The 72,089-nt window shown below is 46.8% G+C and overlaps 2 protein-coding genes across 2 annotated transcripts; one reads left to right on the top strand and one right to left on the bottom strand.

The window, feature by feature from the left end:
• The first annotated feature begins 51,869 nt into the window (after positions 1–51,869).
• Positions 51,870–59,282, top strand: LOC136516844 (uncharacterized). Its single transcript, XM_066510338.1, has 14 exons — positions 51,870–52,224; positions 53,594–53,755; positions 54,028–54,093; positions 54,221–54,364; positions 54,537–54,650; positions 54,748–54,849; positions 55,400–55,585; positions 55,702–55,791; positions 55,872–56,006; positions 56,169–56,291; positions 56,392–56,477; positions 56,578–57,190; positions 57,360–57,437; positions 57,965–59,282. The coding sequence occupies exons 1-14, from the start codon at positions 51,973–51,975 to the stop codon at positions 58,967–58,969; spliced, it is 3,156 nt and encodes a 1,051-aa protein (XP_066366435.1). The 5' UTR covers positions 51,870–51,972; the 3' UTR covers positions 58,970–59,282.
• Positions 59,283–59,784: 502 nt separating this feature from the next.
• Positions 59,785–61,662, bottom strand: LOC136517177 (NAC domain-containing protein 73-like). Its single transcript, XM_066510701.1, has 3 exons — positions 61,199–61,662; positions 60,902–61,097; positions 59,785–60,768 (listed from the first exon to the last, which is right to left on the bottom strand). Exons 1-3 carry the CDS (start codon positions 61,349–61,351, stop codon positions 60,128–60,130), a joined length of 990 nt encoding a protein of 329 aa, XP_066366798.1. The 5' UTR covers positions 61,352–61,662; the 3' UTR covers positions 59,785–60,127.
• Between the last annotated feature and the right edge of the window lie 10,427 nt (positions 61,663–72,089).

The raw sequence follows: 72,089 nt of genomic DNA, 5'->3' as shown, positions 1-72,089 counted from the left end.
TTACCACTACAGTAGATTTCATGTGGGTCTCATACCCATCTCTCTCGATGCATTTTCTATCACATTTCGTGACAGTCCCTTAGTGAATTGATCTGCCAGATTATTCGACGTGTGGACATAGTCCAACGTTATAACTTCGGAGGTTTTCAACTTTCTGACAGTCTTTAATCTTCTTTTAACATGCCTTGTGGACTTCATGTTATTCCTGGAGCTGTTGACCTTTGTAATCACAGTCTGGTTGTCACAGTTCATTGAGATAGCCGGTATCGGTTTTTCAACTACCGATAAATCCAATAGGAAATCACGAAGCCACTCGGCTTCAGCTCCAGCAGTGTCCAATGCAGCAAGTTCTGCTTCCATTGTAGACTTCGTTAAGATAGTCTGCTTGCAAGACTTCTAGGAAACAGCGCCACCTCCAAGCAGAAACACATATCCGCTCGTGGCATGAAGCTCATCAGCATCAGAAATCCAGTTGGCATCACAATAGCCTTCCAGTACTTTTGGATATCTAGTATACTGAATACCATAAGTCATAGTACCTTTCAGATAACGCAACACTCTCTCAAGAGCACGCCAGTGATCATCTCCTGGGTTTGACACAAACCGGCTCAGCTTACTCACAGCATATGAGATGTCAGGCCTTGTTGCACTCGCCAGGTACATGAGTGAGCCAATGATCTGGGAATATGTTAGTTGATCCCTTGCTATTCTTTGATTTTTCCTCAATAGCACGCTAGGATCATAAGGCGTAGGAGCAGGATCACAGTCACTAAAACCAAAGCGACTTAGTACCTTTTCCACATAGTGGGATTGTAACAAAGTTACCCCACCATCACCTTCTCTAATAAGCTTGATGTTTAAAATAACATTAGCTTCTCCCAAATCTTTCATTTCAAAATTGCTCGACAGAAGTTTCTTTACTTCCTCAATCACATTGAGATTTGATCCAAAGATCAGGATGTCATCAACATATAGGCACAGCATAACAGCTTTACCCCCACCATATCGATAATACACACATGTGTCAGCTTCATTCACAGAGAAACTGGAAGATGTGAGAGTATTATCAAACCTTTCATGCCATTGCTTAGGTGCTTGTTTTAGCCCATATAATGATTTTAACAACCTACACACCTTGTTCTCTTGACCATCCGCAATGAACCCTTCTGGCTGATCCATATAGATCTCCTCTTCTAACTCTCCATTCAGGAAAGCTGTCTTGACATCCATCTGATGAATGATAAGACCATAAGAGGCAGCCACGGCAATTAAGGTGCGAATTGTAGTCAATCGAGCAACTGGTGAATAAGTGTCAAAGAAATCTTCACCCTCTTTTTGGGTATATCCTTTGGCCACAAGCCTTGCCTTGTACCTCTCAATTGTACCATCAGGCCTAAGCTTTTTCTTGAAAATCCATTTGCAACCTATAGGTTGACAACCATAAGGACGGTCAACGACCTCCCAAGTTCCATTAGACATAATAGAATCCATCTCACTCCTTACTGCTTCCTTCCACAAGTCAGCATCAGGAGAAGAATATGCCTCTCTAATGGTGGTTGGTATGTCTTCCACAAGGTACACTAAATAGTCATCACCAAAGGATTTTGCAACCCTCTGTCTCTTGCTCTTTCGAGTGACTATAGTGTCATCCTCCTCAGAGATGTGCACATGAAAATCTTCAGCATGATCTGTTGGAATAGACAGTTCGTGTTCATGGGGAATTATAGTCTCATGACTTGTTTCACTAGGTGTATTTTTCATTGGAAATTCATTCTCAAAGAAAGTAGCATCTCTTGATTCCATAATTGTATCAACATACATATCAGGAACTTCAGATTTTATAATTAAGAACCTATAACCAATGCTGTGAAAGGCATAGCCAAGGAAAATACAATCAACTGTTTTATGCCCAAGTTTACGCTTTTTGTTGATTGGCACATTTACTTTAGCCAAGCAACCCCAAGTGCGCAAATATGAGAGATTTAATCTTCTCTTTTCCCATTCCTCAAATGGTGTGATTTCTTTATTCTTTGTTGGGACTCTGTTCAGGACATGACATGCTGTCAAAATTGCCTCACCCCACCATTCCTTGGATAATCCCGCTGTACTCAACATGGAATTCACTAACTCTGTTAGAGTGCGGTTTTTCCTTTCAGCAATCCCATTGGATTGTGGTGAGAATGGCGGTGTCCTCTCATGAACAATACCATGTTCCACACAGAACTCATCGAAAACATTAGAGAAATATTCTCCACCTCGATCGGACCTTAACCGCTTTATTTTTCTCTCAAGTTGATTCTCAACTTCAGCTTTATAGGTCTTAAAATAATTAAACGCTTCATCTTTTGTTTTTAAGAGATACACATAGCAAAACCTGGTGGAGTCATCTATAAAAGTGATGAAGTATCTTTTACCGCCTTTAGTCAAAATTCTATTCATTTCGCACAAATCAGAATGGACAAGTTCTAGAGGTGCTAAATTCCTCGCCTCAGCAGCCTTGTGAGGCTTGCGGGGTTGTTTTGATTCAACACATACATGGCACTTAGACTTTTTGACCAAATTGAATTTAGGAATTAAATTTAGATTTGCTAACCGCATAAGACAGCCAAAACTTGCATGACAGAAACGTGAATGCCATAAATCCGACTCATCAGAAATATTAACATAATTCACCATTTTATTACACACATCATGCAGTGATAAGCGGAACAAGCCTCCGCAATCATATCCTTTACCAACAAAGGAACCATGTTTCGACACAACACATTTATTCGACTCTAGAACAATTTTGTAGCCATCTCGACATAGCATAGATGCACTAACAAGATTCTTCTTGATGGAGGGCACATGCTGCACGCTCTTCAATGGCACCGTCTTTCCCGAAGTAAACTTCAGAATGACCGTACCAACACCAAGAACATGAGCACGCGACCCATTTCCCATCAACAAGGCGCCAGACCTCTCGACCTGGTAGGAAGAAAACAGAGAAACATCAGCACACACATGTATATTTGCACCACTATCCATCCACCACTCATGTGAATTACATACTGAAAGAACAAATGGTAAAGAATTACCATACCCAGATGCTCCTTCTCCAGTATCAGTAGTGACAACATTTGCTGATTTCTTTTCCTGCTTGAACTTGCGCTCAGGGCACTCACTTGCCCAGTGCTGTTCACTACCACAAACAAAGCAGCCTCCATCTCTCTTGTTGTTCTTCTTCTTTTTAAACTGTGCTGTTTGAACAGGCTTAGTTGTGTTCTCTTGCTTATTCTGGTTTTTCTTCTTCTTGTTAAACTTGCGGAATCCAGAGTTTCTCTTCTGCACCACATTACCAGTAGAGGTCTCAACGCTCTTTCCATTGTCTTTTGCTCTCGCTCTCTCCTCAACATCAAGAGTACCAATGAGCTCTTCCACATTGAACTCATGTCTCTTATGTTTGAGTGAGGTAGCAAAGTCCTTCCAAGAAGGTGGTAACTTGGCGATTATACCGCCAGCCACAAACTTGTCAGGTAAGACACATGGAAAGAGCTCAAGTTCCTTAGCTAGTGCCTGAATCTCGTGAGCCTGTTCCACTACAGATCGGTTCTCAACCATCTTATAGTCATACAGCTGCTCCATGAGATACAGCTCGCTAACAGCATCGGTAACTCCAAACTTTCCAACAAGTGCATCCCACAGCTCTTTCCCTGTAGGAAGGATGATATAGCTTTTCTGGAATTTTGGATCAAGTGCGCTAATCACTGCACCTCGAAAGAGGTTGTCATCAGCCTTAAACTTAGCCTCATCCTCAGGAGACAAGTTAGCAGGTTTGCCCTCAAAGACATGATAACATGACATTGCAGTGAGCCACAATTCCATCTTAGCTTTCCAAACCAAGAAGTTTTTACCATCAAAAGGATCAGGCTTTAACACGGCAGCAAAACCTCTGACAGAAAATGCCTAAAATTAGGTTTTTGGATTGTTAGGATAATAGGCAATTTCCATGTCATTTTAATTCCATAAATCAACAGCATGATGATGACATATAAACAATTATTAATCATTGTAATCATGATATCGATTATATCCATGGTGAAAATACATGCTAGATCATATATCATGTGAAACTTATAAAGATCAAAAGCATGTGAACTTGATTCATGAATAACAGAGAGAAACAGATGGCATGATATACATCTCATATCTGCAACAAGCATAAAGCTATATACGGAACAACAAAACTGTAAGAAGGAAACACATATGCAGAGCATATTTCTTGCATGAACAGACATAAGCATATTTCTAACATGAACAGATATAAGATATGAAGCAAACTGATGAACTGATGAAACATGTAGAACATAAAACAGAAAGATGATGAAACAATCATACCCTCCCATCCGCGATTCTGAAGTTCCAGCAACGTCCCTTGACATGCCGTAGAAGAAGAAGGTGTTTCGTACTCCAGGAAGAAGATGGTGACGTCGGCGATCGGGAAGAAGACGATGTAGGTGTACGGAGACGGAGACTCGATGTAGGCGTACGAAGACGGAGACTCTTCGGGCAGTCGCGTAGACACTCCCAAAAAAACCTAATTGCCGATCCCCCGAGCAAGGTCTCGAACGACAAGGGCTTCGGAGGCACCTGCCCTCTCGCTTCTTCGTGCGCGCAGAGTTACGAGATGAGGAAGGCCATCGAGCAACTGAATCGTATCTCTGGATGAGTACTCTCTCTTTAACTGGAGTTGGAAGATTAACAGGAAAAGCCGAGAGGTCCCGGAGGAATGTGCCGGGAAGGGAAGATGGAGAGACTCCGGGAGATCGGGAGTCAGACCTCCCATCCAGTTGAAACTCCCGTGGTTAGTGGGTATTAAAAAGATAACACGCCACGCCTGCCTGCCTGCCTGCCTTCCAATCCGGTACAAATAGTAATACCCACAATTATAAGCCATAGAGTTATTGATTTATTAAATTTATAAATAGGCCTAGCCCATAATAAATCCAACATACTCCGTACTCAAAAGTGTCGCCTTCCTCTGCGTTCAAGACGAAAGGCCCGAGCTTTTATTTTTTTCAAGTCACAACTCACTAGAGCCGAGCGCACACTGACCCTGCCCTGCTGGTGGCTGTTGCTGGCTTGCTGCCCGTGAGATGGTTTACTTGCAAGAAAAGACAGAGGTTCTTTATGTCGCAGGCATCCACGCCCAACGCTGCCTTTTCTTGCTCGGCACTTGTCACCGGCCTGTGAGGGCTGAGTCAAAAGCAATGGGGGGGGGGGGGGGGGGGGGGGGGGGGGGGGCGGGGTTCGGGGCGGCAGAATCTTGGCCCTTGTTTAGTTCGCCCAGATTTCTGAATTTGGCACTATGCAAAAAGAAGATTCCCCGTCACATCAAACTTACGGTACATGCATGGAGTACTAAATGTTGACGAAATCAAAAACTAATTGTACAGTTTGGTTGTACTTTGCGAGACGAACGTTTTGAGCCTAATTAGTCAACGATTGGACAACTATTACCAAATACAAACGAAACGCTACAGTACCTGATTTTTTTGGCGGCGCCAACTTCGTGGGCAAACTAAACGCGCCCTTGGCCAGAAACGTGAAAACAGTCAGACGGACGCGGACGACGACACGCACAGCGACGGCCACCCACCAACCAGGGTGAAAAATCCTCGCCCGCGGGCGCTGCGGCGTGCGAATTCTTGTGGTCCCAGAACCCAACTTCGCCAGACGGATCCCGTGATCCGACATGGACCCGGCATTGTAAATGATCATTGTTAGAAGTAGGGACAAGAGCGGGAAAACTTTCAGGTAACGTGTGCACACGATCGACACGCCGTTCTGGTTTTATTTACAGATCCCATGTCCCCGGCCCGGGCAAACAACGGAGGGAGCACACGCAAACCACCCCACTAGGCAGGGGGCAGACCGCGATCAGACCGACGCGTACGTCCACCGCCCGCCGGTTCCGTGCGATCCGCTGGCGGGCGCGCGGCCGGGCGGATCAGCAGTACGCGTCTACCGTCGTGGGGTCACCATGAATACGTCGCCATAAATCAGACTGCGGACTGCCGGGAGAGTCGTCGGCGAAAGATCTCGCTCGCTATCAGTCGGCTGGCTCAGACGACAGACCTGGCTGCGGCTGCGGGCGTCATTAAGGCGGTTAATGGCACATCAGAGGCTTTTGATGCCGTTGCAAGGAGGCGAAGTATATCTGGAGAGTAGTATGAAGATGCATGCATGGTACCACTGGCTGCTAGCTGTAGTACAGAAAAAGATACGAGCTGCTACTGATGCACTGCACATGTGAGAGCTTTTAGGGCGTCCCCAGCGGTACCAGCGAAGTCGCTGGCTGACGTGGCTTAGACAAAAAAAAAAACTGCTAACAGCCATGTATATACGCGAAAGATCAGGAGAGAGCAGAGACTAAGTGGGTGTATGATCCAGCGACTAAAGTTTAGTCCGTGTCACATCGGATGTTCGGATACTAATTAGAAGAATTAAACATGAGTTAATTAAAAAACTAATTACACAGATGGAGACTAATTTACGAGACGAATCTATTAAGCCTAATTAACCGTCATTAGCACATATTACTGTAGCACCACATTGTCAAATCATGGACTAGTTAAGCTTAAAAAATTCGTCTCGCAAATTAGTCGCAATCTGTATAATTAGTTTTTTTTTCTATATTTAATACTCCATGCATATGTCCAAACATTTTATGGGACAGAGACTAAAATTCAGTCCAATGAACCATACACCCCCTAAGCGGTTCCTGGAAGAGTGCGAGCCTAGCGACTGTTGGCTCGCTAGCGAGATACGAGTACTTTTTGGAACTCTCTTACTTCCACGTAGGCCGAAAACTGGGCTGAGCCGGCGACGTCGTCGACCCGTTGGGGACGCCTTAGGCCCGGCATGTCTCGCTTCTTCGGAGAGTGGATGCCCGAAGCACACGGCAACCTAGGACAATGAATAGACGAGGATAGAACAGGGAGGCCGTCATTGGTGCTGCATGCACGCTGCGCCATCAGTAGTGCTCGATCTCTTTTGGGCAGTGATTTGTGACGGGTAAAAGGATCCTCCTCTCTAGCGTTAGCGTAGCTTCTACTCCTACACTGGTGGTATGTGTGGACTCTGCTGGCACCAAGGGGACTTGGGTCGTCGTGTCGAAGCCGTCACCGTTCGAGTTCTCCTAGCTAGGCCGCGTTTAGCCCTTGAGTAGTCGGAGAAATTTAGCTTTTGGGCTACTATAGCACGTTCGTTTTTATTTGGTAAATAGTATTCAAACATGGACTAATTAAGCTCAAAACGTTCGTCTCGCAATTTCCCACCAAACTGTGAAATTAGTTTTTCTTTTCGTCTACATTTAATGCTCCATGCACGGGCCGCAAACATTCGATGTGATAGGTACTGTAGCAACTTTTTGGAAGTTGGGGTGAAACTAAGGCCCCGTTTAGTTCCACCCAAAAGCCAAAAATTTTTGCATAGTAACCGTCACATCGAATCTTGCGGCACATGCATGGAGTATTAAATGTAGACGAAAAAAAAACTAATTACACAGTTAGTCGAGAAATCGTGAGACGAATCTTTTAAGCCTAAATAGTCCATAATTGGACAATTTTTGCCAAATACAAACGAAAGTGCTACAGTAGCCAAAAGCCAAAAATTTTCGGAACTAAACACGCCCTAAACAAAGGCTTAGTTGTCTGGAGAGTCGGCGCCGCGGGAATCTTGTAATACTGTAGCATACTGCAGCATGTCGTTTGTATTTGATAATAATTGTCCAATCATTGACTAATTAGGCTCAAAACATTCGTCTCGCAAAGTACAACCAAACTGTGCAATTAGTTTTCAATTTCATCGATATTTAGTACTCCATGTACCACAAATTTAATTTGACGAGAATCTTCTTTTGAATAGTGTTAAAATTTGATTTTGGTGGAATTAAATATGACCTCAGTAGAAAAGAAGTACGATTGGATCATCACGTAGTAGTAGTACTCTACTGCGCAATTTAGGGCTATAGCATTGTTAGCCTGGAGGGCTATGCGCGTAGCTATGTGCATGCCTACATGGAGAAAGAGGCTGCGGCAGTTCTAAGGCTATGTTTAGTTCCGAAATGTCAAATTTTTCAAGATTTTGCGTCAGGGCGTGTTTAGTTCCGAAATTTTTTGGCTTTTGGCTACTGTAGCACTTTCGTTTGTATTTGGCAAAAATTGTCCAATTATGGACTATTTAGGCTTAAAAGATTCGTCTCACGATTTCTCGACTAACTGTGTAATTAGTTTTTTTTCGTCTACATTTAATACTCCATGCATGTGCCGCAAGATTCAATATGACGGTTACTATGCAAAAATTTTTGGCTTTTGGGTGGAACTAAACGGAGCAGCACATCAAATCTTTGAACGCATGCATAAAGCATTAAATATAAATAAAAAATAAAACTAATTACACAGTTTAGATGAAATCCACGAGACGAATTTTTTAAGCCTAATTAGACCATAATTGTACACTAATTACTAAATAACAACGAAAACGCTACAGTAAGATTTTGTAAAAAAAATTGACATCCAAACTGGTCCTAAGGACCGGCCGCAAAAGCGAAAAAAGATGTGAGCTGATCGATGGATGCATAAACTAGTTTACGCAAAAGGAGCATCTTTCTAGTACCTGTCAAAGTCACCAAAGTGGCAAAGTTGCTTCACGGAAACAATTTATGCACTCGGTTTAAATCCAGGGATAAAGTGTTGCATATGGGTGTTTGGATATTAATAAAAAATAAATTATAGAATCCATCAGTAAACCACGAGATAAATTTATTAAGCATAATTAATCTGTCATTAGCACATGTGTTAGTGTAGCACCATATTGTCAAATCATAGACTAATTAGATTTAAAAGATTCGTCTCGCAGAGTAGTCACAATCTGTACAATTATTATTTTTTAGTCTATATTTAATACTCTATACATGTGTCTAAATATTCAATAGAATAGTGTATAAACTTTTAAGGAGGCACCAGAGAAGGCCATATATACTACCAACAGCTCGATCTTGTAGTTGCCCGCAGGAGATCCACGAGACCACGAAATGCAACGCCTCTCTATTTTGTTGCCGCTAACTAAGTCTGTCTATCACAATCACGTATTTTATGCAGTTTTAATATATGAATTTTTTAGCACCAAAGGATTAAGATCCAATAGCCTCCGTCTTTCTTCTACCTCCAGCCTTCAGTCTTCTTCTACATCCAGACAATCGCAAATCACAAGAAATATTTTTTTTGTATTGAAGAACAAATCACAGATCGCAGAGGTATTTATGTGTTTGTTATGACACGAGGGCCCAGACGTCATAGATATAAAAAAATCCATATGTTTTTTTTTTTGCTAAAACATATGTATGGTGTATAGCATTTCTGAACTATTATAGAGTAAAAGTTTTGCCGATCCGCTTATTCAGTTTGAGCGTACGTGCTTATGAACGCTTGGCGATTAAGCTCGCCATTGTGTTCTGACCCCACCCAAAGAGTTAGGCACGCAGGTATGTTATGGCCCTTCGGCTTACTCAGAAACCAGCTTGTTCGGCTTGTTTTCAGTAGGAAATATTTTTCTTTCACAATAATTTAGTTAGAACAGTATTTTTCAGCCAATTTCAAGTTTCAACAAGCCGAACGGAGCAATAAGAAAAGGCTCCTTGGCTAATGCAAGCTTTGGTAACCACGCCAGCTGCAGCCGGCTTCATGATTCCGGACCGATACCCGGCTTAGGAAAAGGCTCCTTGGCTAATGCACGCACTTTTAGCTTTATCAGATGCTGGACCCGGGATAAAAAGACGTTCACAGTTCACTCATTGTTTCATTTGTATCCCCACTCTGGCTCCGCTCTGCCCAGCTTATAATGAAAGCCAAAAGGAACCTGGGACGCAGCATCAAACACAGGCCGGTGAGGCGGTGACCACCGTAGTGATGGCAGTGATGACGAAGCATTATACATTGATCTGCTTCTCTAATCTGTCTACCTACTCGGTGCAAGGACTGGGACACGCATATCCTGTGCTATGCTTATGCCTAGACCAGACAGGCCCTAACTAATCCAGATTACTGGCAACGTTCTCATGAGGCCCAAAACCCAGAGCACGGATTTCCTGGGACATGCATGGAAGAAACACGCAACCATTTCACTGACCAAACTGTACCGCTACGGGTCTTATCTACCTGTTTGTTTGATTGTATTTGGTTTATAAACAATGACTTATTAGTTAATAGATAGTATTTTTCTCTCACACCAAACTAGTATTTTCAGCCATGTCTTATAAATCACGGCTTATCAGTCAACAAACAGTATTTTTCTCTGGCACCAAACCAATATTTTCAGTCATAATTTATAAGCCAAACAAACTCATACGAATGAGGCGTATACTTCTACTACACCCATTCACCAATGTCGTAGGAGTACTACTAGTACTCTACTGCCTCTATCACAGGTACAGCAGCAGAGTTGGTTCGTTCTGGGAGTCTGGCATGCACGAGCACGATGCATCTCTGATCGAGAAGACCCAAACGCACTTGCTCTCCCGATCTTCGCCATTTAAGACGCGTCGATCGGGTGCCGACGGTGGGGGAAAATAATGGTTGCAGCGTGGGTCGTCTTCTCCTCGACGGCTTGATGATCGGCCAATTGGCCAGTGAATTTGTGTCCATCCAGAGCAGTAGTCTTCTTGCTCGGCATAATTATTTGTAGCGCACTACAGAAATGAACTTGCGCAGCGTTGCATAATTGGCCTCCTTGGCGGGCACTGTTTTTTCCCGCCACAGTAATTCGGTGGCCGGCCGGCCACTGAGACGCCCGCTGCGGTAAATGATTTACTGCAGCGGGCACCCTTATTTGCCCGCTGCGGTAAATCCCCATTTACCGCAGCGGACATCTTAACGCGTTCGCCACGGTAAATCGATTTACCGTGGCGGGCACACTGAAAGGCCCGCCACGGAAAAAGGCAAGGCCCAAATGGTCCAGCGCCGGCCCGATAGTTGTCTTCATATATAAGCCAGCACTTAGGGTTCCCTTTCACTCCTCTCACCCCCTCGCCCTCCCTCTCACTCTTCTCAGACGCGGCCGCACTCCCTTCCCACGCGCTGCATCCTGAGAGACGAGCCCCTCTCCCTCGACCCCCACCCCTACACTCCCCATCCTCTATCTCTCCCGGCGGCGGCGGCGCTCTTCTCGGCCGTGGTGGCGCGGCTCGCGCGGGCGGAGGGCGGCGCAGTGGCGTGGCTCGCGCGGAGGGAGGACGGCGCGTTGAGGCGGCTCGCACGGGCGGAGGCTGTCGCGGCGGCCCGTCCTCCACCAGGCTACAGCGCGCGCGGCGTTGTCTCGATCCGCCTCCAGCGACGGCCACGGCGGCGGATCTGCCCCGGCGAGGGCGTATCCGGCCCCAGTGAGGGTGGATCCGGACCCGGCGGCTCCACGGCGTCGATCCGGCCACCGGTGGCTCCACAGCGTGAATCCACATCTGGCGCCCCTCTCCCGGCGGCTGGTGGGCCTGTCGACGGCGGATCCGGCGAGGTGGAGCTCAAGGCGAGCTCGCATCGGATCCCGGCAGCGCTAGGGTTTCGGTAGGGTTTCGGACTATTGGGTTGGAAACGGGCTCGCCGGTGGGCTGAGAATGGGCTCGCTGGCGGGCTCCTGGCTTTTTTTTTGTTTTTTAAAAACATTAACCGCGGCGGGCAAAGCCGCCCGCCGCGGTTAAGCCACGATTTACCGTGGCCTCTAGGCCGCGGCGGACGGCTTTGCCCGCCGTGGGAAACCGAAAATGCCTGTCCGCCGTGGGAAACCGAAAACGTCCGCCTCCAGTAAAGTTTGTGTAGTAGTGGCGGTCCATGTGTCCCCTATGTGTTTCTCTCAGTCCTTGTGTTGCTTCGCTTGGTTCCATCTGCTATGGGATATTCTTAATAAGTGTTTTGAGTGGGCCTTTTTTTCGGATGGAGTGTTTTGATGACAGACGGTCAATGCAAGGCAGCAGCATGCTTGTATGGAACACCTTATAGGTGTCCTGTACTGGTAGTATTTCACTGTTAAAGAAACAGTTTTGCTGTTGGAAATCTTCTCTCCAACGTTTGATTTCTTTTAGTTTCTTCTTCCTAGATACTAGTATATATGGAAGTGAATAAAACTAAGCGGCCTGTTCGGTTGACTGGTTCGTGAAGAAGTACTGCTGGCTGGTTTATGTGAGAGAAAAATACTGTTCCGGCTAAAAATTTACGATCGTTTACGACAAGCCACAACCAAACTAACAGGCTGAAGATTCATGTGAAAATCTGCTTTCCCATGCCTCAATTTTATTTACTGTCAACTTATATTGGGTTTGTACTCAGACTTTTACTAGAGTTACGGTAATTGTTTTAGTATAATTTTTAGATAAAATCGATGTAACTGAACATCAATCGTGGGAAATAACATTTCATTCATATTCTTACAACATCTTTAATTTGCCTGTGGAATTTCTCTAAAACACCCGAATTTTCGAGGTGACAGATAGAGTTTTTCACCGGGACAATCCCTAAAGAAATGTTCGTTAAAAAAAATTGTTGAATAACCAAAGGTCAACTGAAAAAGAGAATCGAATTCAGGAACAGTTCTCCTTTTATCGGAATGAATTCAGGAACAGCTGAATGCAAGTACTATAATCATGAATCAATAAAGCATAACATGCAAATGCATAGCACCAGGGTTCAGGGGTCTACAGAACCAGCACAGATATCTCCCACGAACGAACCGATTTTTTATTTTTTTAAAAGTTTTTCACAAATACGATCCTAGAGAAAAGATTTTAGAATCTGAACCTTTAGTTCGACGCCATCGATGCTGGTGCCGAGCTAACACGTCTCGGCGCCAGGACGTCAGGGTGAATGGCGCCGAGCCTTAATTACGTATGTGCTCCAATCCTTTATCTCTTCCTCTCCCCCCCTCTCTCTCCCTCTCGCATCTCCATCGCCCGAGGTGAGCAGAGCACCGCCGCCGTCGCGCCCGGAGCCCGCCACTGTCCGCCTGAGCCCACGCGGCCTCGCCCTCACCCTCGCCGGAGCCCGCCACCGGCCGCCCGCGCCGCGTCGCCACCGAGCCCGCCCCGCGGCCACGCCGGACCCGCGCCCTCCCTGAGCCCGCAGCGCGGCCCACGCCGGCTACCCTTCCCCGTTTCCTCGGCCGCGGCCGCGCCGGACCACGCGCCCGCGCCTCGCCCGTGTCGCGCTGCGCCGGCCCCGTGCCACCGCCGGCCGTGCCCGCCTTGCGCGCGCCGCGCCGTGCCCGCCGTGCAGCGACCGTGCCGTGGCCATGTCGCGCCCGCGCCGTGCCGTGCCACCCACGCCCGGCCTCGCCTAGTTGGCTGCCCGTGCCGACGTCCGCGGATTAGTCGTTGCAAATGTAAAAATTGTGAATATGCAATGTACCTACTTAATTGGTATTTGTTATTTACTAGTTAATGTGATGACTTAGGTAGTTGATTTAGTTAGTGATCTAGTGAGATATGTATGTAGATAGATAGAAACATATATACATAGGTACATAGATATAGTTAGATAGCTACTTATATGGGTAGTTACATATTTAGTTAACTAAATAAGACCTAGCTATTTAGTTAGTACACTGTATCTTTGTATGTAGTTGTTATCTTATTTACTTAGTTCGTAGTTAGAAAGTACTTGTTAGGTACTATCTATCGTCTAATTTGGACTAAAGGACATGTGTTTCGTTATGTGTTTGAACTAGATGGACAACCTAGTTACCATATATCATGGAGGCACCGTTGAATATGATCGCTATGGATATGTTGAGTTTGTAGCGTGCATGTGCTATTCAATGATAGGCCTTTATTTAGTGAGATGGTTGCAAGAGCTCGGGAAGAGCTGCATTGCCTTAGAGATGATGGCATTGTAGTTGAGGGTGTACTGCACCTAGGTTCTCCTCCCAACATCCTCAGGCGAATGATCCTAATTGGTTGTGCGGATCAGTGGGAGAACTCTGTGAGATCGGCTATAAAGAGCCAGCTACAATGTTTGGACGTGGTTACAAGGACGACAACAACAACAGTGCCGATTTATAGGAGGCACTCTGCAATGATCCATATTGCACCTGCCCTAATCACATGAACAAGGGTGCTACGCCGCCACCCCCGCCGCCACTACCACCAAGAATGGGAGGCTACTTTGGAGAAGGTGCAACACAATTTGCTATGTGGCCACACTACTAGTATCACTTTATCTTATTCATATGGCATATCTATGTGTTTGTTGTTTGATTTAATTACCTAAGGTATGTAAGGGTTTAGTCGAAGAAATTTTGTACCCTAGTTCGGTACACGATCTCACATGCCATTTTATGTGTTTTGTGTGTTGAAAAGGCTCAAATCTAGTACACAGATTAAATGTAAATTTATTAGAACATGTATAGTCCAATCGTATCGTACAGACTTGGATCGGGGCTTCCGACTGTCGAAATTTCTGACTCACATCGAGACTTTCGACTCACGTCGGGACTTCCAACGGCCACAATCACTACGTAAGCTAAGTGACTTGTAACAGAACCGACCAATTATACGAAATTAAGTAAAAAAATCATCCACCAGAGCAGACGATTTAACAAACTTAAGCCCGTATAACCCGGTAGTCCGTGAAATCACGAAGGATTTCAAACCAACTCGTGTCCCAGCCATGATCGTAATAAGTTTAGCGGTCACCATCACATATTACATAAAAGTTTGCATCACGGATACATCAGAGTTTCAACATAGTTATTACAAAACCAGTTCGAATAAAAGTAGCGTAAGTCATTTGTTCAAACCACACACACACTCACGCGGAGTTTAAATATAGTGCCAGCGAATGATCATTTCCAACAAAAGCATCAGATGAGACGTAAGGAATGACCATGCCCATGGTCCTAAGCATCACCCATCGCAGGATACAGGCAGTTGATACAGTAGCCGTAGTACATCAGCCCATCTGCAACAAGTGGGAATAAAACCCTGAGTACGAGAAGGTACTCAGCCAGACTTACCCGACATAACCGAAAATAAATGACACCAAGGATTATGAAGGGCTTTATAGTAGGGTAGCTGACTCATTTGCAAAAAGAAGCATTTTTAGCCTTTCAAGAACTTTTCGAGAAGCATTATTGCCAAGTTAATTATTATTAACCTGCCGTCTAGATTTGCACCTATACTAGAGTAAACATGTGATTAAGCAGATAATGATAACCAATGATCATTAAACAACTTCCATACTGTCATATTTGTTATAACTGTCCAAGTGTTCCATAACATTTACTACGATGAAGTAACTCAAGTCAAGTGCTCACTATCCAGGAGCGATGGCGATTCGAATCGATTACTAACCAGCTGGTGATTTATTCCTTACAAAAACCTCACTCACCCGCTAAAGTGAGATATTGATCACCGAGTCAACTTTACAGGAATCTCAAGTTTGCCAGGAACCACATGTACCCGGGGGCCGACCGACTGCACTTTGGCCTTATCATCCCGCCCCCGTGTCCTACCACACCTGCTCTGGCACAGTGCGTTGCGGGCAATCTGCTCGGCCCGAAAAATCTCCCAGCTTCGCGGTCGGAAGGTACTTTATCCGGCCAGCTAAATGTAAGGCATGCGTTCAACATGACTCAAGGCCCAACAACGGTCGGTCCTTAATCGACACAGACGGAAACACTACAGTCCAAAACTCTGCAAGTCTCCGTCCAGTCTCAACTTCATTTAACACTTAGTTATACCATGACTTCATAGTCATCCAAGCAGATCCAGGTAACCACCTATAGCTCGCAGGTGACAGGAAATCACCCGACTTCTACCGGTCTAAGCCAGCTAAGCATTGACTCGACTGCGGATACCAGGGTAACAAGGATGTAGTATAACAAAGGTAAGCAAGGTATAATGCAGCAACGGTTGCAAACAACTCCTAAACGTAATGCATCAATTAAAGTAAAGCATTTAATTAAATCATTGCAAACCGGGAGAAAAATGCTCTGGGGCTTGCCTCTCTCGAAGGAGCTCGGACGGTGATCGGGGCACTCCGGAAGTTTCTCAACGTCCTCCTCGTCGGCTTCTGGCACTTCCTGCTGCTGCACCTCGAGCTGCTCCTCGGGCGCCTCGGGTATGACGACTGGGTTCTCGGTTTGCGATCCTGTATTATGCAATGCGCGTAAGTGATTATGCAAAACGGTGCATCGAAGGAGATGGATGCAATGGATATGTTTAAATGCAAGGTAGTCAACATCATCCAAGAAACTATACTACAAGCACATGTCATCTACTGCATTCTCTTCTACTACTAATATGTTAAGTTAACCTATCTTATGAAATGCTTCAAAGATACACCAAAGCTTTACTAATTTCTTAATCACACTTAAAGCAACACTTGCTTAAACCCTAATTAATAATAGGTTTGAATAGCAACCTATATTTCTGATGCTCCTAAAATCTGAGAAAATTACAGTAGCATAATACTACCCTAAACAGACTACCATAAAAATTTCATGGCATTTGGATAAGTAAACTATCCTACACAAAATTGACAAGCTATAGCATGAAATTACTTTGTACTATGAAAAGTGTCAAACAACAGAATTAATATTTTTACTAGGTTCTTCATAGCCTATAATGACTGTCCAAAAATTATCACATGCATGTTTTATACAAAGTTTGCTCTCTAGCAAAAATAACAAAAATCAGCCATTAAAGGCACTTGAACTACACCTCAAAATTTTCCCACAGCACATGCATGAAACATATTTTTCCTAGGAAGTACATGACCTAAGAAGATTAACAAACTTGAAATCATATTTTTCTGCAGACTATAGATTTTTCTACATATTTTTCAAGTTATCAGCAATATCCATGATTAAATAAAATCCTACAGAAAAGTATCCCAAACATGACATGCAATAATTTTTCCAAGTAGATCTGATGATAAGGAACCTAGCAAAATTTGTTTCAACAAATTTGGAGCAAATTTGATCATCCAAACATTTTTCAAACCATTTTTGATTTCAAATAACAAATAATAAATGGAAATCAATTCATTTAAGAACTACTGGGCCGGCCCGTGGGGAACAGCTGGCCCACGGCCGTTTTCGGCCTGCGCGGCCCGAGCGAAAGGAGGAGCGCGGCGGCCTGGCAGGGCTTCGGCCCACGGCTGCTTTGCCTGGCAGGCCTGGCTGGCTGGCGAAGGCAGAGGCCTCGCCGGTGCGCGCGCGGGCGCGACGCCGCGGCTCGGCCAGCGGCCGACGGCCATCTCCGGCCACGGCAGCGCAAGCAAGCGAGCGCAGGAGGTGTGCGAGGCAATGGCGAAAGCGAGCAGGCAGCTAAGCACGGCTGAGAAGGGGAGGAAGAGGACGCTCCACGGCGGCCGAGCACGGCGGCGCCATGGACGTCGGTGGCGAGGCGCGGGGAAGCTCACCCAGGGCTCGGAAAGCGGCGCAAGCGCGAGCGCTGCTTGAAGGAGGGCGAGGCGGAGCTGTGGGCGCGAGCAATCGGGAAATGGCGCGGCGGTGCGGGAGCTCGACGCCGACGGAGCTGCGGGCGCAGTGAGGGCGGAGCTCGGGCGCTCGGCTCTGGAGGGGGAGAAGAGGGAGCGCGGGTGCGAGTGAACGAGTGCACGGGCACCAGCAGGTGAAGGCGGGCGCGTGGGCGCGGTGTCAGGCCGCGGCTGCTGTGCGGCGGGCGACGCCGGCGCGGGGTCGCCACGCGGCGGGATTTCTCTGCCGCGGTCGCGGCGTGGCGCAGCGACGGGCGCGCGAGTGCGGGCGAGCGGGAGAAAGAGCCGGCGCGCTGGGCTGGGCCAAGCGAGGCGAGGCGCGCGGGTGGGAGGCTGGCTGGGCCGGCTTCGGCTGATGGGCCAGAAGCGAGGCGGCGGCCCGTTAAGGAAAAATGAAGATTTTCAATTTATATTTTCAAGAGATTTTCAATACCAGTTTTTCAAATATCATTTTGAGCAAGAAAATGACATCTTTTGAAAATGGACCAAAAATGAAAGTTGATTAGAATTTAATTCCTTACAACTTTGCTTTTATGACCAAGGCCAAATTCTTTCTAGATTTTGAATTATAAAATCAAAGTCCACGTTTCGCTCAAAACCCTAATTTTTGGGATTTATTTTTGAAGCAAATTTTGAATTAATTTGAATACAAACATTGCTCCAAAATTTGAACTAAACATTTCCAGATGATTTACAATAGTAGCCAAACATGTTTTACGAACCTAGCAAGACAAATTCAGGGCAAAACAATTCTTATAAGTGTATGCATCATTTACTTTTCACAAACATGTTTCGTATGTTTTGAAGTAATGTTTCAGTTGTTATATGCCAGATTTCGCGTGTATGATTAGGATGCTTGATGATGCACGATATGTATGATTAGCAGTGCCTAAATACAGATATAACACCGGGGTGTTACAGCCCTCCCCCTTATAAAAATCTCGTCCCGAGATTTGGGTTACGAACCATTTGTTATAAAATTTTTCATAAGCTTTTTGTAGATACTCTCCTGTTTCCCAAGTTGCATCTCCCTCATCATGATGATCCCACTGTATCTTGTATGTTTTCACCACACTATTCCGAGTAGCACGTTCCTTAGTGTCTAACACCCGGACTGGTTGTTCACGATACAACAAATCTGATTTGAGTTGAATACCTCGAGGTTCTATTCTTTCCTCTGAAACACGCAAACATTTCTTGAGATGTGATACATGGAAAACTGGGAAAACAGTACTCATTATCTCAGGTAACTCTAACTTGTAGGCTACCGGACCTCTTTGTTCCAAGATCTTGTATGGTCCTACAAATCTCGCGACAAGCTTTCTTCGGATTCCAAACCTTTTCTTCTTCATTGGCGTGACTTTCAGATAAACATAGTCACCAACTTTAAATACAAGGGGTCTCCTTCTTTTGTCTGTATAGCTTTTCTGACGTGATTGGACAGCTTTCATATTCTGCTGAATAATATGAACTTTCTTCTCGGCTTCTTCTACAAAGTCAATGCCATAATACCTTCTATCTCCAGGTTCGACCCAATTCAATGGTGTTCTACATTTTCTGCCATATAAAGCTTCGAATGGGGCCATCTTGATGCTTTCTTGATAACTATTATTATAAGAAAACTCAGCTAACGGTAACCATGACTCCCATGATCCCTTAGAAGACAATACACAGGCTCTTAACATATCTTCCAAAACAGCATTCACTCGTTCAGTCTGACCATCTGTCTGAGGATGATAAGCGGTACTGCGAATCAAACTAGTTCCTAAGCCTTTGTGTAAATGTTCCCAAAAGTGGGCCGTGAACTGTGAGCCTCTATCAGATACTATGGTCTTTGGTATACCATGCAACCTCACAATTTCTGCGATATATCTCTCGGTATATTGAGGTGGTCGATAATCTGTTTTGACAGGCAAGAAATGAGCGGTCTTGGTAAGATGATCCACAATTATCCAAATTGAATCATGTCCTTTTTGAGTAGTGGGCAAACCCGTGATAAAATCCATGCTGATATCGTCACACTCCTCTGTCCACACAAACTTATGATCCTTCTGTAGGAGACTCGTCATCGGTTTGACGATCTTTGAGAAATCTGGTATAAAGCGACGGTAATAACCCGCTAGTCCTAAGAAACTTCTAATCTCAGGAACTATGGTCGGTGTTTTCCAATTCATAACTTCTTGCACCTTACTTGGATCGACTGAAACTCCATTCTCTGACAGAATGTGACCAAGGAAAGGAACTTCCTTCAACCAGAATTCGCATTTGCTAAACTTAGCATACAATTGATGGTCTCTAAGTCTGGTCAAGACAGTTCTCAGATGCTCTTCGTGATCTTTCTCATTCTCGGAGTACACCAGAATGTCATCGATGAATACTACCACAAACTTATCCAATTCTGGCATGAAAACTATATTCATCAAGAACATAAAATATGCAGGAGCATTTGTCAAGGCAAAAGACATGACAAGATACTCATACAACCCGTATCTGGTGAAAAATGCAGTTTTTGGTATATCCTGTGGCCTAATCTTGATCTGATGATAACCGGATCTCAAATCTATTTTTGAGAACACCTTGGCCTTGGATAATTGGTCAAATAGAACATCAATATGTGGCAAAGGATATTTATTCTTGATGGTCACAGCATTGAGTGGCCTATAATCTACGCACATTCTCAACGTGCCCTCTTTCTTCTTCTTCACAAACAAAGCTGGACATCCCCATTCAGACTTGCTTGGCCGAATAAACCCTTTTTTCGACAAATCTTCTAATTGCTTCTTTAGCTCAGCTAACTCATCTAGAGGCATCCGATAGGGTCTCCTTAAAATCGGAGCTGTTCCGGGGACTAACTCAATTCCAAACTCAATCTCCCTATCTGGCGGAAGACCAGGTAGCTCATCCGGGAATACATCTGGGAATTCACACACTACCGGAATCTATTGAATAGGAATGACTGCCGTAGCACATGTAACACTTATCAGGTCTGTTCTCCGAGGCAATGGTACTTGGAAAGTACCCTCACCCAAGGGATCCTTAAGGGTAAGTACTCGACTTCCCGTATCTATGACTGCTCCCCAATCCTTCATCCAATTCATCCCTATAATGACATCCAAGACTAATCTAGGCATAACTATTAAGTTCACTCAGAACTTCCTGCTACCTAATTTAAGGGTTGCCCCTCGAATCATCCGGTTGGTCAAAACATCAGCCCCTGCTGAACTTATACGGTAACCATAACCCAATTCTGTGCATAGTTGTTCATGTTTCTGTGCAAATGCTTGACTCATAAAAGAATGCGATGATCCAGAATTAAATAGAACAACTGCAGGGTTTTCATTGACAGGAAACTTACCAGCAGTGACGGGCTCTCCCTCTGGGATTTCATCTACTATTGTACTGTGCACTCTAGCATTATAAGTCTGCTGCTTCTTCTTAGGCGGGTACAGACAAAACTTCGAGAAATGACCGGGTTGATCACAGTTATAGCAGGGTCCTCTCACTGTCCCGGTAGATCCCACAGCTCCCTTGGAACTGCCTTGCACCACAGTTGCGGCTGCTCTGTTGGGCTGTACTGCCATCTTGTACGGTTTTTGAGGTCCACGGAAATTTTGATTTCTTGGCTGAGGTGGCCTGAACCTAGCGCCAGGTGCCGATGGGCGATAAGGAGAACGACCTCCCATAGGTGCTCTAGCTTGAGACGGCCCACCTTCAAAGGCTCTCTTGCGTGTCTTGGCTGCGGTGCTGGCGTTGTTATTCTTCTCCTGCTTCAGACAGTCGCTGATGAAGTCAATGAATCTGACGCGGTTGTTGGTACCAACATGCTTCATCATTTTTGGATTGAGACCCCTCTTAAAGCTGGCTATTCTCTTAGCATCTGTGTCAACCATGTCGGGAGCATAGCGACATAAGTTGTTGAAAGCATGCAGGTATTGTGTCACGGTCTTGGTGCCCTGGTTCAATGCCAGAAACTCTCCCAACTTCATCTCGGTCAGCCCTGGTGGAATATAGACTCCACGGAAGGCCTCAGCAAACTCTCTCCAAGAAATTTGAGCATTTGGAGGAAAGGTGGTGCGATGGTGCTTCCACCACATTCCCGCCGGTCCCTGCAATTGAAGTGCAGCATACTCCGTTTTCAGAACCTCAGTCATCCTCAACACACGGAATTTATCTTCCATCGTATTGATCCATTCCTCAGCATCGAGTGGCTCTGTGGCTTCCTTGAATACGGGTGGCCTGGTGTCCATGAAATCTTTGAAGCTGCTATATTGGTTTACTCCCATGCCACCGCCTTGATTGTTACCACGTTGAACGTTGTTGGCGATGGTACGCAGAAAATCCTCCATGTTCTTCTGGGATTGTTCCGTGTTGCGCTGACTCCCGAGTAGCTGTGCGAGAAACATCTCGGGGGTAAACGGGGGAGGAGGTGGCAAACGCGGTTCATGGGGAGGTTCATTGTTGTTGCCGTGGTTTCCACCACCACCACCAGTCCCCGTACCGTTAGCACCGGGCTCAGCGGCCTCATACGTGGTTCAGCGAGTGTTTGTCATCTGCATATTTCAGCAACAAGTAATGATTGAGTGAAGCTGTAATAATTGCGAGTGAAGGAAAAATTATGCCGTACTGAATTTACTGGAGAGAATAAATTCATACAATAAAACAGAGGCACAACAATCGCATTCCAATTAAAACAACAGCACTCAATCGAATTACTTAAACGGCAAACATCGCGTCCATACAATCACATTGCCAGCATACATACACTGGACTTTTTATGCGTTCAGATATCGCATTCGAAACATGCCAACTCTCATACGTTCGAAGTAACATACGATAGATTACATGCCAACAAAAGAAAGGTCATCGCGACAAGACCTAGATACTAGCGTAAAGCCACTAGCCTACTCCTCGGGGCCATCGTCGGGATCGGAGACGTCACCATCGCCTCTCGGTGAAACTACAGGCTCGTTCTGGTTGTCGTCGTCGATGTCCATGCCAGCGGCGTTCGGTGGAGCATATGGGCCAACCCCATTGTAGAGCGCGTGAAACTCCTCGTGTAGGTTGCCGTTGTATTCCTCTAGCTCATCGACTCTCTGCAACAGAAGGTTTCTTGCGTTCCAGGCTTCATTCCTTTCCTGAACCAACTGTCCAATCATGCGGTCTGCATTGTTGTTGGCTTGAGTCAACGTATGCACTTGCTGCATAGCTCTATCACCTCTCTCGACCGCCTGATCTCGCTGTAAGTTCATATCAGCCAACTGCTCCTGCAAGCTAGCTATAGCTCGTGCCTGTCTCTTCTTCTGCTTCTTCCCTTTGAGCTTATCCTCACTACGCAAGCCAGTCAAAGTCCAGTAAGTACTCTCGAGACCTTCATACGCTCTGATGGCGGCGAACATAGCACTCATTGCCTGGTTGTCGCTAGCCTGTCCTTCAGCTGGACCTCTGACCAATGCACTTCCTTGAGGCTGAACCCAAATGGCGTCGCGAGGATCATCCCTAGGAAAAGTACCAGCTAGAGCTGCTGCAAGCTCACTGGGAAATCTGCTCATAATGTCCCTAATGACACGGAAGGCTGCTCCCTCTGCACCCTCAGCTGGAGTACGACCCTCAAACTCCAAATGCCAACCATCCCAATCTGGAGCATCACCGAGAGCAGAAACCGTGATCTCCACCACTGCAAGTCCATCATCTGCTAACTGGTTCTCATTCCAAGAGTACACCGGCTCTTGACCCTCTGGGTACCCCACATCATGGAGCACTCTCCAAAGCAAAGTTGGCATGCCAAACTCGCTCAAGAAGGTGTCCGTGGTGCGGTGCTCTTCCTCCGGTGGACTTACGGGCGGTCTGCTTCGTGCGGGCCATCTGTAGCAAAAGTTCTCTTATTACTTCGGGGAAACATATTTTAGGTGATACACTTTTATCAAAATGAGATAATCAATTTATAAGGGGAGGTATGCATGAGATGAATGAGATGCACAAGTAACATGATGTATGTACGTGTCGTACGTTCTCACAAACTTAGGAATAATAACTTCTAACGACTAATTCGGTGGCATACAACGATCTCTCAATACGTAGCTAATACGTTCTACACGATAGCGTTGTTATGTACCTACAGAAGATTCATTTCAGCCCAATTCCCAATGAATGCATAAAAGCAGTAAAGTTTTATCTACACGCTCTACACGAATCCCCAGATACGTGTACAACGATAGTAACTACCCGAACCATCGTCCTATTGACGGCATCGCCTCCACAGACGGAAGACCCATACATGAGATACCTTTGTAAAACATGCGTAGAACTTGTAATTACTCCAGCATCATATAAGCATTTACCCTAGATCAGCGGTGTATCCGATCATGCTCTCACAACTCACACTTACCGAGGCGTAGAGGCAAATGATCCATTCATTACCACTCAAACAAGTGGCACTCATACAATAGCACGCCGTATGAGCGACGAAAGAGAAATATGATGCAAGAACCCCAGTCAGTACTTAATTAAGCCACCTAAAGTCCTTAACTGGGCATAAAGGATATGATCACTGGCACACTTTATAGTTTTAAAATCACGTTTTCCAAATGCCTTTTGTTTTAAATACACTTGTGAATAGTAACACGCTAAACCATGCTCTGATACCAGCTGTAACAGAACCGACCAATTATACGAAATTAAGTAAGAAAATCATCCACCAGAGCAGACGATTTAACAAATTTAAGCCCGTATAACCCGGTAGTCCGTGAAATCACAAAGGATTTCAAACCAACTCGTGTCCCAGCCATGATCGTAATAAGTTTAGCGGTCACCATCACATATTACATAAAAGTTTGCATCATGGATACATCAGAGTTTCAACATAGTTATTACAAAACCAGTTCGAATAAAAGTAGCGGAAGTCATTTGTTCAAACCACACACACACACTCACGCGGAGTTTAAATATAGTGCCAGCGAATGATCATTTCCAACAAAAGCATCAGATGAGACGTAAGGAATGACCATGCCCATGGTCCTAAGCATCACCCATTACAGGATACAGGCAGTTGATACAGTAGCCGTAGTACATCTGCCCATCTGCAACAAGTGGGAATAAAACCCTGAGTACGAGAAGGTACTCAGCCAGACTTACCCGACATAACCAAAAATAAATGACACCAAGGATTATGAAGGGATTTATAGTAGGGTAGCTGACTCATTTGCAAAAAGAAGCATTTTTAGCCTTTCAAGAACTTTTCGAGAAGCATTATTGCCAAGTTAATTATTATTAACCTGCCGTCTAGATTTGCACCTATACTAGAGTAAACATGTGATTAAGCAGATAATGATAACCAATGATCATTAAACAACTTCCATACTGTCATATTCGTTATAACTGTCCAAGTGTTCCATAACATTTACTACGATGAAGTAACTCAAGTCAAGTGCTCACTATCCAGGAGCGATGGCGATTCGAATCGATTCCTAACCAGCTGGTGATTTATTCCTTACAAAAACCTCACTCACCCGCTAAAGTGAGATATTGATCACCGAGTCAACTTTCCAGGAATCTCGAGTTTGCCAGGAACCACATGTACCCGGGGGCCGACCGACTGCACTTTGGCCTTATCATCCCGCCCCCGTGTCCTACCACACCTGCTCTGGCACAGTGCGTTGCGGGCAATCTGCTCGGCCCAAAAAATCTCCCAGCTTCGCGGTCGGAAGGTACTTTATCCGGCCAGCTAAATGTAAGGCATGCGTTCAACATGACTCGAGGCCCAACAACGGTCGGTCCTTAATCGACACAGACGGAAACACTACAGTCCAAAACTCTGCAAGTCTCCGTCCGGTCTCAACTTCATTTAACACTTAGTTATACCATGACTTCATAGTCATCCAAGCAGATCCAGGTAACCACCTATAGCTCGCAGGTGACAGGAAATCACCCGACTTTTACCGGTCTAAGCCAGCTAAGCATTGACTCGACTGCGAATACCAGGGTAACAAGGATGTAGTATAACAAAGGTAAGCAAGGTATAATGCAGCAATGGTTGCAAACAACTCCTGAACGTAATGCATCAATTAAAGTAAAGCATTTAATTAAATCATTGCAAACCGGGAGAAAAATGCTCCGGGGCTTGCCTCTCTCGAAGGAGCTCGGACGGTGATCGGGGCACTCCGGAAGTTCCTCAACGTCCTCCTCGTCGGCTTTTGGCACTTCCTGCTGCTGCACCTCGAGCTGCTCCTCGGGCGCCTCGGGTATGACGACTGGGTTCTCGGTTTGCGATCCTGTATGATGCAATGCGCGTAAGTGATTATGCAAAACGGTGCATCAAAGGAGATGGATGCAATGGATATGTTTAAATGCAAGGTAGTCAACATCATCCAAGAAACTATACTACAAGCACATGTCATCTACTGCATTCTCTTCTACTACTAATATGTTAAGTTAACCTATCTTATGAAATGCTTCAAAGATACACCAAAGCTTTACTAATTTCTTAATCACACTTAAAGCAACACTTGCTTAAACCCTAATTAATAATAGGTTTGAATAGCAACCTATATTTCTGATGCTCCTAAAATCTGAGAAAATTACAGTAGCATAATACTACCCTAAACAGACTACCATAAAAATTTCATGGCATTTGGATAAGTAAACTATCCTACACAAAATTGACAAGCTATAGCATAAAAATGAGCATGAAATTACTTTGTACTATGAAAAGTGTCAAACAACAGAATTAATATTTTTACTAGGTTCTTCATAGCCTATAATGACTGTCCAAAAATTATCACATGCATGTTTTATACAAAGTTTGCTCTCTAGCAAAAATAACAAAAATCAGCCATTAAAGGCACTTGAACTACACCTCAAAATTTTCCCACAGCACATGCATGAAACATATTTTTCCTAGGAAGTACATGACCTAAGAAGATTAACAAACTTGAAATCATATTTTTCTGCAGACTATAGATTTTTCTACATATTTTTCAAGTTATCAGCAATATCCATGATTAAATAAAATCCTACAGAAAAGTATCCCAAACATGATATGCAATAATTTTTCCAAGTAGATCTGATGATAAGGAACCTAGCAAAATTTGTTTCAACAAATTTGGAGCAAATTTGATCATCCAAACATTTTTCAAACCATTTTTGATTTCAAATAACAAATAATAAATGGAAATCAATTCATTTAAGAACTACTGGGCCGGCCCGTGGGGAACAGCTGGCCCACGGCCGTTTTCGGCCTGCGCGGCCCGAGCGAAAGGAGGAGCGCGGCGGCCTGGCAGGGCTTCGGCCCACGGCTGCTTTGCCTGGTAGGCCTGGCTGGCTGGCGAAGGCAGAGGCCTCGCCGGTGCGCGCGCGGGCGCGACGGCGTGGCTCGGCCAGCGGCCGGCGGCCATCTCCGGCCACGGCAGCGCAAGCAAGCGAGCGCAGGAGGTGTGCGAGGCAATGGCGAAAGCGAGCAGGCAGCTAAGCACGGCTGAGAAGGGGAGGAAGAGGACGCTCCACGGCGGCCGAGCACGACAGCGCCATGGACGTCGGTGGCGAGGCGCGGGGAAGCTCACCCAGGGCTCGGAAAGCGGCGCAAGCGCGAGCGCTGCTTGAAGGAGGGCAAGGCAGAGCTGTGGGCGCGAGCAATCGGGAAATGGCGCGGCGGTGCGGGAGCTCGACGCCGGCGGAGCTGCGGGCGCGGCAAAGGCGGAGCTGCGGGCGCGGCAAGGGCGGAGCTCGGGCGCTCGGCTCTGGAGGGGGAGAAGAGGGAGCGCGGGCGCGAGTGAACGAGTGCGCGGGCACTAGCAGGTGAAGGCGGGCGCGTGGGCGCGGTGTCAGGCCGCGGCTGCCGCGCGGCGGGCGACGCCGGCGCGGGGTCGCCACGCGGCGGGATTTCTCTGCCGCGGTCGCGGCGTGGCGCAGCAACGGGCGCTCGAGTGCGGGCGAGCGGGAGAAAGAGCCGGCGCGCTGGGCTGGGCCGAGCGAGGCGAGGCGCGCGGGTGGGAGGCTGGCTGGGCCGGCTTCGGCTGACGGGCCAGAAGCGAGGCGGCGGCCCGTTAAGGAAAAATGAAGATTTTCAATTTATATTTTCAATAGATTTTCAATACCAGTTTTTCAAATATCATTTTGAGCAAGAAAATGACATCTTTTGAAAATGGACCAAAAATGAAAGTTGATTAGAATTTAATTCCTTACAACTTTGCTTTTATGACCAAGGCCAAATTCTTTCTAGATTTTGAATTATAAAATCAAAGTCCATGTTTCGCTCAAAACCCTAATTTTTGGGATTTATTTTTGAAGCAAATTTTGAATTAATTTGAATACAAACATTGCTCCAAAATTTGAACTAAACATTTCCAGATGATTTACAATAGTAGCCAAACATGTTTTACGAACCTAGCAAGACAAATTCAGGGCAAAACAATTCTTATAAGTGTATGCATCATTTACTTTTCACAAACATGTTTCGTATGTTTCGAAGTAATGTTTCAGTTGTTATATGCCAGATTTCGCGTGTATGATTAGGATGCTTGATGATGCACGATATGTATGATTAGCAGTGCCTAAATGCAGATATAACACCGAGGTGTTACAACTGGGCGTCAGGACTTCCGGTATGAGTCGTGACTTCTGATTATCGGGAGTTTCGGCTTACGTCGGGAGTTCCAACACAAACAGTCACTGAAAAAAATTCTACGTGCTCGTGGAGTGCTAGAGTGTCTCTCTTTTGATTTTATTTTTATTCTTGAGCACTATATCTTCCTCAGACCAATTAAGTTTGCATCCCTCTTTATAGTGCGATGGATCCTAAACTCAAAAACAAAAATTAAACCATTTGAGAGCACATAATGAGTAATAGCTGCGACATATCTCATTAAGATCACATTAGCCCCTAATTTTGATGTCATCAATACACCAAAACTCACAAAGCGAGCAAATGCACTTTCAAATCCTCAGTCTGAAACATACTGAGTAAGCAACTCTGTAGAGTCGAGATGGCGGACTAGAGGTGGGTGAATAGTCATTTCTAAAATAAATCATGTCGGCTTACCGAGACAAATACGGAATTAAAACTATCGGTCTAGCCAAAACTACACCCTCTATCTATGTTCTCTAGCACATTGCAAATATCCTAATTAAGCAATTAAGGTGTCGGGCTAGCTAGAGCTCACCTAATCAATTATAGAAGCAAGGTCACATAAACCTATATCACTAGTACTTCAAGCAACGGTGGAGCTCCAACACATGCTAGTAAGTAAAAACACAAAGCCACCTAAGCTCACTAGCAATGCTCAATAACAAGGCTACACAAGCCAAATTATAGAGCGCAAGTTACTTAGTTTCGTAAACTAAGCAATGTGATAAATAAGGTTACACAAACTAAATTAGCCACGCAAGGGAGCTACTTCTATGCTACACAAACAAGAAGGTAACTAGAGAGCTACACAAGCTAACTAATTATAAGAGCAACTACACAAGCACAATGTATATAAAAGTAATCACAAGCTTATGTAAAGGGATTGCAAACCAACGGAAAGAACAAGGTTGACATGGTGATTTTCTCTCGAGGTTCACGTGCTTGCCAACACGCTAGTCCCCGTTGTGTCGACTGCTCACTTGGTGGTTCGACGGCTAATTGGCATCACCCGCCAAGCCCGCACGTCGGGCACCGCAAGAACCTACCCCGAAAGTGAGGGTAGCTCAATGACACGCTCAACTAGAGTTGCTCTTCGTGGCTCCCGCGGGGCGAGCACAATGCCCCTCACAAAGCTCTTTTCTGGAGAACCGCACAAGCTTCTTGCGGGCTTTGATGGAGACCACCACCAAGCCATCTAGGAGGTGGAAACCTCCAAGAGTAACAAGCACCACCGGCTTGTAACTCGATCGCCTAGTGCCACTCGATGCAACCTCACAATGCAATCGCACTAGAATCGCTCTCTCACACAATCGGATGATCACTATCAAGCATATGTGAGATGGAGGACTCCTAAGCACTTACAAGCATGGACAAAAGGTCCCTCGAGGTGCTCAGCTCTAGCCATGGCCGAGACACCCTTCTATTTATAGCCCCATGGGCTAAACTAGCTGTTACCCCTTCACTGGGCAAAACTCGGGGTGACCGGACACGCCGATCGAAACGACTGGACGCAGGACCTCAGCGTCCGATCAACGGATGCTCGCCACATGTCGCCTCTATTCAAACACAATCGCTCGATCTCAATGGTCAAGTGATGATCAGACATAGCTGCTCAAAGTGACCGGATGCAGGACCCCAGCATCCGATCATTTCCAGTAAGGTTGCAGTCGCGACCGGACGTGTCCGGTCGGTCACGATCGGACGCAGCATCAACGCTCGGTCCTTCTCCAACTTCTCTGTGTCGCCTACGTCACCGTACGTCAGCCTGACCGGACGCACCGTGCCAACGTCCAGTCACTTTTAGCGCCAGCGTCCGGTCGAAGACCGACACCCGCGCGCTCTGTGCTGCCACTGACCAGACGCAGGACCCCAGCGTCCGGTCACCACGTAACCAGCGTCTGATCCACTCTGTGAGACCCTGTCTTTTCTGTATAGGGCATCCGTGGCACCATTGGACTGTCCGCACTCTATGGGCGGACACTCCGCCGGTGGAGTTCTGAACCCATCTCGCCTCCGTTACATCGCCGAGTTGATCCACATCAACTCGAAATTCTTCTCCGTTGCAAATGTGCCAACACCACCAATTGTAAACCACCATGTATATGTGTGTTAGCATTTTCACAATTATTTTCCAAAGGATTAGCCACTCAAGTTGCCACGCCACTCAATTCTAGCGATGAAGCAAAGTTAGATCACTCGAGTGGCACTAAATGACTGATATGCAAACAAGTTTGCCCCTCTTGATAGTACGGCCATCTATCCTAAACCTAGTCATAAACTTCTCTACACACCTATGACCGGTGAAATGAAATGTCTTAGGTTATACTTTTGCCTTGCGCATTCCATTCTATCTCCTCCAATGTCGATGCAACACATGCACCAACACAATCAACAATGATATGATCCACTTCATATCATCACGTGATCATATTGGTTCATCGATCTTGACTTCACTTGCTTTTCACTGTTGCCTCTATTAGAGCAATGTGCTCACTCAGTCTGTCAGTATCGTCCTCATCCTCGTCCCTCTCATCAGACAACATAATTGGTGATTAAACGGTGCGACCAGCTCACGATCTATGCTCATCTAACTTCTTCTCTTCACACCTTGCACGAGCCACATCCACGGCATGTTACTCGTTGCAACCAATCCCTTTATGTATAAAATGCAATCAATTAGCAACGCGGTTATATTACATTTAAAACCAGATAACGAAAAAAGGCTTTCAAGTACTCACTGGCACATAATGCAACAACATGATCATTCAAGACCTGTATCTGTACTCTTGTCTCCTCCCTTACCTCCTTCCTTGCCCTCTCCTCCTCTAATGTCATTCGCCTCTCCAATTCCTATTTGTTAAGCCCAACATCGATCGGGTTACAAATACCGCGCTGTCTAGCAAACTCACACATCTTTTTTATGTGATGTTTCACGATTAGGTTAACGTAGTCAGGTCCATATCTCCTCTTCCGTGCAATTTCTTGCCTCTCCTTCAGTTCATCCAAGAACTTAGCTTGACCATCATAACATTCCCACCTGCATTTCCTAGTGCTCTATTCAAAAAAAATATTATATCATATATGTCTTAGCAAAAGAAACAAAATACGATTTCATGTTTACCACAAAAATAACCAACCTCATCATACTCAACCATATGGCCGCAATAATGGTCTATTCCAAGCTCCGAAGGGACTAGGCCATAGTTGAATTTAACACCACATTCACACATAACAGGAGGTGCTTTATAAATTACCCTTTCTTTCTTCTTTTCCTTAACCTTTCGCGGTTCTTCCAGCCATTGATTCTTAGGACCATACAACCACTCCTTGAAATGACACTTCATCACTGAAAACATCTAAATAAGGTGACTTTAGTACATGAACACACATAGCTCAACATTTCAACACATACACTTTACACTTACTTCATGCTTGTTTGGACACACAAACTCCAACGTACTCTCAAGGTTTATCACAGCTCGATCTCCGCAATCGTACAGAAGAGGTTCCTCGAGTCGTCTACCTGTGGCTAGGTGCTTCTCCTTAGCCGTCATTGGTGGAGGGTTAGGGGGGAACCCACCGCTTGAAGTGCTCACGTGGATGTTTCCCTCTAAACCAATCGTCGAAAAGGAGGTACCTAGGATCAAACTTGTCTGCACCGTCGATCCACTGAAAGAAAAAAGCACCTCTCATGGTCCTACACAACGAGATTCCAACAAAATATTAGTAGCATATTTACACAAACAAAGAAAAAAGACAGTGAAAATAATTTCTTATATTAAAACGACTGCTTGTGTAGAAGCACCGCGTCGCTGTGTTCGGATGTTTCGATTGAAAAACATGGACCGAAAAACCACGGTCACTATTAGGGATAGGGAGGTCAGAAGGACGGGGGCATCTTTGCTAGATGCGTCGGGGTATAATTCTCGAGGACGACCCCGTTTTCGCCAAAACTCCTCTCGAAACATTTCTTGCACCTAACAAAATGGATGTAATTTAACAAACATAAATCAAAACATTACAAATAAATATCAATGAGAATTATAACTACAATACAACCAATTTCGTTTTAAGAACCGAAAACAATTAACATTAAACCCTAAACCTAGGGTTTCCCATTTGATGCACAATAATGAACCCATAACATAACTACACGTGCCTAGGTTTGTTAGCTTTTCCACGTATTGGCATCATCCTACGGTTGTATAATACAAATATTGAGGAATAGAATGAAACCCTAAGTAATGACGATTCTTAGGTTGAAAAATCCGACTAATATATATCGAATCGATACGAAAAAAACTAGGAGAGCGAGGATGCCTTGCTCTCAAAGATCTACAGATCAAATCAAAGTTTTCAAGATCCAATATGCCGATTCGTGAGGTTGGGCGAAGTGGGAAGAGAAAAAACCCGAGAGGGAGGAGAAAGAAGAGAAAGAAGGCTCGGGCAGGAAGGTTGGAGCCGAGGTTAAAACACAAGCTCGGCGCCATTCACCCTGGCGCCGAGCTCCTTGCCATGTCACCTCCACGTGGGTCTCAAGCCAAAGAACTCGGTGTCAGGGACGCTGGCGCCGAGACGTGTTATCTCGGCGTCAGCATCGATAGCGCTGAGATAAGAGTCCAGATTCTGAAATCTTTTCTCCAGAGACGTATTTGTGAAAAACTTAAAAAAAAAAGGGGCTAAAAATGGAAAATTCGGACGAACGAAACGTAGCAATCTAACTAAGCTAGGTTAAACTTTTTCTCGTACTACTCTACTCGTTATCACTTATAAGCAGGAGGGCTTGAGGTGTGTGAAGGGAGGTAAGTGCTCTAGGCAATCAGATAGGGAACCAATATTGGCCTACTACACACTTCACTTTCCTTTTCAGCTGCATGCTTTGAGAATTTTTTTTTTCCTTTTCAGCTGAACCTTTTGTTCGGTAGCATCTTGCTTTCACCTCCTTTCCAATATTGGCCTACTACACACTTCACTTTCCCGGCTTATAAGGATCAACTAGTAATCAAATATACTCCTACTCTAGTGTCCCCTTGTAAAACAGCTCGGCGCTGTCGCCGTTTGTCTCCAATCGGTACTGCAAACCCACTTGCTACAGCATTTGCTTGCTGTTTCACTTTCTCCGGTGCTTGCCTGCTGAACTGTTGGGTTCAGACAGATACAGTGTTTCTATGCTTTAATCAGTACTAGTGGCTGAAGAAGTAGCATCGTCAATTAATCTTCAGAATCTTTGACAGCAGATAAAAATAAAATGCAAGACTGGTTGAGTTGAAAGTTCTACAACAACCGCTGCTGCAATTTGTTTTTCTTTCTTAAGGAAGAACGGGCGTGGTCGACATCCGTCCGACCAAGCGGCGTGTTGGCTGCCCGAGGGTAGCTTGGCCAACAGGCCGCTTGGATTGTATTGCAAAAATGACTTAGTGATACAAAGATGTTAACCACTGCATATATAGGCAAGTGGTGTACCTATTCCTTAGCATATTATAACTGTATAAAGTAGATGCTATGATTCCTACTTGGTTGCCAAGGCACCATGATCAATTTGGTTGCCAAGGAAACACATTACAGTGAATAGTAAATATCTATAGCAGGTAACTTAGAAAAACAAGAACACTAGGCTAACTACTGACAATTCTCCCCTTTAGCCTTGTGGTCCTTGGAAGTGATGTGCTTGAGTCCAATTCTTCCCCTCATCTCTTCAAATTTTGATTTTCCAAAAGACTTGGTTAGAATGTCAGCTAGCTGATTAGTGGTGGATATGTGATCAGCCTTGATACTTCCATCTTCCAAGCAGTTTCTGATGAAATGGTACTTGATTCTGATGTGTTTACTGCGCTCATGAAAGACTGGATTCTTGGCTAGAGCAAGCGCAGACTTACTGTCAACCTTCAGTTCGACCACTTCCACATTCCTTCCAAAGAGGTCTGCTAGCAGCCTGGATAGCCAAATAGCTTGTTTTGCAGCTGTGGTAGTGGCAATGTACTCAGCTTCACAACTAGATAGAGCCACCACCTTCTGCTTCACAGACTGCCAGCACACAAGATTGCTTCCCAGGAAGAACAGAGTGCCACTAGTGCTTTTGCTGGTGTCAATGTCCCCAGCCAAGTCACTGTCGCAGTATCCAACAAACCTTGCTCTCCCTGGAGCCTTAGTGTTGTGAAGTCCGAATTCTAGAGTACCAGCCACATATCTCAGGATGCGCTTGATGGTAGCTTGGTGCTCTGCTGTTGGCCTCTCCATGAATCAACTGACAAAGCCAACTGAGAAGGCTAAGTCAGGTCTTGTGTGGACCAAGTATCGCAGGCTGCCCACCAATCTTCTGTATTGGGTAGGATCAACTTCTGCAGCCATGCTCTGCCTGCTCAACCTCAGCCGCTCCTCCATTGGTGTATGGGCAGGGTTGCAGGCATCCATGCCTCCTAGCTCAACGATCCTCTTGGCATAATGGGTCTGCCTCAGAGTGATCCCAGCTGAATCTTGATGTACTTCGACTCCCCGGTAGAAGGACAGAAGGCCGAGGTCGCTCATGTCGAAGACCTTCTTCATCTGAGCCTTGAAACCTTCTATGGCTTGAGTGCTGGCACCGGTGATGATCAAATTGTCAACATAGACACCGATCAGCAGCAGCTCCTCCCCTGTTCCTCGCCTGTACACCGCAGCTTCATGGTCGCTTTGCTGGAAACCCATCTCCTTGAGGGTGGCATCCAGCTTGGCGTTCCAAGCTCGCGGAGCCTGCCGTAGGCCATACAGAGCCTTGCGCAGACGGTACACCATCTTCTCCTTCCCGACGACAGTGAAGCCAGACGGCTACTTCACATACACCTCCTCCTTGAGGTCGCCGTTGAGGAAGGCTGATTTGACGTCCATGTGGTGGACGCGCCATCCTTCTTGGGCCGCCAGCGCGAGGAGGACTCGGACGGATTCCATGCGCGCCACGGGAGCAAACGCGTCGTCGAAGTCGATCCCTTCCTGCTGGACGAAGCCCCGCGCCACCAAACGCGCCTTGTACTTGGTCACCGCGCCCCGCTCGTCCTTCTTGAGCTTGTAGACCCACTTTCAGAGTGATGGGCCAATGACCGGGAGGAAGCTCCACAAGTTCCCAAGTGCAGTTCTGCTCAACTGCCTTGATCTCCTGCTCCATGGCGGCCTGCCAGGCAGGATTGCCTTCAGCCTCCGTGAAGTTGGCCGGCTCGCCGGCGTGCGTGAGGTGAAGCTCGACGAAGAGACATGAAGCCGGCAGCGGTGTGGGTGCGTCCCCGATGATGTTGGGCATGGTACAGTACCGCAGCTGCTCGCCACCGTAGGAAGCATCAAGGCGATCGTCGTCGTCCTCGAGCGGTGACGCGAACTCAACTAGGTCTGCCTGCTCGGTCTCTGCTGCTGGTGAAGCAGAGGAAGCTGGTGAAGCAGAGGAGGCTTGTGGATCGTGCTCCCCTGGAGCTGGTGACGGCGTGTGCGGCGGAGCTCCGTCTGTGTCGACTCCCCAGAACTCGATGTCGAAGTCACTGGAGGCGGAAGCAGACGTCCCGGCGGCCGAATTGGACCAATCCCAGCCGCGCCCTTCATCAAACACCACGTCGCGGCTCACCTTAACGCGTCCTGTCGCCGGATCGAGGACTCGGTAGGCCTTGGCGCCCTCGGCGTAGCCGATGAAGACCCCAGCCTTGCCACGGTCGTCGAGCTTGCGCAGGTGCCCGAGCTCCCTTGTGTAGGCAACGCAGCCGAATGTACGCAGGTAGCTCACCGCCGGTGCTCGTCCGTGCCAGGCTTCATAGGGGGTCTTGCCTTGCAAGCTTCTTATCGGCGCGCGGTTGAGCAGATGCACCGCCGTCATTACCGCCTCCCCCCAGAATTTGGCCGGCATGGACCTCTGCTTCAGGAGCGCGCGCGCGGTTGCCATGACCGTCTGATTGCGCCGTTCCACAACACCGTTTTGCTGCGGTGAGTGTGGTGCAGAGTAGTGTCGCTTGACTCCTTCGGCGGCGAAGTACTGCGCCAGCTCGCCGACGGTGAACTCTCCTCCATTGTCGGTCCACAGTACCTTGAGCTCACGGCCGGTCTTCTTCTCTGCTTCGGCCTTCACCCGCTTCACGGCATCCGCAGCAGCATCCTTGGTCGGCAGAAGCACCGCCCACATGAAGCGGGTGGCGTCGTCCACCATTAGCAAGAAGTAGCGGCGCCCTCCTGGTGTCGCCGGCATCACCGGCCCACACAAGTCGCCGTGGACGAGGTCTAGGGGCGCCTGCGCGCGGTACTGCGCCTACTGCGGAAATGGCTTGCGGCGGAGCTTGGTAGTGACGCAGGTGTCGCAGACTTGCTCCGCATGCTTGATCACCGGCATCCCCCTCACCATCTCCTTCTTGTCGAGCTGGTGCAGCGCCTCGAAGCTGAGATGCCCGTAGCGCTCATGCCACCTCCATGACTCGTCCTCCTTCGTGGCGGCAAGACATACCGGCTGCGCGGCCTCCAAGTGCAGGACGTACAGCCGACTGGGCCCACGATGTACCTTGGCGAGAAGACGACTACGCCGATCCCAGATGCGGAGCACTCCATGATCAATCTCTACCCTGGAGCCTCCTTCGTCGAGCTGCCCCAAACTCATAATCGAGTTCCGGAGCGCTGGGATGTAGAAGACGCCGTGGAGGACGCGCTGCTCTCCGTTTTTGGCCTGGAAGACGATGGAGCCGATCCCCTTGATTTCCACTCGAGACGAGTCGCCAAAACGCACCGTGCCGCGCGCCGTGGTGTCGAGCTCGACGAAGAGCTCCCGGCGGCCAGTCATATGATGCGTGGCCCCGCTATCGAGGTACCATCCGTCGAGCGCCTCCTCGTTGGCGCTGGTGTTGAGGAAGACACGCGCGCGCGGCTCGTTGATGTCGAGGGAGACCGTGGCCTTGGAGCAGACGGCTTCGTCCTTCTCGTCAAGCTTGAGGAAGCCGTGGGCGAAAAACAGAGCACCATCATCGTCCTCTGCTTCTACGACGTGCGCAGCACCGCCACGCCCTCCACCACGCCGTCCACCTCGATCACCTCCAACACGGTTGCCTCCTCCGCGTTGGTTGCCACCGCCGCCGCCGCGGTCACCACCACCACGGCGTGGCTGGCAGCAGTCGCGCGCCCAGTGGCCGCGATCACCACAGTTGAGGCAGGTGTTGTCGTTTACCCCGCGATCGTCGCCACCGCCTCTGTCTCCTCCACCGCGATTACCCTTCCCGCGCTGCTTCTTGCCACCGCGTGGACGACGTCGTGGTTCCTTGCCCGACGCGGAAGCGGCAGCCTCCTCCTTCTCCTTGGCACGCCACTGCTCCCTCGTCAGCAGCAGTCCACCGATGGCGGCCGGTTCCGCGTCCAACGCCTCCATGTCGTCCACCGTCTTCAAGCGCCCAGACACCTCCTCGATGGTGAGGTCCTGGAAGTCCAGAAGCGTCTCGATGGCGATCCGGAGCTGTGGCAGAACCGCCTAATCTAATGCCTCACAGGAGTGCTTGTCTCCCATTAGACACTAAGCACTCAGGGGAGAACACTAGATTACTCGGTTCCGTCGGACACACCCCAGGGGAGAACCCGAAAATCCACATTTTTGCCACCAGAATCACAAATGAGAGAATAAAGCTTACATCATTCGTAACCATTTCTTACATCACTTTTAAGACAACATCAGAGTATAATATTTATTAATGTAACAGCGGAATGAAATCATGTTATCAGAGTTATAAATAATTTAATTGAACAGCGGAATAGAAACATGTGAACAGAGTTACAGCGGAAATAAACATCTATTAATGACATGGTGAAGTATTGATATATATAGACTACGACAACAGATTATGAAACTTTCGTTTATAAAAGTATTTGGTGAGAGTTATAAATAACAACTACGATCGCAGCGTAAAGGAAATCCTCTCTGAGCCCACCAGGAGGAATCCACACACAAAGGTCAGCTCAAGCCTCCACATGTTACCTGCAACAGGGGGAATAAAACCCTGAGTACTCAATTGTACTCAGCAAGACTTACCCGATAGGAGAAAAGAAAAGACTCCAAGGATATGCAAGGCTATCTGGTTTGTGGGTTGCATTTGCAGAAAGCATTACTAAGCGTGCGTCCTTATATTCGATTTTTATTAAAAGCCGCATTGGTTCATTAACTAACCATTCTATGTAAGCACCTATGCTACTTTCAAGCAGGTGGTAAGCAATCAGATTTCCTTTGTCCACCTTCCATCTTTTATCTTTCAGTTCTTACTACGATGCTAAACCGTAGACAAGCCGTACCGGATAGCCCGGTGATTCGCGAATCAATGCCCCCAGCTGGGTACCCCGAAAACACACGCCCCGCTTGTACCCCAGGCACAAGCAGGACCAACCCATCACTCTCCTGTCCCGGGTGTCCAGGTCCCCGTCCAAACTGGGACTCCAAGCCCCCGCCCCTGAGTCCCAGACTCAGTGCGGTGCAAGGACCTCCTCCACCAAAATAAAACCCTGACAGTCGGTCCGGAAAGAGCCGGATCCGCGACAAGAGAGCAACAAGCTTTCCAAGCGCCCATACACAAGTATGTGCTCGGGATAATAAGTCTGTGACCTGCCTAGAGTCATATGCACGATCGGTCCTTAATCGACCAGACAGGGAGAAATGGTGTAACCAAGCTATGACCCGCCTCCGCGGCGACACAACTTCTTACACCCACCAATACCCAAACCATATCCTTGCCCGGTCACCATTTTCCTTTCCACCATTTTCATATTTTCCAAGTGATAGTAATCCAATAATATATTTCCTATCTCTCGCGAGTGACAGGCAATCACTCGACTTCTACCGGAGTCCTGTAGCATAGCAATCTACACGATCCTGTCATACTAGTAAGACTCATAGGATGAAGATATATATATATGCAGGTGGGTTTCATTCAACTCCTTAAAACTTAATGCACAACTATAATTTAAACTGCAGAAAGTAGGGGTTATGCACCGGGGCTTGCCTGGGTAAGATATATTAAAAAGTTAGTATCTGCATCTTCAGATCATCCACCATCAGCTGGGTAACAAGCCCATTGCAGCATCTCCTGGAGAGAATACCCTTACACCATCTTCGGATTCCCAATCATCCTTCGATCGATCCGTTGATCCATCATCGTACCTATATGATATGCATGCGATGCAATGCAAAGATGTAATTAGTCAACTGCAATCGTGACTCGTATAAATACGCTTTATGCCTCTCAAGTTAACGGGCTAGTTCTAACTACGACCGTACTTAGCTACGTATCCATGTTGTCGAACAAGGCATTATTTCTCAATAATTCTTTTAGTTATATAAACCAACGGTGTTTCTTTATTCTATTCTATCGATTTAATCATTATTCGCAATAAGACATCATTATCTAATTAGCGACTAGTTATTCCGGAGCTACAAAAATTACGGTGAGTAACTAATATTGTTAGGAGTCTACTATATAAATTTCAGATTCAACACTATCGCCAATTTATCAGAACAATTCCTACGAGTTATCATTTTACAATATTAAATATTCAAATTAATTATATAGCTCCTAAGATTATTATCCCACTATGCGAATAAATTACACTAGCAGGTAGGTCATGATTTTAGGAGACTAACAAAACTGGTTTCACCATTTTATGATTTTTATTTGATTTATCACGGATTTACAAACTTCAGCCATTGCAAACAAATAATAAATCTATCAGAAAAAAATAGAAACGCCTTCCCGGCCACCTTAGGCCCAGCCGGACAAGGCCGGCCAGCCCCACGCGGAACCCAGGCCGAGGCGGCCCAAGACCTGCCCAGGCGGTGCGGCACTAGTCGGCCGAGCGACCAGCGCAACCGGCGGCCCAGCGGCACCCACGGCCCGAGGTAGGTAGGCAGAAACCGGCCCAGGCGGACAGGAGCGCGGCCAGCGGCCCAGCGCGCGGGCAAGTGCACAGCACACTTTGCGAAAAGGCCCTTGCACTTCCTCGAAACTAAGCGCAGTCCAGTAGGTACTATTTATTCCAGTCGCGTATTTCACAAATAAAACCCCGTATAACATTTCAACTTGGACTTATACCCTCCTCACCTCATCTTCTTCATTCTCCCAACAAAACACCGTCAGGGGAGGGGCACCGGCGAACGGTGAGGCAGCTTCGGCACCGGCGGCCAAGGCGTGCTCGCGCGCGGCTGAGGTGCGCGCGCACAGGAGAGATGGTGGCGCTGCGGCATACGCGGGGGCAGCCATGGTGGTGGTGCGACATGGTGCGGCGCAGCGGGGAGCTGAGAGCAAGGGAGGTGGCGTGCCGGCTGAGCAAGCTTGGATGGAGAGCAGCACAGCGCGCGAGAGGAAAGCGAGGCGCCGCACTCGGCTCGACCGCGGATGAGCAGCGCGGACTCGGCGGAAGGGAAACGCGCGAGGGAAACCGGCGATGGTGGGGTACTGCGAGCTACTGTGCTACGTGGCATGGGGCAGCACGGAAGCGCTCGACGCGGGGAGGAAGAAGGAGAGGCGCCGGTGCACGTGGACGGGCCGGTGCCGGCAGCGGGGAAGAGACACGCGCGACCGAGAGAAACGGCGTTGCGGCTGTGGCCCAATACGGACCAGGGCAGGCGCGGCGACTACAGCGCGAGCACGCGGCGCGGGCAGCGGTCCAAAGCGGTCCAGGACTCGCGCGCGCAGCGACGCAGGAGCAGACGACCGAAAGATAGGGAGTTACCGCGCTAGAAGAAGAGCAAGGAGGCGTCGGTGGTGCGGGTGCGCCTACGCTCGCGATGGCCAGGTAGTGGCGTTCCTGGCTGGGGCACTTCCCCCTCGGCATAGCAGAGAAGAAAAAGGGAGGGGAAAGCAGGACTGACATTGATCGGCGATGTGACTGCTGACGTCCAGAGCGGGGAAGGCGAGATGAGCTGGGCTCCTTGGCTGTAGAAAAAGAAAAGAGTACACTACAGTAGCAAGCATATTTGCTCCCTTTCTGGCCAATGTAGCAGGCAACTTTAGGTGCACCGTACCAAGCCAGCCATCGAGAAAACACTCTCTCCAAAAGATGGTCACCACGGACTCCAAGGCAAGCAGGTGCACCATGCTACCCGAGGCGCATTCGTACGTGTGACGTCCCATCGATCAGTTCACTTGCCATAACTCAGCCACGACAGCCAGCAGAGGCAGGCAAGGCAAGCAAAGACAGCAGCAGCATTCATTGTGCTGCAGGGTGAAACGACGGAACCGGCAGTTGGACAGTGGCGCATAGCGGGAGCGTGGACACCACAGCGCAGCGTGGCTGGCAGAGAAACACGGCGTGACGCGAACAAATTGGATAGCTTTAAAATTCTATCTTTGATTTATGAGCTACCATATATATATATATATTTACTATTGGGTACCTTTACTTACCAAGACAAGAGTTGCATTTGCCTCAATTAAACTTGCGCTCCTGATTTATTCAAGTACTAAATACAAACTATATTTTATTTTGTTTATAGTTTTAATCCGATTAACTTCCACCAACAATTATTTCACATAAAAGTTCATACTTCGCGCTAACCCATAGAACCAAAAATATTTAAGCGCTATTTAATTACTTTGCTCAATATCGTTTGCTAAAAAAAATGGCACTTTAACATAAGCTCAATATTTAAGTTTTAAAATCCGAGAAACTCGTTCTGGAAAATTCACTGAGGCCTAAATCGCAGCGCTAAAAAGATCGTAACACTGGGGTGTTACAACCAACCCCCCTTAAAAAGAATCTCGCCCCGAGATTCGAAGCAAGAACCAGAAGGGGAACACGTGATTACATTTCGGAGATCGGGGATTACACGAAAGATTACATGACTTCGAATTCTAAACCACACGGGGAGCTAGGGATACCTGGTTAAGAGCAACTTGATACACCCAAGACCTACTCCCAAAGTCGGGATAGACGAGGACAATGGAGAAACAACAAGATAATGATTATCCAAAACATGGCGTAGCACCAACAAATCCAGAAACAGTCGACTGAGAAGTAAAACATCGTGAATCCTAAGGCCAACTAACCAAGGGAACTTGAACTTCTTTGACGAACTGGATCCTTTCTTCTTCTCAGATCACACCATCACCTCAGACAGATAGCTTCACAACGTCGCCTAGATTTCGTAGTTCTGCTGTGAAAAGGAAAGGAACGGGGATGAAGAAGAAGAGCAAGGACCAAGGGTATCTTAAATAGGCGAACGGGGAGGGAAAAGCAACACATCGACGGCGGATGCGGTGGGGCTGGAATACACAGACGGTGCATGATGTGGAGATAAGGTCAGAAACATGGCGTGCTTCCTGCGCGAGCGGCGGAGGGGAAAATAAAGGAGAGTAGGGGAGGTCCGCTTGACGAGGCAGGCGTGCGGCGGTCGTGTCACCAAAAGAAGAAAGAAAGGGAAGGGGAAATGGGGGGGTCCGGTACGGGGACGAGGCGCGAGAGTCGGGAGCCGACCGGATGCTGGAAAAGGAGCAACGCACAGTGTACAAGGATGGCGAGCATGGCACGATGTCGCGGTCATGCGAAAATGGGACGATAATGGACCCGACATCGACGGCATTCACAGGGCACGCAGCGAAATAACCCGGCATGCGTAGCACGGTCAACTAAGCACAGGGCTTGGGACAAAATGTCCACTCTGACTTTTGCAACTACTCCCGACTATCCACTGCTGACCTTCCTCGACCACATCCGTCTTTTCTGTAAACCCAGGTCATGTCATACTTCCTTTCTCCAAACCATCTCCTTTTTTACCTTGAAAGACACTTTTGCATCACCCTGTTGTGGACTTCCCATTTGAACACTTAAACATTTCCAAGGAGAAAATTTTTAAAACAAAACGGTTCGGCGGTGTAACTTGGTAAAGGTACTTGGTTAACAACCTCGATACCAGCGCGTGCCGAGCAGCGTCACATGTGGCAGCTGTTCCACACGGAGCCCTCGGTTTCGTCGCGGCACCATAAGCTTTTAACCAGGCAACTATTACCAACTTACACGCCCAGAAGACAGTGGGGTCATAGACCACAGAGTAAGGGGTATCACAAGGGAAAAATTCAATAACAAAGGTTTCCCTCCACAACAAGGGACAAGGAATTTAAATCCAACGACGGATTTGGTTTAAAAAGATTCAAGTGTTCTGTTGGGACATCCACAATTAGTCGCTACAGTGTCCAATAACATCCAATCACGGCTGATCTGCTTGGCATCTGAATGTCAACTTCTCTTGTAACTCACTTATCATCGCCCTTGAAAACTTAGAGCAAGCCTAACAAGACTTTAAAGTAAATGAACGCAATAAACACAGCGAAATAATTAAAATGCATGTTCCAACGATCTTACACGGGTACAACGTACAGGCATTCAGGCTCACATTCACGACATAGCATTCACCTACGGTCGGATGATCTCAACAACTACGGACGACAACAACGGCAAGAGTAAAATACAGGGGGACAGCAACGAAAAACACTACTACTACGGGCACAACATCCCAAGGCAACTAGTCTACATCCTCGCGGGGCAACGGCTGAATGAGAGGAACCAAGGGCTCTTCATCTGACACTTCTGAGGGTGGAGGTGCGGGCGGTGCTATAACACCAGTTCTCCTTCTTTCTGGCGGGTGGAGAGGGATCCCTTCCAAGATTGGGGCATCCTGCCTTCCATCAACCAGCGACCTCCGCCTGGCCCTAGTGAACAGATAGGCCTCACCCAGCTGATGGACATGCCGATCTTCAGCCTCCTTCAGAGATTCCTCCATGGTAGCCTCTCGGCTCTCAGCAGCTGCAGCGCTGGCATGCGCTTCGGCGAGCTGCACCTGGAGCATCCGGTTGAAGACCTCGGCTTCCTCGGCGCGCCGAAGGCACGCCCTCAGCTCCAAGGCTTGACGGTCGTACTGCTCATCCAGAGCGAGCAGGTACGTGGTCAAGTGCACCATAGTGGGACTGTCCTCTTGCACATCCCGCCCTTGCAAAGCCTCCATGCGAGCCCTCCATGCCCGCCGGTTCCTATCCAAAGGTGGAAAGAACCGCATGGGGGTACGGGCAATGGGCTCCTCATAGATCTGGCAGAGGTACCGTAAGGCTTTGCGGGCCACAACCTGGTAGGTGTCGATGAAGCTAAACCCGGTTGCGGTCACACTCCAGGCTTCGGTGAGGTTAGGGAACTCTTCACTCTTCCCGACGTAGACTGTAACCTCACACCGCTCGGTGCCATGCTCCTCATACTCACGGCCCTCATACTCGGGGCGATCATTAACTCCGAGCTTTTGCAGGGTGGCATGCAGGATTTTGGGAAACCCCTCAACATTCAGGCAGTAGGTGCTAACCCAGGCTCCTGCCATCTCTGGCGGTGGTTGCAAGGAAGGCTGAGTGAAAAGCTGGCTCAAAGGAGAAACTAAGCGAGCTAAAGTGCGCTGAGTGATGGTACCAATGGCTAAGCCAGGCTCTACTTATAAAGGCGGAGCGTTCAGTGGTCCTGGTGCGGTTCACCAGGGTTCCCGCGCGATATCACTACGGCGGATCGACCAAATTCCACGAGTTCGAGGCGAGCGACGTGCGATGTCATTACTGACTAGTACGGCTGCAGGGTAAGGGTCCAACAAGAGCGCAGAAAGGGGTATGGGGAGACGTGGGTCACGACCGGCGTGAACCACGGGCGAACGCGAAACACGAAGCCACAGTTAAGACCTAACTCTAGAACAGGACGAGTCAGTCGTGCACAATACGACACGCGTGACACCTATGGATGGCGTATCTGCAAGTAATACGAGTACTACAATGCATAGGCAGAATATGCATGAATGCACGTCCTATACGTCCTTTCACTGTTGCCACATATAGGGCAACCGTTCTCAAAGTTTTGGCACATCGTTCTCTCCCTGTAACTAGCCGATACTATCGGACTATGCTCGAGTCAGTGTACCTGCAGAAACTTGATTAAGTCTACCTAAGTCAGCAAAGTGCCATCTATCCTGGATACATAACCATAGTAATAGGGCTACTTATATAACTTCGCATATAAACGTTCTAACTTTTTGCAACAATGGGTTGTCAATTTTTAGTTTAGAAAAGGTTTTCGAAACTTTATTTCCTCATTTATGCTCTGATACCACCTGTGGCAGAACCGCCTAATCTAATGCCTCACAGGAGTGCTTGTCTCCCATTAGACACTAAGCACTCAGGGGAGAACACTAGATTACTCGGTTCCGTCGGACACACCCCAGGGGAGAACCCGAAAATCCACATTTTTGCCACCAGAATCACAAATGAGAGAATAAAGCTTACATCATTCGTAACCATTTCTTACATCACTTTTAAGACAACATCAGAGTATAATATTTATTAATGTAACAGCGGAATGAAATCATGTTATCAGAGTTATAAATAATTTAATTGAACAGCGGAATAGAAACATGTGAACAGAGTTACAGCGGAAATAAACATCTATTAATGACATGGTGAAGTATTGATATATATAGACTACGACAACAGATTATGAAACTTTCGTTTATAAAAGTATTTGGTGAGAGTTATAAATAACAACTACGATCGCAGCGTAAAGGAAATCCACTTTGAGCCCACCAGGAGGAATCCACACACAAAGGTCAGCTCAAGCCTCCACATGTTACCTGCAACAGGGGGAATAAAACCCTGAGTACTCAATTGTACTCAGCAAGACTTACCCGATAGGAGAAAAGAAAAGACTCCAAGGATATGCAAGGCTATCTGGTTTGTGGGTTGCATTTGCAGAAAGCATTACTAAGCGTGCGTCCTTATATTCGATTTTTATTAAAAGCCGCATTGGTTCATTAACTAACCATTCTATGTAAGCACCTATGCTACTTTCAAGCAGGTGGTAAGCAATCAGATTTCCTTTGTCCACCTTCCATCTTTTATCTTTCAGTTCTTACTACGATGCTAAACCGTAGACAAGCCGTACCGGATAGCCCGGCGATTCGCGAATCAATGCCCCCAGCTGGGTACCCCGAAAACACACGCCCCGCTTGTACCCCAGGCACAAGCAGGACCAACCCATCACTCTCCTGTCCCGGGTGTCCAGGTCCCCGTCCAAACTGGGACTCCAAGCCCCCGCCCCTGAGTCCCAGACTCAGTGCGGTGCAAGGACCTCCTCCACCAAAATAAAACCCTGACAGTCGGTCCGGAAAGAGCCGGATCCGCGACAAGAGAGCAACAAGCTTTCCAAGCGCCCATACACAAGTATGTGCTCGGGATAATAAGTCTGTGACCTGCCTAGAGTCATATGCACGATCGGTCCTTAATCGACCAGACAGGGAGAAATGGTGTAACCAAGCTATGACCCGCCTCCGCGGCGACACAACTTCTTACACCCACCAATACCCAAACCATATCCTTGCCCGGTCACCATTTTCCTTTCCACCATTTTCATATTTTCCAAGTGATAGTAATCCAATAATATATTTCCTATCTCTCGCGAGTGACAGGCAATCACTCGACTTCTACCGGAGTCCTGTAGCATAGCAATCTACACGATCCTGTCATACTAGTAAGACTCATAGGATGAAGATATATATATATGCAGGTGGGTTTCATTCAACTCCTTAAAACTTAATGCACAACTATAATTTAAACTGCAGAAAGTAGGGGTTATGCACCGGGGCTTGCCTGGGTAAGATATATTAAAAAGTTAGTATCTGCATCTTCAGATCATCCACCATCAGCTGGGTAACAAGCCCATTGCAGCATCTCCTGGAGAGAATACCCTTACACCATCTTCGGATTCCCAATCATCCTTCGATCGATCCGTTGATCCATCATCGTACCTATATGATATGCATGCGATGCAATGCAAAGATGTAATTAGTCAACTGCAATCGTGACTCGTATAAATACGCTTTATGCCTCTCAAGTTAACGGGCTAGTTCTAACTACGACCGTACTTAGCTACGTATCCATGTTGTCGAACAAGGCATTATTTCTCAATAATTCTTTTAGTTATATAAACCAACGGTGTTTCTTTATTCTATTCTATCGATTTAATCATTATTCGCAATAAGACATCATTATCTAATTAGCGACTAGTTATTCCGGAGCTACAAAAATTACGGTGAGTAACTAATATTGTTAGGAGTCTACTATATAAATTTCAGATTCAACACTATCGCCAATTTATCAGAACAATTCCTACGAGTTATCATTTTACAATATTAAATATTCAAATTAATTATATAGCTCCTAAGATTATTATCCCACTATGCGAATAAATTACACTAGCAGGTAGGTCATGATTTTAGGAGACTAACAAAACTGGTTTCACCATTTTATGATTTTTATTTGATTTATCACGGATTTACAAACTTCAGCCATTGCAAACAAATAATAAATCTATCAGAAAAAAATAGAAACGCCTTCCCGGCCACCTTAGGCCCAGCCGGACAAGGCCGGCCAGCCCCACGCGGAACCCAGGCCGAGGCGGCCCAAGACCTGCCCAGGCGGTGCGGCACTAGTCGGCCGAGCGACCAGCGCAACCGGCGGCCCAGCGGCACCCACGGCCCGAGGTAGGTAGGCAGAAACCGGCCCAGGCGGACAGGAGCGCGGCCAGCGGCCCAGCGCGCGGGCAAGTGCACAGCACACTTTGCGAAAAGGCCCTTGCACTTCCTCGAAACTAAGCGCAGTCCAGTAGGTACTATTTATTCCAGTCGCGTATTTCACAAATAAAACCCCGTATAACATTTCAACTTGGACTTATACCCTCCTCACCTCATCTTCTTCATTCTCCCAACAAAACACCGTCAGGGGAGGGGCACCGGCGAACGGTGAGGCAGCTTCGGCACCGGCGGCCAAGGCGTGCTCGCGCGCGGCTGAGGTGCGCGCGCACAGGAGAGATGGTGGCGCTGCGGCATACGCGGGGGCAGCCATGGTGGTGGTGCGACATGGTGCGGCGCAGCGGGGAGCTGAGAGCAAGGGAGGTGGCGTGCCGGCTGAGCAAGCTTGGATGGAGAGCAGCACAGCGCGCGAGAGGAAAGCGAGGCGCCGCACTCGGCTCGACCGCGGATGAGCAGCGCGGACTCGGCGGAAGGGAAACGCGCGAGGGAAACCGGCGATGGTGGGGTACTGCGAGCTACTGTGCTACGTGGCATGGGGCAGCACGGAAGCGCTCGACGCGGGGAGGAAGAAGGAGAGGCGCCGGTGCACGTGGACGGGCCGGTGCCGGCAGCGGGGAAGAGACACGCGCGACCGAGAGAAACGGCGTTGCGGCTGTGGCCCAATACGGACCAGGGCAGGCGCGGCGACTACAGCGCGAGCACGCGGCGCGGGCAGCGGTCCAAAGCGGTCTAGGACTCGCGCGCGCAGCGACGCAGGAGCAGACGACCGAAAGATAGGGAGTTACCGCGCTAGAAGAAGAGCAAGGAGGCGTCGGTGGTGCGGGTGCGCCTACGCTCGCGATGGCCAGGTAGTGGCGTTCCTGGCTGGGGCACTTCCCCCTCGGCATAGCAGAGAAGAAAAAGGGAGGGGAAAGCAGGACTGACATTGATCGGCGATGTGACTGCTGACGTCCAGAGCGGGGAAGGCGAGATGAGCTGGGCTCCTTGGCTGTAGAAAAAGAAAAGAGTACACTACAGTAGCAAGCATATTTGCTCCCTTTCTGGCCAATGTAGCAGGCAACTTTAGGTGCACCGTACCAAGCCAGCCATCGAGAAAACACTCTCTCCAAAAGATGGTCACCACGGACTCCAAGGCAAGCAGGTGCACCATGCTACCCGAGGCGCATTCGTACGTGTGACGTCCCATCGATCAGTTCACTTGCCATAACTCAGCCACGACAGCCAGCAGAGGCAGGCAAGGCAAGCAAAGACAGCAGCAGCATTCATTGTGCTGCAGGGTGAAACGACGGAACCGGCAGTTGGACAGTGGCGCATAGCGGGAGCGTGGACACCACAGCGCAGCGTGGCTGGCAGAGAAACACGGCGTGACGCGAACAAATTGGATAGCTTTAAAATTCTATCTTTGATTTATGAGCTACCATATATATATATATATTTACTATTGGGTACCTTTACTTACCAAGACAAGAGTTGCATTTGCCTCAATTAAACTTGCGCTCCTGATTTATTCAAGTACTAAATACAAACTATATTTTATTTTGTTTATAGTTTTAATCCGATTAACTTCCACCAACAATTATTTCACATAAAAGTTCATACTTCGCGCTAACCCATAGAACCAAAAATATTTAAGCGCTATTTAATTACTTTGCTCAATATCGTTTGCTAAAAAAAATGGCACTTTAACATAAGCTCAATATTTAAGTTTTAAAATCCGAGAAACTCGTTCTGGAAAATTCACTGAGGCCTAAATCGCAGCGCTAAAAAGATCGTAACACTGGGGTGTTACAGGAGCTGAGCGTACTTCGGCGGCACGGCGCGCAGGAGCCTCTCCACCGCGCGCTCTTCATCGATGTCGTTGTCGCCGTGGAGAAGAAGCTGCTGCTTTAGGGCCATCAAGCGAAGGGTAAAGTCCTCGATCTGCTCACCTGGACGGAAGGCGAGCTTCTCCCAGTCGCTGCGGAGTCGCTGGAGCGTGGCGCGGCGCACTCGATCGACTCCGATCCGCGCGGCGGCGATGGAGTCCCAGGCCTCCTTGGCCGATCCCTTCTCGGACAGCGGCATCTGCATCTCCTATGGTACGGCGGCGATGATCGCCTCCACCGTGCGCCTGTCCTCATGGTATGGCAGGTCCTGGTACTCGATCGCATCCCAGAGTTACCGCGCCTGGAGCTTCAGCTTCATGATCGAGGCCCACTCATGGTAATTTGTCTTGTTGAGCATCGGCCAGGTGGAACTTACGCCAGAGTCCTTGTACACGGTCTAGATCACCGGCGAGCGGCCCCTGGCTCGTCCACGGCGACGATCCTGATCCCGATCGGGCGACCGCGTCTGCCTGCGCTCACGCTCCGGACTCCTCCGCGGAAACTGGCGGCGATCACGCGGCGGATCCTCCTCCACCAACTCTCGACGCAGAGCCACGGCCGTGGCGGCCGCGTTCCGAGCTGCTGCTGCGGCGGCCTCCGCGGCCTGCTGCGCCTGCGCGGCTGCGGCCTCTTCCGCGGCCAGACGCTGCGCTCGCTGCTCGGCGGCGACGGCGGCTGCTGCTGCTCTCTCTGCGGAGGTGGCCATGCTCTTCCCTGTCTCTCAACTAGCTCTGATACCAATTGTTGGCTGCCAGAGGGCAGCTTGGCCAACAGGGCGCTTGGATTGTATTGCAAAAATGACTTAGTGATACAAAGATGCTAACCACTGCATATATATAGGCAAGTGGTGTACCTACTCCTTAGCATATTCTAACTGCATAAAGCAGATACTATGATTCCTACTTAGTTACCAAGACACCATGATCAACTTGGTTGTCAACAAAACACATTACAGTAAATAGTAAATATCTATAGCAGTTAATTTAGAAAAACAAAAACACTATGCTAACTACTGACACGGCGCCTGTAAGATTCTGTCGCGAACGGCGTCGCACAAAAGAGGGAACGGCAGTGCAATTCTGGCACGGCCACGTGAGCCATCAGAGACCAGCTTTTGCTAATCTGGTATGGATGGGACGTGCCTGTGATTCAGACAGGTTTGCTTTGCAGATACGGCGAACCAATAGTGGACGTGCTCGTCAACAGGTGCGCTGTCTGCAGAAATGCTACTAGTAGTACTCCTACACCTGGAAGACGTATTTTCAGACGCAAGCATTGCTTGCTACTAGTAGGATCCGTTTAGAGATGATCTGATGATATGTGCAGCGCTGGGTGCTTTGTGGAGCATAACAGTGGTTCCTGAATGGAATTTCGCCTTTCTGGTTCCTGACTCCTGAGAGACAGACAGCAGAGGCCGCCCAAGACTTCGCGATAGAAGGCTAAAGCGGCCCATGGATCAAATTGTGCAGTCCAGAGAGGCCCACGAAGAAAATACGACTAGTAGTTCTGGCACCCTTTTCAAGGCCCATCTTGATCGTATTGACCGTTCCCCCGTCTCTGAGGTTTATCAATTTTGCGTCCAGGTTTCCTCCTTTAACCTCAAGAGATATTTACATGTACGGCCTTCGAAAACCGTGTCTTCCTTCCATGGTCTCTTTTTTTTTACTTACCCGTATTGCCCAAAAACGAATATCTCTTCCTTCTATGGCCTTCCTGATTTCTAATATTTTATTTAGGTTTTACGTGTCCCAATCTATTTTTACCATTTTCTTGAAATATTTAGAAACTTGGAGATATTTTTGGTTGTTTAGAACCCTATTATATGTTTGTCAGAGTTTTTAAAAATTAAAAATGACAAACTACATTGAAATCCACCTATCTAGAGGGAGATCATATCCACTTTTGTAGTTTAAGGAAGAAACTTTGACTATGACTACAATCATTCATTAACGCCTCTAAAATTGACTTGCAATCCTTATAACAAAAACTTGACTTACAAACAAACATTTAATTCTCGCGGCAAGAACCAAATCTTGGTTCATTCACTTCATTGTTAAAGACAAAAGATGGAATAGAAAAACAAGTCCAGCTCACTGCTCAGCACCGACCTGCTTTCTGCACCGACCAAGGCCCAACGGTCCAGCTCAGCACAGGGACGCAGGGCGTGAAGCCCACTAAGGCAGCCGCGTGGCCCGCGTCGTTCCAGCGCAGCGGCGGGAACCGACCGACTCCGTCCGCCGCCAAGCAACCGCGTCGCTTCGGCGCTTTTCCTTAACCCTTTCGAGGGAGGGCATTCGTGATCCCCGATTGGCCGATTCTCTTTTTCCCTCTCCACATTTTTGAAAGCAGAAAACACAGGCTCACGGGACCCGTGCCGTCGGCGGCGACCTCGCGATGCTGCAGATGCTGGGCCTCCGCGGGGGGAGCCCCAGCCCCAGCGCCAGCGACGCGCCCCCCGCCATCAGCGAGGACGGCGGCGCGGCCGCGGGTCCCGCGCGCCCGCTGCGCCTGGCGTACTGCGACGAGAAGGGCAAGTTCGTGATGGACCCCGAGGCGGTGGCAGCGCTGCAGCTTGTCAAGGGCCCCGTCGGGGTCGTCTCCGTCTGCGGCCGCGCGCGCCAGGGCAAGAGCTTCATCCTCAACCAGGTACGGCGCGCGACGGGGCGAGCTTAGGTTTTTGGGTAACGCCGCCTGGGTTCGCGCATCGGTGGTACGGTGCGCGACTAGGGTTTCGGCGTTGATTTTTCTGAGATAATATATGCCCGGCTGGTTTATTTGGGGGCTTCGTGCAGACCTTTGAAAGTTCAAGTGATAGTTTTTGCAACTTGATTTGTAGGGTTTGTTAGGTAACATCTTGGATTCTAGGGTTTATTTACTGGTGGAATTGTAGCTTTTGCCCGCAATTTGGAAATATGTTGCGGGTTGACAATGTGTTTGTCAGAAGCATTATGTTACTAGAACTCAACATGCGTGCAACTTTCAGAGAAAGGGAATTGAAATTTAAGGATTAAGCAATGTGGGTGGCTTAATTCTTGATGAAATGGTTAAGGGTGAAAAGTTGTGTTCATACATTAGGTGTGTGGTTTTTGTTAGCAAAATCAGTGTTCCAAACGAAGTTGATGCACTTAAACTACAGTTTGGCCACCTTATAGGATTGTGATATATCGTGGTATTAGAATAGTGTATTACACTTTTATTAGGAAGTGAATGCTTTGCCTTGATTGTAGGAGTATTGGGTTTTTGGTTGTAGGTGTGTTCTCACCTTTTGAGGATTAGTATGGTTGTCATCGTGCAACTAGTTTGGTGAACCTTGTTTATATTTTGGAATCATATGAACGTTACATTTGCATGCATGGTTGGTGCTTTAAGCATAGGATTCTGCAAAATCATATGGAGAATTGCTTGAGATTGTGCGACAATAATAATTGACAAAAGCTTCACAAGTCATTGGTTAGCAGTTCTTCGGTGCCTATGTTCAAGAACCACACTATGTAGGATGTGAAAAAATGTAGGAAATAGGAACACATAAGTTTGGTTAAACATCACTATGGGCCTCAACTCGCTGTTGAAACAGTGATTTGATTTAGGCTTGTAAAAGTGAGGTGGGAAGGTGTGACACAAATTGACAAGGAGTGAAGATTACTTTTAATTTTAAATGGCATATACTGGCATGAAGTCTTTAAATGTCTTCAGGAATTTTGTGGTTTTAATTAAAGTATGGGAAAATTTCTGTTGCTTCCTGATATTCTAGGTTCTAGATTCTAGACTTTCCCATTTCCTATTTTTGTGTTTGTAGATGGTTTTAAGTGTGCACGCTAATGCTTTTCAGCTTCTGTAAGCGCATTTGGATCCATGAAATGAAATTTGGAAAGTATTAGTAATTTGAGATGAGGTGGCACTCTTCTGAGTTACTATATACCCCATACCCAGCTTTAATATAAGTTGATTTTCTTTTATTGTGCATTATTTCTGTTTAATCCTCTGCCTTACTTGATAAAATCTGCCCTCTATGTAGCTTCTTGGGCGAAGCAGCGGTTTTCAAGTGGCTTCAACACATCGTCCTTGCACCAAGGGACTTTGGATGTGGAGTACGCCTTTGAAGAGAACTGGTCTGGATGGAACTGAATACAGTCTTGTGTTGTTGGATACTGAAGGAATTGATGCTTATGACCAAACGGTATGTATTAGCTGCTTACCCTTGAATTAACGGCCTATCATTCAGACATTGACAATGATATGTGTTTATTGAAATTAACAATTATGATATTTTGTAATTGGATCTACACCTTATTTTTTTGCTGAGCCGCACTTTTGAGTGAGTCATAGCAATGAGGAGTGTTGACTATCGTTTACTTTTCTGGTGATTTTATTTGGTTGTTTTTGTGTAATACTACGTATGCTTGTAATTTCTGCAATGTTGTCTCATTCGTACTCTTTCCCTTTTGGCAGGGGACCTATAGCATCCAAATATTTTCCTTGGCTGTTCTGTTATCGAGCATGTTCATCTACAACCAGGTACATATTTCTGAATGAATGAATTAGTCATCTTGGAACGTGGAAGGAAAGACTGATACTTAGGTGCTTCAGTTGTATTTTTTTCATATTGAAGGACGCTAACCTCTGAGCCTTCTGCTTTTTCTAGATGGGAGGTATAGATGAAGCTGCGTTGGATAGTCTCTCGCTTGTCACGGAGATGACAAAGCACATACGTGTCAGGGCCTCAGGTGGAAGGTCCACTGCATCTGAACTTGGGCAGTTCTCCCCTGTCTTTGTTTGGTTGTTGCGAGTAAGACATTTCATTCCTTTTATCATGATATATTAATTATGTCTGTTAATGTTGAATGCATTGACTGTTCCCTAGCTGTGTGTCATCTTATAATTCGTCAAACATGACCTCAGGCCCTATTATGCATCAGACACCTTTGGTATGCGATGACATTGTGCTTCCTTTCCTACAGGACTTCTACCTGGATTTGACAGAAGACAACAGAAAAATTACTCCACGGGATTACCTAGAACTAGCACTGAGGCCTGTTCAAGGTGGAGGAAGGGACGTATCTGCAAAGAATGTGGTATGGTAGACTTTTATAGGTGAAATGTAGTTATGTACTTCTGCTTAGGTAACTTGACATATGGACTATCCTTATACTTCTTTTGTTGTTCTGGAAGATACGGGAGTCCATCCGTGCACTTTTTCCAGATAGGGAATGCTTTACACTTGTGCGACCTGTGAACAATGAGAAAGATCTCCAACGTCTCGATCAACTTCCTGTAAGTATTTTTTCCTTCTTTGGACTAGAGTGAATGTCTGCTATTGGTGGCCTTGTACTTAAAATGCTCAACACATATCATACGTCGTAGGTAGAGTCAAACTTTTCCTAAGCTCTCCATTCACACAAGTAGCAAAGTACCCACCTGACATATTGTTATATATAGTGAAACTATATTATTCTGTGCATTTTCCCAGTAACTACACATTTTTATCATGGTAATAATAATATACACTTACATGGTACAGTGCAAGAAGGCAGTCTTTTACACAACTTCAATCATTGATATGCATTGTGATATTTTTGTTAAACCTGTAAATTTAACTCTATGAAAGTGCGCTCTTGAAACAAATCGATACTTATTGTGTTATATGTTCGATCTCAATATTCACATGGATAAGATACCAATAGCCAAAGTTCAAACAATTTGACTGCATGTACAAATTATTTTTGTCCCTTCAAGAGTTAGAATCATAATCCACGTTCTGGCGTAATCATATTGTTCTAACAGATTGATAATGATGCATTTTTTCCTAATTTCTATGTTGCAGCTGAGTAATTTCCGGCCACAGTTCAGATCTGGTCTGGATGCTTTCACGAAATTTGTTCTTGACCGAACAAGACCAAAACAACTTGGAGCTAGTACAATGACAGGCCCTATCCTTGCTGGATTGACACAATTATTTCTTGATGCCATTAATAGCGGTGCTGTCCCTACAATATCTTCATCATGGCAGGTAGGTTAAGATTATAATTACAGCCATGTGGCTTATGTCGCTTAAATCATTATTAAGATATCGGGTTTCTCTTTGGATTAAAGTTATCTTGATTATTTTATTTATTTATTATGCAGAGCGTGGAGGAGGCAGAATGTCGGAGGGCATTTGATTCTGCTGTGGGCACTTACAATTCTTCTTTTGACCACAAAAAACATATAGAAGAGGTAGGGTTGCTAATAAGTGAGTTGCTGGATGCTCTCATTTGAATTTTCTGGAATTTATTTTGTCTTGTTGGCGTTTGCAGGACTCTTTGAGAGAAGCACATGAAGATGCTATGAGAAAGGCTATCAGTGCTTTTAATGCTTCTGCTGTTGGTGCTGGGGCAGCTCGTACAAAATTCGAAAAGCTTCTTCACAGTTCTCTCAAAAAGGCCTTTGAGGTGACGTTATTATTACCATCAATTGGTTTTGAGTCAGCATGCCCGCTAACTATTTTCTTCCACATGAACCATTGATTAATGCCTGCCAATTGCTGAAGTAAATTACTTGTCAATTACAATCTTTATGCATGGGTAGGCTAACTGTGAAGCACATGAATGCAGGACTACAAAAGGAATGCTTTTCTGGAAGCTGACTTGCAATGTTCAAATAAAGTACAGAAAATGGAATCAAAGCTGCGAGCTGTATGTAACCGTCCAGATGCAAAGTTAGATGACGTAGTCACGGTAAGACAGCGTAAACTTCTTTGCTGCTGTAATTAATTGTCAAGAACCTTATCCTTCATTATTGTTTATGGTAATGTCCTTGTTACTTGATTAACTGTAGCTCCTTGATGGCCTGCTCACAGAGTATGAGTCAACGGCCTATGGTCCTGTAAAATGGAAAAGGCTAGCCACATTCTTACAGCAGTGGTATTCACCTCTTCAATTGTCCTGTTGTTGGTTGATGTGGAATGATTATCTCATTATCTCACGTAATCATTTTATTCTTTTGTTGGAACGATCACTGCAGTTTGGCTGGCCCCGTTCTAGACCTTTTCAGAAGACATTTGGAGCATATAGATGCTGAAAGGAATGCCCTTAGATTGAAATGCAATTCAAGCGATGATAAATTAGCATTGCTTAGGAAGCAGCTTGAAGCAAGTGAGGGTCATAGAGCTGAGTACGTGAGGCGCTATGAGGAAGTTCTGAATGATAAACAGAAAATTTCGAAGGATTACTCTATTCGTATAACTGAACTTCAGACCAAGAGTAGCAAGTTGGAAGAACGGTGCTTGAGCTTGTCTTCTTCTCTTGAAACTGCAAAACGGGAATGCAATGATTGGAAGAGCAAATATGATCATGGTATTCTGCAGCAAAAGGCAGATGAGAGTAAGTTAAAATCCCAAATTGCTTCCCTGGAGTCGAGGGTGAGTATCAGTGAGGGCAGATTGTCGGCAACACGTGAACAAGCTGATTCTGCTCAAGAGGAAGCATCAGAGTGGAGACGCAAATATGAAGTTGCTATTAGCGAGGCCAAAACAGCTCTGCAGAGAGCGGCTGTAGCACAGGAACGCACAAATAAGAAAGTGCAAGAGAGGGAAGATGCTTTGAGGGCAGAGCTTGCTAACCAACTATCTGAGAAGGTAATCATTTCTCTCAATGTTATGGCGCGCACTCTTTCTCTCAATGTTATGGCGCACACTCTCTCAATGCTCAGGAAAAGAAAATTATGGTATATTCAATGTTATTTTTCTTCCAAGTCTTGTTATGTGCTTCTTGGTCACTTTGTATTTGCTTGTTATGTATAAACAGGAAGAGGAAATTTCAAGATTACATGCAAAACTTAGTCAAACGGAAATTCATGCTACAAGTTTGATCTCGAGGCTTGAGGTATGTCTCTTTCCTTATTTGACACTGGGAAAATGAGTCGTTCCTTTCTTGGCCTTGAAATTTTCTTCGTTCCCTATTTGACACTCACTTCAACTTTCATCCCTAATTTGACACTACCGTCAAATCCGTTAGCTAACGGTGTTAACTGGCTGTTAAAAAGACATTTTTGCCCCTAGAAAAAAAAGCGGCGAAGCAAATTTGAGAGGAAAAAAAAACCTACGCCCGCTTCTGATGCATGCGCCCAGGCGCAGGTTTTTTTTTCCTCTCAAATTTGCTTCGCCGTTTTTTTTCTAGGGGCAAAAACGTCTTTTTAACAGTCAGTTAACACCGTTAGTTAACAGATTTGACGGTAGTGTCAAATTAGGGATGAAAGTTGAAGTGAGTGTCAAATAGGGAACGAAGAAAATTTCAGGACCAAGAAAGGAACGACTCATTTTCCCAGTGTCAAATAAGGAATTCTCTCCTCTCGAATCTCCTCCCTCTCCCTACCTCTCAACATAATCTCATATTGCAATAAACAAATTCAGGCCACTGAAGCAAAGTTGAAGAGCCACGAGTCGGATTCTTTGGCTTTGAAGGAGGAGATCAGATCACTGACTGATAACCTGGAGTCTATTAGAAGTGAAGCTCTGTCACGTGAGAAGGAAGTTAGGATCCTGGAACAGGAAAAGAACCATCTTGAGGAGAAGTATCTGTCACAGTGCAAAAAGTTTGATGAGACAGACATTAGATGCAAGGAAGCTGAAAGGGAAGCGAGACGAGCAACGGAATTGGCTGATGTAGCTCGTGCAGAAGCTTCTGCTTCTCAAAAGGATAAGGGGGAAGCTCAACGGCTCGCAATGGAGAGGCTTGCACTGATAGAAAGAATGGAGCGACAGGTTGAAGCTCTAGAAAGGGACAAGGCTAAGATGGTCGAAGAGATTGAGAGACTTCATCAGTCAGAGAAGGATGCTGTGTCCAAGGTCGCATTGCTCGAAAGAAGTGTTGATGAGCGGGAAAAAGAAATTGATGAGATGTTGAAGCGGAATAACCAGCAAAGGTCCAGCACCGTTCAAGTGCTTGAGGGTCTGCTCGCATCGGAACGTGAAGCATGCGCTGAAGCCAATAAGAGGGCAGAGGACCTGTCATTGATGTTGCAAGCGACTCAAGGCAAACTGGACATGCTCCAACAAGAAACCACACTTGATAGCAAGCTCAAGACCTCTGCAAGGCGCTTAAGGGATGAAGCTACAGAGTCTGTACAGGATATGGATATCGATGAGGATAGTGTGAGGCGACGGAAACGATCAAAAAGCACAAGCAGCCCTTTCAAGAGCAATCACACAGAGGACGGTGGTTCTGTGTTTATTGGTGAAGATACTCACAACGGGAGTCAGCAGGGGACAGAAACCGAAGACTATACCAAATTCACTGTGATTAAACTGAAGCAGGAACTCACCAAGCACGGATTTGGTGCTCAACTCCTCCAGTTGAAAAATCCCAACAAGAAGGATATTGTTGCCTTGTATGAAAAGCATGTCGTCGGCAAGTAGTAGTTCCTCAGCAATACTTGTATGCTTACTCTTTATGCTTTCCAGACTTTCCTGTAGCGGTGAAGCTTGAGTTGACACGATCGAGATTGAAGCGAAACGTGCATGTAACTTAATTTAAAACTCTGGTTTTGTGTATTTCTCCAATGGTGTTGTTCATTTTAGCATGCATCATCGGCAAGCACTTGTATCAGTTTGCAATTAGGAGTCGTGATTGAAATGCGTATCTTTTATTATGTGCTACTGTAGAGAACAGAAGGCTGGTGAGACTGAACCAGCCGAAGTTCAAACTTGAAGGAATGAACTGATTGAAATATCCGGAGCAGCATAAGCCTTTTCTTTTTCGTATATGTGGGTGGTTTGAATAATCGAGTAACAAAAAAGCAAAGATCCCATTCCAAAATGTAGGGCATGTTACGCAGAACCAAGCTTTTTCTTCTTCTTTTAATAAGTTAATATAACTTCAGCTATAGGTTTGCATTTCACATGTTTTCTATAAGATGTTGGTTTGAAATTAGTATGCGTATTTCACTTAGTTTGGATAATACTTTGACTAGCAGTTATGTCATTTAGTATGTATTGAATTGTTTTCATATGAACGGAGTAATTGATAAATCACGTTGAGCCAGCTCGGTGGCTCGATCCAAAAAATGCTCCGATTGAATAGTTTTTTCTTTTAATATAAAAATGAGCTGATTTTGAGTGACTTTCGATTTTGGCTCGGCTCATTAGGCTCGGCTCGTTAAGCTTGGCTTGAAGTTGGGTTTTAAGCAATTCAGGAGACCACGATATAAAAGATCATGTCAATTTCGAAAAAAGCTCGAAAAAAGTGTACTTGGCTTGATATCCAGCCCTGATCATTACAATGAAAATTAGTACTCAAAATACAGCTTGTAGATTTGCTCAAATCCTTGCACGCCTTAAAAGGGAGGATCGGAGTTCGTAAATGAACTTAAGGGAGGAGTTTGTAAATGAACGTAGTTAGAGGGCAAGAACATGATATCTTTATACAGTCCCAGCACAACTTGGAAATTGTGATGTAGTTTCAGGTCCTGGGGGTTTGGCCTGATGACACGATGACCTGCTCCTAAATGCCTATTTAGCCGGTAAATTTGATAGAATGTGTATAAATCTCTTGTCCTGAATTCTTGAGATGATGATTCAAGGACCAAAGCTAGCCCTTGCTGCATGCACAGCAAAGTTAGGCATGAAGTGGGGAGCCGCAACAGGGGCAGGAGGTGCCCTGTTACTTGGTGGGAGCCCCTGGTCATACCCCATCATTGCTCCTGGGCTGTAGAACTGATCGACTCCGCCGTTTGCATCCCTGAGGACGCCGCCACCACCACCACCACCACCACCACCCTGGTGATGGCCGCCGGCAATAAATGCGTCGCTGCTGCCGGTGACGGCGACGGCGGCAGGGAAGACGACGGCGGCCTCCTTGGCCATGGAGCCGCACTGCCTGGGCTGCGTCTGGAAGAAGACCTTGGAGACGACGAGCTCGCCGTCGCGCTCCTCCTCGTCGGAGCCGAGGTGGTACTGGTGCATCACCCAGTTGGTCTTCTCGGGCTTGCGCTGCTTGCCGTAGTTTGTGTAGAGCACCAGGATCTTCTTGTACCCGCGGGGCCTTCCGTTGGACAGCACCGGCCTGGTCTTGCCCGTCTTGTGCCACCGCGTCTCCCCTCCGCCGCCGCCGTCGTCGCCGTCGCCGCTGTGCACCTTCCGCCGCTTCCTTGTACCAGTCGTGTACGCCCTGGACGGCCGGTGGAAGAAGTGCCGGACAAGACCGTCCTTTCTCACACCTGAAATTAATGATATAAAGAGTAAGGTCGCTCGAGTGATCACTGATTATTGCAATCTCAGGCAGCACATCGATCGATCGATCATCATGCATATGCATGCAGATCCAAAACAAAACATACGGTACGTACGTACCGGGGAGCCTCTCCGGGTGAGTGTAGCAGATGCCGTTCTCGCCGTCGATGGTGGGGATGAACTCGTCCACGAGGGGGTGGAGCTTCCGGGTGTCGGGCCTCGCCTTGCCCTCCAAGTGCTCCAGCAGCTCCTGGTCCGTCGGGTCGAACTTCACGCCGGCCGGCAGCCCCGGCAAGTTCTGGATCGTCGTGCTCTCCTGACGACCACACATTATATTATTTGTTCATCGATCGAGCCCTCCATCAGCAATTAAGCAGCATGACATGGAAGAGTGATGCATATTGGGCGCCTACGTACCTGCTCATATTGGGCGCGGTGGCCGCAGGAGGGGCACATCTTGACCAGGACGGCGAGCGACGCCGCCGCCTTCTTGCCCACGGCGGCGGCGGCCGGGGACAGGCTGCTCTCCACGGCGGCGCGCACGTCGTTGAAACCATTGCACCACGTCATAATAACAACCCTTAGTTTCCTTCTCGATCCACAACGAAGCGCGCGACGACTACCAGTAACTATCTAGATCGACATCTCCATCTCCATGAGGACAGCAGGCAATTAAACAAAGCTAACAAGAGCGCCCGGCCGGAGAGGAGGAGTGCTAGCTGCCGCAGGGTTAAAACAAGACGACGACGACGACGACGACGAAGTGAGAGAAATAAAGAGAGGGAGACGGCGACGACAGGGATCGGAGAGGGAACAGCAAACAAAAGGGGGTTGGTCAAGGAAAGAGAGCTGAGGGCGAGAAAAGAAGGAAGCTACAAGCTGCTAGATAGATAGCTTGTCCCTGTTAAAAGCTACCCGCGATCACACACCACCGTACAACACTGTCTACCTAGTCTCGCAGTGCAGTGATCCCTCCATTGATCCCGGTCCAGCCAGACGGTGATCCCTTAGTTTTCTCCTCGCTCTTTTATTACGTTGTTGCTTGGGCCGGGACAAGCAGTACGCACCATCTAGCCAGTGTGTGTAGAACGAAGGTAAGAAACACAAGCAAGCAAGCAAGAAAGGTAGCTAGGTTCCATACACAGTAGGTAGATGATGGCATGTTGCTTAGTCCTCACGTATAGGCACCACAAATTCTTCCGTATACGTGAGAAGGAAACCAGGGCCGGCCGGCCGGCCGGCGCCCGGCGGATTCTCTGCGCCGGGCAAAGTACATGAAACATGCGTGCATGCATGCACCGAACCTATTATTTATTAGTTCCAATGTTTCTATGCATGCATTTGGAAAATATGAGAAACATGCGTGCGTGCGTGAATGAGATCGATCGATCGAGGTTGTTGACATGAGCCCTTCCCGTGTACTTTTCGCCCGTGTTAAGAGCAACCACGGCACGCATGACGATTGATGAACACTACCTTCTGCATATCCTCTCTTGTCACCTTATTATGTACTGCCTCCGTTCTAAATTATAAGCCACCTTGATTTTTTTGATATATTTATCTTGCTATGCGTCTATATATAATACTATATTTAGATACGTACTAAAATGGATGAACTAAAAAAATCAAAGCGTCTTATAATTTAGAATAGAGACCGTACTTATTACTGGCTCGTGGCCGTGACTGTCCATGCATGGAGGCCGTGCATTCAGGTTACTGTACACTAGTCCCTCGATCGGTCCTAAAAAAGAATGCGAGTCTAGAACTGCCGAAGTCAAACTATTTTTATTTTACCTAAATTTCTAAAACAACAACAACGTACAGTTATGGTTCTAAATAAATATATAAAATAAAACATATTCCTTTTAATAAATCGAATAATACTTATTTTTGAACGTAACAGCAGGAGCTCTGCTTTTCCCTTTAGAGAAAAAAATAAGCTTTATGTACAAAGAGTGGTGAGGGCAGAGAAGAAAGGACACACATCCGTAATACAGGGGCGGGGGTACAGCACGAATAGAAAACACCCATCCCTACTCTGAGAGCCCTTCTGTATTGCTCTAAATTTTTTCTTTGTTTCGTTTGACCACCTGAATGATAGTAGAATATTTCATAATATATAAATGGATATTTTCGTTGAAGGCATGTCTCTGTTAGGTTTGATCTCCCACCAGTTAGACCCAACGGCCTTTTTGGGCCTTGTTCTCGCGCCCTGATCGGGGGCGCCCAACCCTACATGGTGGGTGGCCCCCCGTCGCACAGCGCTATAAAGGAAAGGTGGGGGCCGGGGCTCGCAATACAAGGTTCACCGCGCCGCCAATCACCCCACCGACATCCTAACTCTAACCCGATCTTGAGAAGGGGCGCTGCCAGCGACGGGAAGCACCACCGACGCCGGCAACGCCACCCCGACGCACACGCCGCCGCCGAGGACGCCACTGCACCGATTCTCCCTCTCCACCGAACATCGCTGCCGGCGCGCAGATGGCGTCCACCAACGAGACCCCGGCCGGTGCTTCGACCACTACGGCCTTCGATGGTCTGCTACCTCTCACTCCTCTTCTCTCTGCCTCTCATGTAAATCTTGAACATGTATTCTATTCCTATGCAAAATATCCCGATCTGATGAATATGACTAAAAGAAAACCAACAATGGTACCGGAGCTAGGTTCCGAGAAGAAACCGGAAGGGGAAGAAGAAAGAAAGAAGGGTCGAAACCCTAACCCTAACTCTAGTTTCCCATTCGGATGAACGAAAAAGAAGAGAAATCCAAAAATACAGAAAACCGAATCGGCAAAAAACGAACCCTAACCCTAATTTTTCCCCATCCCCACCATGGGTTAATCCCAGAAGAGAGAAAGGACGAGGAAGAAGGTAAAAAGGGGGCGGACTCACCGTCGCCGGCGCGGGAGAAGAAGAGCCGATTCGGCTCTCTACTCGCTGGGCTCGGCCAAGGGGCGCCGCGGCCAGGCCGCTCGACGGCGGCGTGCTCACCCGTTGGGGAGCACGCGCGCTGGCGAGGGGGCCAGCGACGGCGCCGAGGCTAGCTCCACTGCCCGCTCGCTCGTCGTCGCTCGCTCTCGGTTGCGGCTGCGCTGCGCTGAAGAGAGATGAGAGAGCGCGGCGAAGAAGAGAGAGAAAGGGCAGGGACGAATGCGCTAAGGTTTCCAGGGCACCGGTCGCGGCGACGTTTTTGATCCGTCCGAAACGGACGCTTGGCCGTCGGATCAAGATGGACGCTCGAGATTTGATGGGCCAACCCGAGGCCCAGGCGGGAGCGCACTGCCGAGGCACTTTGCCGGCCCAGGCCCAGGTTGCGGCCTGGGTGCGGGCTAGGCGCGCGCGGAGGACTGGGCCGAGCCGGCTTTTGTCGTCTTGGGCCGCGCTGGGCTGAAATGAAAGAAGAAAAATTTTCTTATTATTTTCCAGGAGCAATTTTAATGCATATTTTTGATGAATTTGAATGATTTTGATACAATTTTCTGTGCAAATTTTATCCAACGATATTTTGCTCAGAAAACAGTGAATTTTTAGTGCTTCTGGAAAATAATAATATGAAAAGATTATTAATGTTTCCGCTGTGCATGATAATTATTGTTCTCTTTGATTAAATTTGAACCAACGGGATAATTTAATTTTAAGAGAAGTGATGAATTTCTGATAATTTTGATGAGATTATGATGTTATTTTCTGACCAACGTTGTTAATAACAATATTATAATTTTGATTCATGAGAAATTATGCATTAATTTTACTTCTGCCCAACGGTGATGTAAAATGTTTGCATGGATGAATTATAAGTTTTAATTTGACCAACGTTGAGTTAAAGCATGAAATTTTATGCATAAATGTTTCTTACTTACTCTGGTGTGATTTCAGGAGGCAAATGCATTGTGAACATTGCCAACATCCCGACACTCATTGGGATCAATCACCGTGTGTGGCGGGAGAAGTATGAATTAGAACTTGCGTTGGAAGAGGTCGATTTTGCCATCACCTCACCATGTCCTACTGAGCCAGAGGACCCGGTGAAAGGTGAAAATGAATCTGACGCGGATTTCGCTGCTCGAAAGCGTGATCATGCTAAAATAAGAATGAAATATGACTTTGAACATAGGCAATGGACTCTCTCCAACCGCAAGTGCCTGTTGGTGGCCAAAGCCACCATAGAAGAACAGATAAGGGGCTCAATCCCTGAATGTGCTACTGCTAAAGAATATCTTGAGAAAATCAAGAGTCAGTTTACTGGGTCTACCAAGGCTACAGCAAGTTCACTGATTAAGAAGCTTGTGAATGAGAAATTCACTGGTGGAAGCATAAGAGAGCACATTTTGAAGATGAACACTACGGCATCTAAGCTAAAGGAAATGAATTTGAAGGAGGAGGATTTCCTGATTCATTTGATTTTTGCTTCTTTGCCAAAAGAATATGACACCTTCATTGTGAATTACAATATGCAGCCTGAAAGATGGGGCATAGAAAGACTCATCTCAATGTGTGCTCAAGAAGAGGAGAGGATAAAGTCCTCACAAGGTGAATCCGCTCATTTTGTGAAGGATAACAAAAGAAAGAACTTTAATGGCAAGAATTCTAAACCACAAGGGAAACCTAAGTGGGATAAGGCCTCTTCCTCCAATTCACAGGGAAAGAAACCCCAGGATTCTGAGAATCAGCAGTATGGTGGAGCTGAAAAAGATCAGTGCAAGCACTGCTTCAAGAAGGGACACTACAAGAGGGATTGTCCAGACTTCCTGAAATCTTTGCTAAAGAAAGGTGATGAATTTATTGCATTTGTAGATGAATCCCTGTATTTATGTTATGATAAATCCACTTGGTGGGTTGATTCAGGTGCAACTACTCATGTTGCAAATTCCTTACAGGGGTTAAGTGGGACGAGAACCTTGCAAAGAGGAGAAAGAACGATTAAAGTTGCAAATGGAGTGCAAGCCAATGTTGAAGCCATTGGAGTTTTTTCTTTAGAATTGAATAATGGTTTTGTACTTAGACTTAAAGAAGTACTTTATGTTCCCTCTTTGCGTAGAAATTTGATAAGTGTTTCGAAACTTGATGATGATGGAATTGATTGCCATTTTGGTGATGGCAAGTGTAAGATACTGGTTAATAATAAATGTATTGGTCTTGCCTTCCGACAAGACAAGCTTTATTTATTATCTCTTGCTGAGAATGCGAACAATGTATGCGATGAGAATGTGAATGATTCCCCATCTGCGGATGTAACTAAGAAGCGGAAGAGAATTGATACTGTCTCTTCGAAATTATGGCATTGTCGCTTGGGCCATATTTCGAGGGGGAGAATGGAACGATTGGTTAAGGAATCAATTCTCCCGCACTTACAATTTTCAGATTTAGAACAATGTATTGATTGCATCAAAGGAAAGTATGTCAAGAAAATTAAAAAAGATGCCAAATGAAGCACAGAAATTTTAGAAATAATCCACACAGACATATGTGGTCCTTTTCCTGTGAAAAGTGTGGATGGTTATGACTCGTTTATAACATTCACAGACGACTACTCTCGTTATGGCAATATTTATCCAATTAAAAAAAGATCGGAAGCATTGGATAAATTCAAAATATTTAAAGCTGAAGTTGAAAATCAGCACAATAAGAAAATCAAGATAGTACGATCAGACCGAGGTGGAGAGTACTATGGGCGACATACTCCATATGGCCAAATTCCTGGACCATTTGCAAGGTTCCTACAGGAAAATGGCATAGTTGCTCAGTACTCCACACCGGGGGAGCCTCAACAGAATGGAGTGGCTGAAAGACGTAACCGTACCTTAATGGATATGGTAAGAAGCATGATGAGTTACTCCACATTACCGATTAGTTTATGGATGGAGGCACTAAAAACCGCCATTCACATACTTAATCGAGTACCAAGTAAATCGGTGCCTAAAACACCGTATGAATTATGGACAAGAAGGGAACCCTCACTTAACCATTTGCGTGTGTGGGGCTGTCAGACATACGAAAGTTATGGACAGGAAGGCAAAAGTGTTTAACCAAAACATAGAAAAGTTAGACTCCAAGACAGTCAGCTGCCATTTTATTGGCTATCCAGAAAGATCGAAAGGATATCGCTTCTATTGTCCTGACAGACATACGAAGATTGTAGAAACAAGACACGCTGTGTTCTTGGAGGATAACATGATCAGGGGGAGCATGGTAGCACGAGAAATCAGCCTACAGGAGAAGCGGGTACATGTACCCACTCCGATGGTTGAAGAACCATTCTTCACGCTACCTGCTGCTGTTGCACCGACAGTGCAGGACACTGTAGTGCCAACACCTGTTGCAAGTTCTCCCATGACGACAATGAATGAACATGAGGAACCTGTCCTTGAGGAACCTATCCTTGAGGAACCTATAGAACCAAATATTGCACATGAGGAAGAACAACAACAGCCAAATGTGGAACAAGTGCCGGAGGCACCTAGAAGGTCTCAAAGAATAAGAAGATCAGCTATTACTGATGACTATGAAGTTTATGAAACAGAAGAATGTCAGATGGGGGATGATCCCACCTCATTTGAAGAAGCCATGAGAAGCGACCACTCATCAAAGTGGCTTAAGGCCATGGAAGATGAATTGAAATCAATGAGTACCAATAAAGTTTGGGACTTAGAAAATATTCCTAAAGGAGCCAAAACAGTAGGCTGTAAATGGGTCTACAAAACGAAATATGACTCCCAAGAGAATATAGAAAGATTTAAAGCGCGACTTGTGGCGAAAGGCTTCACGCAAAGAGAAGGGATTGATTACAATGAGACGTTTTCTCCAGTCTCATGTAAAGATTCCTTCAGAATTATAATGACACTTGTAGCCCACTATGATTTGGAGTTACATCAAATGGATGTAAAGACGGCTTTCCTAAACGGGGATTTGGAAGAAAATGTTTATGTGGCACAACCGAAAGGTTTTGTCGTAAAAGGAAAGGAAAATATGGGATGCCGCCTGAAGAAATCAATCTATGGATTGAAGCAAGCTTCAAGACAGTGGTATTTGAAGTTTGATAGAACGATAAAAGGTTTTGGGTTTGAAGAAAATGTTGAGGACAATTGCGTTTATGCAAAGTTCAGGAATGGAAAGTACATATTCCTAATTTTGTATGTGGATGATATCTTGCTTGCTAGTAGTGATATCAATCTACTAATGGAAACGAAGAAATTCTTGTCCTCAAACTTTGATATGAAAGATCTCGGGGAGGCCTCGTTCGTTTTGGGAATAGAGATTCACCGAGACAGGAGAAAAGGGGTTCTAGGATTATCGCAAAAGGCATACATAGAAAAGGCCATGAAGAAATTTAGCATGCATGCGTGCAGTCCTTCACCTGCTCCTATAGTCAAGGGCGATAGGTTTGGGGAACATCAGTGTCCCAAGAACCAATATGAAATTGACCGAATGAAAGCGGTACCGTATGCTTCAGCTGTTGGAAGTTTACAATATGCTCAAGTGTGTACACGCCCTGACTTAGCTTTTGTTACCGGGTTACTTGGCAGATATCAAAAGAATCCAGGAATTGAACATTGGAAATTAGTGAAGAAAGTCCTACGTTATTTGTAGGGTACGAAAGGCCTCATGCTTACGTATAGAAGATCTGATACCCTGCAGATAGAGGGGTATTCAGATTCTGATTATGCGGGAGATGAAAGAAAATCCACGTCAGGATATGTATTTACTCTCGTAGGAGGGGCTATATCGTGGAAAAGCTCCAAACAAACCGTAACTACATCCTCGACAATGTATGCCGAGTTTGTAGCATGCTATGAGACAACGGGGCAGGTGAATTGGCTGAAGAAATTCATACCCGGATTGAAAGTGATTGATGATATAAATGAACCACTGAGATTGTATTGTGATAACAATTCAACGGTACAGTACGCTCACAACAATAGGTCAAGTGGTGCTGCCAAACACATTGACATAAAGTACTATATTGTGAAAGATAAAGTTCGGGATCATATAAAAAATCTTGAGCATATAAGTATAGAGAAAATGCTCGCGGATCCGCTCACAAAAGGCTTACCACCCAACGTGTTCAGAGAACACGTAGTCGGCATGGGTTTAAGGGAAAGCCTATGATTCCCGAACATACGAAGGGCCCAAAGAAAGTTTACATTTTAAAACGGAGAAGTGTATTGTGGCTGTTAGTCTAACGGCACTAATTGCTGTGACGATGGGACAGTTCTATGCACTAATCTGTGATGAAATAGGATGGAAGCAAGAAAAATATGAATTAAAAGTTTTGAGTATGAAATTAAAGAACGAAGAATAGATGAGAGATCAAGGGGGAGAATGTTAGGTTTGATCTCCCACCAGTTAGGCCCAACGACCTTTTTGGGCCTTGTTCTCGCGCCCTGATTGGGGGCGCCCAACCCTACATGGTTGGTGGGCCCCCGTCGCACAGCGCTATAAAGGAAAGGTGGGGGCCGGGGCTCGCAGTACGAGGTTCACTGCGTCGCTAGTCACCCCACTGAGGGTCTGTTTGGAACGAAGGAATCCAAAACACAGGAATATGAAAAAACGCAGGAATAAGGTACGATGAAAAGTGAAAAACTACGGGATTTCAAAACACAGGAACAGAAAATTTAGGCTGTTTGGAACACAGGAATTTATAACATAGGAATTGTAATATGTTAGTTAAATATAGGTACTTATCAGTGCAAGCTTCAAAGTAGCAGAGATTGGACAGTGACGTGCTCAAGCTAGCCAACGTCTAAGCAGCGTGGTTGTCTCGTACTTCGTGAAGGAAGAGAAAACCTGAGTTCTGATTGGATTTTTGTTTTCCTTTGAAACGAGAAGCCTGCAACAGTGTTCCATAGGAAAGGAACTAGAGAATCCTTTAATCCAAACGCTATTCTCAGGAAACTTTCCTCTGTTTTTGTTTCCTTTACTTTTCCCATGAAAATACTCCATTCCAAACAGGCCCTGACATCCTAACCCTAACCCGATCTTGAGAAGGGGCGCTGCCAGCGACGGGAAGCACCACCGACGCCGGCAACGCCACCCCGACGCACACGCCGCCGCCGAGGACGCCACTGCACCGACTCTCCCTCTCCACCGAACATCGCTGCCGGCGCGCAGATGGCGTCCGCCAACGAGATCCCGGCCGGTGCTTCGACCACTACGGCCTTCGATGGTCTGCTACCTCTCACTCCTCTTCTCTTTGCCTCTCATGTAAATCTTGAACATGTATTCTATTCCTATGCAAAATATCCCGATCTGATGAATATGACTAAAAGAAAACCAACAGTCTCTTCTCTTTAAAATTGAGTACGGAGCCGTTTTCCACCAATTGGCTATGATGTCCATTGTCCAACCTTGCCTAGAGGGCTGATTGGAGGTCCCCAAAGCTCTCCCTGCAAGAAGCAACTTTGCTCCAGAGTCCAGACTCCTTGCATTCGGTGAAGGGGCATGTGAGGCAAAGGTGACCCGTTTCAAGCGGGCCGTTGCAGAGGACACGTACACATATCTTGATGATGCCAACGGAGAAGCAAGCATGCACCATGGCTACAATTGTTTTCTTTTTCTGAGATGGAAGGAGTATATGAAAATAGCTGAATCTTAGCAGTTCCATGCATGTGGCGAATATATAGTAGAACTGTCGAAGATATGCGTGCATGCATGCGTGAACGCGATCGAGCTTGTTGGTTTATATTGGACGCCGGCCTGGTACTTCCGCCCGTGTGTTATTCTCTTTTCTGAGTACAGCCTGGGTGACCACACGTCCACACACCAGCAGCGACGCCGTGCATGGCATGCAGTGATGCAGTGGCAGGTGCTGTAGAGATCAGATGAGATGAAAATATCTAAATCTGAAACCTGGTTGGTTGCCTAGATTAGCAATTCTCCGATCCCTTCACGCATCGATCGACCACATATATGGAGCCAGCGAGAGTACGTATACATTGGCAATTGACATCATATCGAATTATCGATTGATCTCGGTTAGGTGCATACATGCCTACTGTATAATTTGGAATGACTTGACTCACTAAAAAAAGTTAAAATAACTTATAATTTAGAACGGAGATCACAGAGTTTCTGGCGACGCCTCTCGTACGTGTTATCAGCAGCAGCAGGTCCAGAATACACTGTCTGTCCTGCATAGGATTTGGACGGTTCAGGCTATATCTGCAATGACGCAAACCGCGTACACTCATCGTCAATAGCCTTATGATTTTATGATGGACCGATCGAGCGAGCTTTGTGCCCACCAGCAGCTAGGCCGATCGTGACACGACGTCGTGCGTTCGCGAGCGAGCGGGGAGCTGGAGATGGAGCAGGTACGGTGGAGTGGAGGCGGGGCAACCCGATGGATTCGCAGGACGACGTGACACCGCGCGCGCGCAGGCGGTCGAGGAAGGGAGGGTGCTGCTGCTGGGCGCGCTGGCTGGGAGTGGATGGATTCAGATGTGAGGTCGCCGTGGAGTGGGTTGCAAGGCAGATACGAGCACGCAGCCCTAGCAGGCAGAGTAGAGTCTCCGACCGATCAGGCCACTTCCAGGATACAAAAGGCCAGGCGAGCTGCGTGCATGCTCCGCGTCAGTGAATATGCATGCATGTACGGTCAGATGATCGCTGCGCTGCTATAGCCAGTTTGGACTTTTAGTGGGTGTGCTTCGTTTATTTGGCTAGGCAAACTTTTGATGTTTTTCCTTTTCTGAACGAACCGGCATTGACACCACATGTTTATATTATATCGATATAGCAGAAATTTCAGATAGTCCCGCGAGGCTATAGAAAAAGAAAAGAAACACCACCGACAAGTAAAACTCAACAACTAGTAGTGGGACAAACAACTAAACACACCACGCGCCAGGGGCGGATCTATGTACATGCTAAGCGGGTGTGGCCACACCAGGATTGGTATCGGACAACCGCATGTTTCACTGACCCCCAGCAACCGGTTTTTTGACCGTGGATTTGCTTCCCCTGCCGCATGCGCGCCGTGGATCCTCCTCCTCTCCTCCTCCGATTCCTCGCCTTCCCAGGAAATCACCTCGGCACAGCACCACCCCCGGCGGACGGATCCGGCTCATCACTGGCTCCTCCAGGCGCCGCGTACGAGATCCGTGGTGGAAGGGACGGAGCACCCCAGCGCGGCAGCACCCCGGACAGCCGGGAACCGGCTCATGCGTTCCTCCGAGCGCGGCGCACAAGATCCGGGTGTACGTGTACCCCGCCGCGGAAGAGCTGAAGCATGGACAACGGCGACGACGCGGGTGGCGGAGGCTGCGGTCAAGAAGCCCCGCACAAGGGCGGACGAGTGCGACCACAT

This window comes from Miscanthus floridulus, chromosome 17 (genome assembly GCF_019320115.1).
Source record: "Miscanthus floridulus cultivar M001 chromosome 17, ASM1932011v1, whole genome shotgun sequence".
NCBI classification, from domain to species: domain Eukaryota; kingdom Viridiplantae; phylum Streptophyta; class Magnoliopsida; order Poales; family Poaceae; genus Miscanthus; species Miscanthus floridulus.
This window is presented reverse-complemented; position numbering and strand designations above follow the sequence as displayed.

Bases quoted from the DNA above. Each gene is read 5' to 3' on its own strand.
- LOC136517177 (XM_066510701.1), bottom strand. From the start codon at position 61,351: ATGACGTGGTGCAATGGTTTCAACGACGTGCGCGCCGCCGTGGAGAGC. The intron at 61,098-61,198 runs GTACGTAGGCGC...TGTGGTCGTCAG, and splicing joins ACCGCGCCCAATATGAGCAG to GAGAGCACGACGATCCAGAA. The intron at 60,769-60,901 runs GTACGTACGTAC...CATTAATTTCAG, and splicing joins TCACCCGGAGAGGCTCCCCG to GTGTGAGAAAGGACGGTCTT.
- LOC136516844 (XM_066510338.1), top strand. From the start codon at position 51,973: ATGCTGCAGATGCTGGGCCTCCGCGGGGGGAGCCCCAGCCCCAGCGCC. The intron at 56,292-56,391 runs GTAAGACAGCGT...GATTAACTGTAG, and splicing joins AGTTAGATGACGTAGTCACG to CTCCTTGATGGCCTGCTCAC. The intron at 56,478-56,577 runs GTATTCACCTCT...CGATCACTGCAG, and splicing joins GCCACATTCTTACAGCAGTG to TTTGGCTGGCCCCGTTCTAG.